Here is a 70,261-nt window from a genome sequence, read left to right on the forward strand (position 1 = left end):
ACTCGCAAAAGTTGCTACCAGAGCAGAGGCGGCCAGATTGAAGAAGCAGTGCCTTGGTTAACCTTCTCCTTAATGCACGTAAGCCACGTCCAGCTCCTCGCTGCACTCTGGATATCCCTTCTCCGAGGCACTTACCGTGGTGCTGTGTGCATCTCGGCGCCTAGAAGCGACCGCCAAATCTTTCCAGGCGGGCTGCAAGGGAACCACGGAGCAGCACAAGCAGCAGTGCTTCAACTTGCTCCTTCCGACTGCTAAGGGCACTTGGGAAGGCAAGCGAGAGTCAACCACCTTCCTCTCCTAGTAGCCTGTAACGTGGTGCACACAAGCACGGGACTAGTGCCGCTTCGTTCACCGCCCTCGCCCAAGCGTGGAGCCGCTTTCACTTGCCGGCGGCCAGAAGCCGCTGCAAGGGCGCCACACAACCACAAGTGCGCCGGCAGCCAAGAGCTAGAGAACGCTGCTTCTGCCCAAGCCCGCCTAGGGCGTGCACCCTTGTTCTCAAGAGCTCCGTGCAACAGTCTGCTTCTCTTGCAGTTCGAATGGAAAACGAAAGCTTTTCGCCTACGCCCGCCACAGAGATCCGTTGCCAGGACGAGAATGCTTTGTGGCCGGAGCTCGCGCCCGCCGCGAGGAAGCTGCTATTAGGACCGCATTGCAGGGACACGTCTCGCTTCTTGACTTCGTGCTTAGCGCTCTCCGAATTCGCCGCTAGCTCCACGGTCCTTCTCAGCTGCAAGTAGCTGCGCTCGCAGTACATAGAGCTTCGCAAGGACCGAAGACCCGGAGGGAAGTATCGCACACGAAAATGTGCCGGGACAGAGACGTGTTCTACATTGTCCCTTCTCGTCATCCAGTTTGTGCCTCTGCTGCTTCTGCTGTTAGGAATCGCTCCTTGAAAGACGAGCGAGAGCGTCTTTCTGGGTGCATTGCACTGAGTCGAGTGCTCGCTCGGGACTTTGCACTCGGAGCCGAGGCAAGAGGGCGTGCTTGCCCGCAGAACTGAGAACACGCTGTTGGGCAGAGCTGAAACTGATCGCCGGAGTTCAGCTCTCTCCGGACGGCAGAAGGCGAAGAACGAAGCCGCTTGCGAGCGGCGCAGTGCAGCGAAGAGCTCTCCGAATTCGCCGCTAGCTCCACGGTCCTTCCCAGCTGCGAGTAGCAGCGCTCGCAGTACATAGAGCTTCGCAAGGACCGAAGACCCGGAGGGAAGTATCGCACACGAAAATGTGCCGGGACAGAGACGTGTTCTACATTGTCCCTTCTCGTCATCCAGTTTGTGCCTCTGCTGCTTCTGCTGTTAGGAATCGCTCCTTGAAAGACGAGCGAGAGCGTCTTTCTGGGTGCATTGCACTGAGTCGAGTGCTCGCTCGGGACTTTGCACTCGGAGCCGAGGCAAGAGGGCGTGCTTGCCCGCAGAACTGAGAACACGCTGTTGGGCAGAGCTGAAACTGACCGCCGGAGTTCAGCTCTCTCCGGACGGCAGAAGGCGAAGAACGAAGCCGCTTGCGAGCGGCGCAGTGCAGCGAAGAGCTCTCCGAATTCGCCGCTAGCTCCACGGTCCTTCTCAGCTGCGAGTAGCAGCGCTCGCAGTACATAGAGCTTCGCAAGGACCGAAGACCCGGAGGGAAGTATCGCACACGAAAATGTGCCGGGACACAGACGTGTTCTACATTGTCCCTTCTCGTCATCCAGTTTGTGCCTCTGCTGCTTCTGCTGTTAGGAATCGCTCCTTGAAAGACGAGCGAGAGCGTCTTTCTGGGTGCATTGCACTGAGTCGAGTGCTCGCTCGGGACTTTGCACTCGGAGCCGAGGCAAGAGGGCGTGCTTGCCCGCAGAACTGAGAACACGCTGTTGGGCAGAGCTGAAACTGACCGCCGGAGTTCAGCTCTCTCCGGACGGCAGAAGGCGAAGAACGAAGCCGCTTGCGAGCGGCGCAGTGCAGCGAAGAGCTCTCCGAATTCGCCGCTAGCTCCACGGTCCTTCTCAGCTGCGAGTAGCAGCGCTCGCAGTACATAGAGCTTCGCAAGGACCGAAGACCCGGAGGGAAGTATCGCACACGAAAATGTGCCGGGACAGAGACGTGTTCTACATTGTCCCTTCTCGTCATCCAGTTTGTGCCTCTGCTGCTTCTGCTGTTAGGAATCGCTCCTTGAAAGACGAGCGAGAGCGTCTTTCTGGGTGCATTGCACTGAGTCGAGTGCTCGCTCGGGACTTTGCACTCGGAGCCGAGGCAAGAGGGCGTGCTTGCCCGCGGAACTGAGAACACGCTGTTGGGCAGAGCTGAAACTGATCGCCGGAGTTCAGCTCTCTCCGGACGGCAGAAGGCGAAGAACGAAGCCGCTTGCGAGCGGCGCAGTGCAGCGAAGAGCTCTCCGAATTCGCCGCTAGCTTCACGGTCCTTCCCAGCTGCAAGGAGCAGCGCTCGCAGTACATAGAGCTTCGCAAGGACCGAAGACCCGGAGGGAAGTATCGCACACGAAAATGTGCCGGGACAGAGACGTGTTCTACATTGTCCCTTCTCGTCATCCAGTTTGTGCCTCTGCTGCTTCTGCTGTTAGGAATCGCTCCTTGAAAGACGAGCGAGAGCGTCTTTCTGGGTGCATTGCACTGAGTGAGTGCTCGCTCGGGACTTTGCACTCGGAGCCGAGGCAAGAGGGCGTGCTTGCCCGCAGAACTGAGAACACGCTGTTGGGCAGAGCTGAAACTGATCGCCGGAGTTCAGCTCTCTCCGGACGGCAGAAGGCGAAGAACGAAGCCGCTTGCGAGCGGCGCAGTGCAGCGAAGAGCACACGAGCAGCCAAAGAGCTCCTTCACAATCGCTTTCACTTCTCCGTGCTCTTGCTGCTTGGAAAAGCAGCACACAGCCGTTGCACGCCAGGGCAAAAGCTGGGACAGTGCCCGTCCTCACTCCTTCGCTGTTCTGTACTCCATGCAGCTAGAGCGAAGCGAGAAGGACGCGAGGAAGAAAAAAGCGTTCTTAAAGTAGCCCCTTGTCCGCAGCCCTGAAAGGGCGCATAACACACGGCGTCTCGCTGCCCTCCGTTCTACATACTCGCGGCTCCCTTTGCCGAGTTGCAAAAGTTGCTACCAGAGCAGAGGCGGCCAGATTGAAGAAGCAGTGCCTTGGTTAACCTTCTCCTTAATGCACGTAAGCCACGTCCAGCTCCTCGCTGCACTCTGGATTTCCCTTCTCCGAGGCACTTACCGTGGTGCTGTGTGCAACTCGGCGCCTAGAAGCGACCGCCAAAGCTTTCCAGGCGGGCTGCAAGGGAACCACGGAGCAGCACAAGCAGCAGTGCTTCAACTTGCTCCTTCCGACTGCTAAGGGCACTTGGAAAGGCAAGCGAGAGTCAACAACCTCCCTCTCCTAGTAGCCTGTAACGTGGTGCACACAAGCACGGGACTAGTGCCGCTTCGTTCACCGCCCTCGCCCAAGCGTGGAGCCGCTTTCACTTGCCGGCGGCCAGAAGCCGCTGCAAGGGCGCCACACAACCACAAGTGCGCCGGCAGCCAAGAGCTCGAGAACGCTGCTTCTGCCCAAGGCCGCCTAGGGCGTGCACCCTTGTTCTCAGAGCTCCGTGCAACAGTCTGCCTCTCTCGCAGTTCGAATGGAAAACGAAAGCTTTTCGCCTACGCCCTTCACAGAGATCCGTTGCCAGGACGAGAATGCTTTGTGGCTGGTGCTCACGCCCGCCGCGAGGAAGCTGCTATTAACACCGCATTGCAGGGACACGTCTCGCTTCTTGACTTCGTGCTTAGCGCTCTCCGAATTCGCCTCTAGCTCCACGGTCCTTCTCAGCTGCAAGTAGCAGCGCTCGCAGTACATAGAGCTTCGCAAGGACCGAAGACCCGGAGGGAAGTATCGCACACGAAAATGTGTCAGGACAGCACAAGCAGCAGTGCTTCAACTTGCTCCTTCCGACTGCTAAGGGCACTTGGAAAGGCAAGCGAGAGTCAACAACCTCCCTCTCCTAGTAGCCTGTAACGTGGTGCGCACAAGCACGGGACTAGTGCCGCTTCGTTCACCGCCCTCGCCCACGCCTGGCGCTGCTTTCACTTGCCGGCGGCCAGAAGCCGCTGCAAGGGCGCCACACAACCACAAGTGCGCCGGCAGCCAAGAGCTAGAGAACGCTGCTTCTGCCCAAGCCCGCCTAGGGCGTGCACCCTTGTTCTCAGAGCTCCGTGCAACAGTCTGCTTCTCTCGCAGTTCGAATGGAAAACGAAAGCTTTTCGCCTACGCCCGTCACAGAGATCCGTTGCCAGGGCGAGAATGTTTTTTGGCCGGAGATCAACTCTGCCGGGAGGAAGCTGCTCTTAGCACCGCATTGCAGGGACACGTCTCGCTTCTTGACTTCGTGCTTAGCGCTCTCCGAATTCGCCGCTAGCTCCACGGTCCTTCTCAGCTGCAAGTAGCTGCGCTCGCAGTACATAGAGCTTCGCGAGGACCGAAGACCCGAAGGGACATATCGCACACGACAATGTGCCAGGACAGAGACGTGTTCTACATTGTCCCTTCTCGTCATCCAGTTTGTGCCTCTGCTGCTTCTGCTGTTAGGAATCGCTCCTTGAAAGACGAGCGAGAGCGTCTTTCTGGGTGCATTGCACTGAGTCGAGTGCTCGCTCGGGACTTTGCACTCGGAGCCGAGGCAAGAGGGCGTGCTTGCCCGCAGAACTGTGAACACGCTGTTGGGCAGAGCTGAAACTGATCGCTGGATTTCAGCTCTCTCCGGACGGCAGAAGGCGAAGAACGAAGCCGCGAGCGGCGCAGTGCAGCGAAGAGCACACGAGCAGCCAAAGAGCTCCTTCACAATCGCTTTCACTTCTCCGTGCTCTTGCTGCTTGGAAAAGCAGCACACAGCCGTTGCACGCCAGGGCAAAAGCTGGGACAGTGCCCGTCCTCACTCCTTCGCTGTGCTGTACTCCATGCAGCTAGAGCGAAGCGAGAAGGACGCGAGGAAGAAAAAGGCATTCTTAAAGTAGCCCCCTGGCAGCAGCCCTGAAAGGGCGCATAACACACGGCGTCTCCCTGCCCTCCGTTCTACATACTCGCGGCTCCCTCTGCCGACTCGCAAAAGATGCTACCAGAGCAGAGGCGGCCAGATTGAAGAGGCAGTGACTAGGTTCACCTTCTCCTTACTGCACGTAAGGCACGTCCAGCTTCTCGCTGCACTCTGGATTTCCCTTCTCCGCGGCACTTACAGTGGTGCTGTGTGTGTGCAACTCGGCGCCTAGAAGCGACCCCCAATGCTTTCCCAGCGGGCTGCTAGGGAACCAAGGAGCAGCACAAGCAGCAGTGCTTCAGCTTGCTCCTTCCGACTGCTAAGGGCACTCGGGTATGCAAGCGAGAGTCAACCACCTTCCTCTCCTAGTAGCCTCTAACGTGGTGCACACAAGCATGGCACTTGAGCCGCTTCCTTCACCACCCTCGCCCTCGCCCACGCCTGGCTCCGCTTTCACTTGCCGGCGGCCAGAAGCCGCTGCAGGGGCGCCACATAGCCAGCAGTGTGCCGGCAGCCAAGAGCTCGAGAACGCTGCTTCTGCCCAAGCCCGCCTAGGGCGTGCACCTTTGTTCTCAGAGCTCCGTGCAACAGTCTGCCTCGCTCGCACTTCGAATGGAAAACGAAAGCTTTTCGCCTACGCCCGTCACAGAGATCCGTTGCCAAGACGAGAATGTCTTGTGGCCGGAGCTCGCCCCCTCCGCGAGGAAGCTGCTATTAGCACCGCATTGCAGGGACACGTCTCGCTTCTTGACTTCGTGCTTAGCGCTCTCCGAATTCGCCGCTAGCTCCACGGTCCTTCTCAGCTGCAAGTAGCTGCGCTCGCAGTACATAGAGCTTCGCAAGGACCGAAGACCCGAAGGGACATATCGCACACGACAATGTGCCAGGACAGAGACGTGTTCTACATTGTCCCTCCTCGTCATCCAGTTTGTGCCTCTGCTGCTTCTGCTGTTAGGAATCGCTCCTTGAAAGACGAGCGAGAGCGTCTTTCTGGGTGCATTGCACTGAGTGAGGGCTCGCTAGGGACTTTATACTGGGAGCCAAGGCAACAGGGCCTGCTTGTCCGCAGAACTGACATCACGGTGTTGGGCAGAGCTGAAACTGACCGCTAGAGTTCAGCTCCTTCCGACTGCTAAAGGGCACTTGGGAGGGCAAGCGAGAGTCAACCACCTTCCTCTCCTAGTAGCCTCTAACGTGCTGCACACGAGCACGGCCCTTGTGCCGCACTGTTCACCGCCCTCGCCCACGCCTGCTTCCGCATTCACTTGCCGGCGGCCAGAAGGCGCTGCAGGGGCGCCACATAGCCAGCAGTGTGCCGGCAGCCAAGAGCTCGAGAACGCTGCTTCTGCCCAAGCCCGCCTAGGGCGTGCACCTTTGTTCTCAGAGCTCCGTGCAACAGTCTGCCCCTCTCGCACTTCGAATGGAAAACGAACGATTTTCGCCTACGCCCTTCACAGAGATCCGTTGCCAGGACGAGAATGTCTTGTGGCCGGAGCTCAACTCTGCCGGGAGGAAGCAGCTCTTAGCACCGCATTGCAGGGACACGTCTCGCTTCTTGACTTCGTGCTTAGCGCTCTCCGAATTCGCCGCTAGCTCCACGGTCCTTCTCAGCTGCAAGTAGCTGCGCTCGCAGTACATAGAGCTTCGCAAGGACCGAAGACCCGAAGGGACATATCGCACACGACAATGTGCAGGGTCAGAGAGGTGTTCTACATGGTCCCTTCTCGTCATCCAGTTTGTGCCTCTGCTGCTTCTGCTGTTAGGAATCGCTCCTTGAAAGACGAGCGAGAGCGTCTTTCTGGCTGCATTGCACTGAGTGAGTGCTCGCTAGGGACTTTGTACTGGGAGCCAAGGCAACAGGGCCTGCTTGCCAGCAGAACTGACATCACGCTGTTGGGCAGTGCTGAAACTGACCGCTAGAGTTAAGCTCCTTCCGACTGCTAAAGGGCACTTGGGAGGGCAAGCGAGAGTCAACCACCTTCCTCTCCTAGTAGCCTGTAACGTGGTGCACACGAGCATGGCACTTTTGCCGCACTGTTCACCGCCCTCGCCCACGCCTGGCGTTGCTTTTTCTTGCCGGCGGCTAGAAGCCGCTCTATGGGCGCCCCACAGCCCGTAGTGTGCCGGCAGCCAAGACTTCGTGAACGCTGCTTCTGCCCAAGCCCGCCTAGGGCGTGCACCTTTGTTCTCAGAGCTCCGTGCAACAGTCTGCCTCTCTCACAGTTCGAATGGAAAACGAAAGCTTTTCGCCTACGCCCGTCACAGAGATCCGTTGTCAGACAAGACTGTTTTGTGGCCGGAGCTCAACCCCGCCGCGAGGAAGCTGCTATTAGGACCGCATTGCAGGGACACGTCTCGCTTCTTGACTACGTGCTCAGCGCTCTCCGAATTCGCCGCTAGCTCCACGGTCCTTCTCAGCTGCAAGTAGCTGCGCTCGCAGTACATTGAGCTTCGCAAGGACCGAAGACCCGGAGGGACATATCGCAAACGATAATGTGCCAGGACAGAGACGTGTTCTACATGGTCCCTTCTCGTCATCCAGTTTGTGCTTCTGCTGCTTCTGCTGTTAGGAATCGCTCCTTGAAAGACGAGCGAGAACGTCTTTCTGGGCGCATTGTACTGAGTGAGAGCTCACTAAGGACTTTGCACTCGGAGCCAAGGCAACAGGGCGTGCTTGTCCGCAGAACTGAGAGCACGCTGTTGGGCAGAGCTGAAACTGCCCGCTGCAGTTCAGCTCTCTCCGGACGGCAGAAGGCGAAGAACGAAGCCGCTTGCGAGCGGCGCAGTGCAGCGAAGAGCACACGAGCAGCCAAAGAGCTCCTTCACAATCGCTTTCACTTCTCCGTGCTCTTGCTGCTTGGAAAAGCAGCACACAGCCGTTGCACGCCAGGGCAAAAGCTGGGGCAGTGCCCTTCCTCACTCCTTCGCTGTTCTGTACTCCATGCAGCTAGAGCGAAGCGAGAAGGACGCGAGGAAGAAGAAGGCGTTCTTAAAGTAGCCCCCTGGCAGCAGCCCTGAAAGGGCGCATAACACACGGCGTCTCGCTGCCCTCCGTTCTACATACTGGCGGCTCCCTCTGCCGACTTGCAAAAGTTGCTACCAGAGCAGAGGCGGCCAGATTGAAGAGGCAGTGCCTAGGTTCACCTTCTCCTTACTGCACGTAAGCCACGTCCAGCTCCTCGCTGCACTCTGGATTTCCCTTCTCCGCGGCACTTACAGTGGTGCTGTGTGTGTGCAACTCGGCGCCTAGCAGTGACCGCCAATGCTTTCCTAGCGGGCTGCATGGCAACCAAGGAGCAGCACAAGCAGCAGTGCTTCAGCTTGCTCCTTCCGACTGCTAAGGGCACTTGGGAAGGCAAGCGAGAGTCAACCACCTTTCTCTACTAGTAACGTGCTGCACACAAGCACGGCACTTGTGCCGGTTCGTTCCCCGCCCTGCCCTCGCCCACGCCTGGCTCCGCTTTCTCTTGCCGGCGGCCACAAGCCGCTGCAGAGGCGCCCCACATCCAGGCAGTGTGCCGGCAGCCAAGAGCTCGAGAACGCTGCTTCAGCCCAAGCCCGCCTAGGGCGTGCACCTTTGTTCTCAGAGCTCCGTGCAACAGTCTGCCTCTCTCACAGTTCGAATGGAAAACGAAAGCTTTTCGCCTACGCCCTTCACAGAGATCCGTTGCCAGGACGAGAATGTCTTGCGGCCGGAGCTCGCCCCCGCCGCGAGGAAGCTGCTCTTAGCACCGCATTGCAGGGCCTCGCTCCTTCACTTTACTATGATTTTGAAATTAAAGGGCTCTCAGGCGGAGATATGGGGTTAGGAATAACAGTTCTTTACTGATATGTATATATATATGTTACAAGGGAAAGAAAACACAACAACAATAACTGTGAGATCCACTACACCAGAGCAGAAAACCCAGCAAAGAGTTCTCTCGGGTGTGGACAATTTCCTCTGAGGTCCAGTTACAGTTCTGGTGCTGCCCTGCCAGCCTCTGGTGAGCAGGGAGGAGATGTGGTGATCTCACGTGTCTGGAGGGGTGCTGTGGTGAATTGCGTCTGCGTCCCACATGGGAAGAGCGGAAGGGAGACTCTGGTCACGGATCCCAATGCTCCAAAAGGATGTTCAGGGGGGAGAGAGAGCATCCGAGCAGGGAGGTTGCGGGATCCCACAGCCAGGAAGGCAGCTCCCCCTCGTCTGGAAGGCAGAGCAGAGTTTCTAGTGACTGTCCTTCTCCGAGCCAGACCAGCAAGAGAGCCAGAGCCCGAGATGGAAGGCCCCTACCCTACCTCTCCTTCCCGATGCTCCCCCTCTCGCCACCGCCTGCAAGAGGAGCTGTCACCTTAGCTATCTGATCTTGGGTGTAGCCTGAAACACTTAGCATAACAATGGGGAAAATTCCACAGAAAAAAAAAGGGAAAAATTCAACCCTCAACATCCTCCCTGAAATTCCCATGGAATAATCACATCTAAGGTGTTTTGAATTTTGAATATTCCAGTTCCCCTTCCAAATTCCCACCAAACTGCCACGGAATCATGACATTTTGCGTGTTGAGAATGTAGAATCTTCCAGTTCCCCTTCCAAATTCCCACCACACTGCCACGGAATCATGACATTTTGGGTGTTGAGAATGTAGAATCTTCCAGTTCCCCTTCCAAATTCCCACCACAACCATGGAATAAGAGCATTCCAGGCATTGGGTGTTTCGAACTTTCCAGCTCTCCTCCCAAATTTCCATAGAATAGCTGCATTCCTGGTGTCGGGATTTTCCAATCCTCCATATGCCCTGTTAAATTCCCACTAAACCCTTGGAATAATGGCATTCAGGGTGCTGGGAATTTTGAATCCTCCAGTTCCCTTCCCAAATTCCACTGGAATAATGGCATTCCAGACAACAGGAATTTCAAATCGTCCCTATGCCCTCCCAAATTCCCATGGAATAACAACCATCCAGGCATGGGGAATTTGGAATCGTCTTGTTCCCCTCCCAAAATCCCATGGAATTCCAGCATTCTGGGCATTAGGAATTTAGAATTTGCCACTTCCCTCCCCAAATTCCCAGGGAATTAGGAATTTGGAATCCTCCAACTGCGCACCCAAATCCCTAAGGAATAACAGAATTCCAGGTGTCAGGAATTGAGAATCCTCCATTTCCCCTCTCAATTTCCCGAGGAATAATGGCATTCCAGGTGTCAAGAATTTAGGATACTCTCATTCCCCACACTAATTCCCATGTGATTACAGCATTCCCGGTTTGGGGAATTTTGAACCCTGCAGTTCCCCTCACAAATTCCCATGCAAAAACGGCATTCCAGGTGTTGAGAATTTAGAGTCCTCCTGCTTCCCTCCCAAATTCCCACCAAAACCTTGGAAGGATAGCATTCTAGTCTTTGGGAATTTAGAATTCTCCAGTTCTCCCTTCAAGTTCCCATGGAATAACCAAATTTCAGGTGTTGGGGATTTCGAATACTCCAGTTCCACTCCCAATTTCCCTCCAAACTGCCATTATGCCATGGAATAATGACAATTCGGGTGTTCAGAATTTAATATCCTCCAGTTCCCCTTCAAAGTTCCCACCACAACCATGAAATTACAGCATTTTGGGCCCTTGAAATTTAGAATCCTCCAATTCCTCTCCCAAATTCCCATGGAAATAACCTCATTTTGGGTGTTGGGAATTTCAAATACTCCAGTTCCCCACCCAAAATCCCATGGAATAATGGCATTCCGAGTGTCGGGAATTTGGAATCCCCCATAAGCTGTCCTAAATTCCCATTAAATTCCCAAGGAATAACAACACTCCGGGTATCAGGAATTTCTAATTCCCCATACACCCTTTCAAATTACTTCCGAATTCCCATGGAATAACATCATTCCAGGTATTAGTAATTTAGAAACCTCCAGCTCCCCTCTCAATTTCCGATGAAATGCTGGCATTCCAGGCATCAGGAATCTCAAATCATCCATATGCTCTCCCAAATTTTCATGGGATTACAGCATTCAGGGTATTGGGAATTTCAAACCCTCCAATTTCCCCCTCAAATTCCCATGGAATAACGGCATTATGGGCAGTGAGAATTTAGAACCCTCCAGTTCCATTCCCATATTCCCACCAAGACTATGGAATTACAGCAGTCCGGGCATTGGGAATTTAGAATTCTCCAGTTCCCCTCAGAGACTCCTATGGAATCATGGCCTTCTGGGCACTGGGAATTTGGACTCCTCCAATTCCCCTCCCATATTCCCATGGAATTACGGCATTCCAAGCTTTGGCAATTTGGAATCCTCCAGCTCTCCTCCCCACTTCCCACCAAAACAAATAATGTACCAAAATTGACTCCCCAAAAATACTGCAAAGAAGAAATATTGAGATTCTTGTCGATTTTTTTTTATTTCAATTTTTTCTCTTTTTACCTACCCATGGTGTCCTATGATTCTGATTTAGAGCAAAAAGAGCACTAGACAAAGAAAGCTTTTGTCCTGGGGTACAATGCAAAAATGTGTATTCTATCACCATCTGTTAAAATGTGGGAGGGGTGGTGATCCTTATCTCTGTGGGAGATATCCTCTGCTGATGTGCCATCTGATAAGATCGGGGGATGATCATCGTTATCTTTCCACAACCCATCCTTCCTCCAGAAGATATATTCCATTAATGGGCCATTAAGTCCTATTGTGTGACTGATAAGATTACATCATCCCATTGGGAGATGCCCCAGCCAGGGGCAGGAGCCAAGCCTTTCCTACCTAGATAAAAAACTGGGGTTTGGGACCCGAGGGCAGACCTTTCTACTGGATCCCAGAGGAAAGTCGGACCATTTCACATCATCGCTGAATCTTCAAAGGAAAACTGCACCTTCTACAGGAGCACTGCTTCAACTGAACCACATCTGTCATCCAGGAGGACTGCAGCCACCATTTATACAGACTGCTACCAACACCCTGACTGACAGGGTGTCAGGTTGTATTTCTGACTGTGTCGGTGGTTGTTTCTTTTATATTAGTGCATGTATTTTATTTTTTCTCTTTTCTCCTATACAATTGTATTACTGACTTGGAGTCTCGCACTGGTTTTACTTTCAAACCAACACAGCTTTATAACAAAAAGCCAGGCACTTAGACATGGGAAAGTTTTGATTTTTAATATTTTGAGAGGTTTTTTACCGCTTTTTTCCTTTTCTTTTCAATGCAATTGCATCAAAAGTAATGAGAATGAAAAAAGGCCACAGTCCATCATCATTTTCACCATTTTACAGAAGTTTCCAAAAATATTCCAGAAGGAGGATGGGCAAAAGCAGCACTCTACAAACAGGAGGCAAATTCCAGTCCCATCAGAAAGGAAAAGTGGGATTATCTTGGGGAAAAAAAGACAAACATATTTTTTTTAAACCCCCCAAAATTCCCAAATAAAACCAAAAATGTGGGCCCTCCCAAGCCCTGGTGCCCAGTTGTATTGAAATTTCTTCTATTCCACCTCCAAGTTATTAATTTCCAATGGATCTGTTTGCAATTTTATTTTATTTTCCCCTTATTTTTTCTTCTTAAAAATTCTATTTTTTTCAGTTCCTTTGTGCTTGTTTCCACTGCAATCTCCATATTCCCTGTGGTATCCAGGATTTTTCAGGATCCACATTGTGTCCTGCCTCTCTTGCCCATACCCAGCCCCATGAAATCACAACAAAATATCCCAAAAAAACCCCTCGGAAGACGGAATCAGCACAAGGTACATCAGCACCGTCATTGGAGTGTTCCTAGACAAATGGGCCTAATATCCGGGATGAGCATTCACTGTCTAGATGATCCATGAATTCCGGCAATGTGGAGGTGGAGAAAGCTGCTAAAATTGGGATTTTGCCATTCCAGGAGCATTTTTTAGTTAGGTTTTATTCCCATGGTGTATAAAATCCTTCCCAGTTTTAGCCAGTCCCTTTGGAATGCTGCACATGGCTCACCTGGGCTGGAAAAAACTTGGAAAATCCTTGATCACATACCTGAGGGACAGGTTTGTTAATCCTGGCTCATCCCAGGAACATCCGTTTCTCAATCCAGGATGGATGGATTACAGAACTCCTCAGGCCTGGAGCAGCTATGGCACCCCCCAAAAAACCTGAATTCCTGGATCATTTTCCATCAGGAAATCGGGTTAATTAAAATCCAGGTTGATTTGCCAGGGTTGCAGTCCTCAGCAGTCCAGTGATTCTGGTGATCCAAATCCCAGGAATGATGCAAGAGGGTTGGTATCTCCTGGAAAAGAGGGTTTTATGGTTTATTCCTTGGAACCTCAAGTGCTGCGATGCTGGCACATCCTGGCTTTCTCATCCCCCTCAGATAAATCTGCTCCAAATCCAGCTTTTTTCCTACCATGATTCAACTCCTCCAGATAAATCCACCACCACATTTGAGGAATTTCCTGCCAACTCCAAACACAGGAAGTTCACTCATTGCCAATTTGCAGTTCTGGGCTCATCGAGGCAGGAATGGGGAACATTTTGGGGGTCAAATCTCAGTTCATCTAACTCCCTACTAAGTCATCATGTGCCCCAGCAGAGGAGCCTTGTGCTCCTTGTCCTCAGCCAGCCCAGCCTGGGCACCTTGGGGATGTCCCCACCCTCCTACTGGGGGGCTGTCCCGGCCTCGAGGGCTTCAGCTGCAGGGCTGGGAGAGGCTTTGGGGAAGCGCCAGAGCAGCCGGGTGTCAGGAACAAGGCGGCTGCCTGGGGGCAGCTTATGGCCTCTGACACCCAATTCCTCAGGGCTCCCCACCACAGCCCCTCAGGTGCCTCCTGTCACCTTGTAGCCTCCTGGCACCCACTCCCTCACATGCACCCCTCGTACCTTCCCCTTGTCCCATCAGGGCCTCCACAGCCCCTCATCCCTTCACAGACCGTTGTGACACAGTGCAGCATGGTTACCGTGGAACGGAACGGAACAGGGTATCCAAGGACCCCTTGTAACACGTGGTGACATAGGAGCTGGCGGTGACACGGCCACGCCAGACTGCTCGGAGCACGCGACGGGACAGGACGCGCCAGAGCAGTGCTGTGAGGAGCCCCTGCACAGTGCACTCGTTTGTGCCTGACCCGGAGCTTTTCCAAAGCTTTATTCCTGCCAGTCACCTCGAGGGCAGACCACAGGGCCTGGTGATCTGTGGCCTTCCTGAGTCTGCTATTCTGCAGGTGCCCTTGAGGGCAGAGTGTGGGACTTGGTGCCCCACAGCTTCTTCGAAGCATCGCCATCCCTGCCGCAGCTGCCCTCGAGACCAGATTGAGGGATTTGCTGACCACAATCCCTGACGAGGAGTCTCTCATCATTGTGGTATGAATGTTTTAGACCAGAGTGCAGGACCTGCTGTCCTGTACTCGTCCCAGGAGATCAGTCTTGCAGGTGCCTTCCAGGCATGACTGCAGGACTTGCTGACTCGGAGCTTTGCTGAGGCATCTCTCCTGTCAGTAGCCATCAATCCAGTCTCTGACATGGAGCAGAGACCCCCAAGAGTGCCCAAGCTGTCCAGGGTGAAGAAGGAGGAGGAGGAAGAAAGCCCTGGAGCTGCCTCAGCAAAGGACACTGAAGAGGTGGTGCCGTTCCAGCCAGCACAGGAGGGTGAGTGGCAGAGCTGGGCCACAGGGCTGATGGCTGCTGCCACCTTGGCCCCATTCCACCCCACCCACTGTGGACATAGCCAGGGACAGGACGGAAGAGGGGCTGAGCAGACACCCCGCAGCGGCCGTGCTGCTCCATCCGCTGGGGCATCCCAGGGCTGTCCCTGCCTGGGCAGCGCAGGGCTGGGCTGTGTTCTCCGGCCTCTCCCGCAGCCCCTCAGCTCTGGCTGCGCTCACTCTTTGCCAGGGACAGCCATGGACCCGACACAAGAGCAGGAACCCACTGGTGGCCGCTTCCGCAGAACAGCGCAGGTACCTGCAGCCATCCCCAACTGGGCTGGGCCTGCTGTCACTGCTCAGCCTAACTCCATGGAACATCCCTGTCTTCCTGCCCTTCTCCTATAGCTGGTTTGCGAATTCCTCAAGAGAATTCGGGAGGAGGAGACCGTGGGCACTGGGGTCAGAGCATACCCACACATCTTCAAATCCAAGGCCAGTGCTGCCCTGCTGGATATGCTTGTAGAAGAGGGTTTGCCAAGTCCAAAGCAAGTAAGCAGCCTGTGACCAGGGTTTGATCCTCCCAGGAATTCCTTGGCCTCTCAAGCCACTAGGGCCTCCTGGTCCCTGTAAGCCTTTGAGGCCATTCCAGTGTGGTGGGAAGGGAAGCGCTTTTCTGGGAAAGCTGGGGACATTACTCCCTCTGGCAGCTTTCCAAGTCTCCTCGTGCCTCCTTCAGGTGCCTGCCATGGTTAGGTACATCCACCAGTGGCTCATGGCAAATCAGTTTGCTGAGCACAGGCTGGACAGAACCCTGATGGATCTCACCGAGGCACAGCCCAATGATGTGGTGATGACTCTCCTGCGTGTGGCCCCATCGTGTGACAGGTATGGGGCCCACCTGCCCAGAGGGCTCAGGGTTCACCAGCCCAGACCCTGTACAGACCGTTCCAGGTGTCTGAACAACAGAGAGTTCCAGGCTCTCTGGCTGCTCCCTTTCCCAGCCCTGGCATGTCAGCCCCTGAGCCTGCTGTCATGCTCCCTCCCTGGCCCTCAGGGGCCTGTCCCCACAGGGCTGGGCTGCCTGGGTGTTGCCAGCGAGGGGCAGTGGGCAGAGGCAGAGCTGGCAGCCAGCTCAGCTCCCCGCTGCTGCCCAGGCAACAGTTCTGTGTCTGAGACTGCCCTGAGACAGAGCTCTGGCCCCACAGAGCTGCCATGACCATGTGGAAGACAATCTTGTGCTCGAGCAGGATTGCGAAGCTGGCACAGCTGAGACTCCTGGACGTGATGCGGAGCTGGCCAGAGCACAGCACATGCACATCTGATGGGGACAGAACGGGTGTCTTTGCCCTGGCTGTGAGTTTTCTGGAAGTGGCCTTTGCTCACCCCAAGGCCGCCTCTCCAGCAGCTCTCCACCCGGGTCCTTTCCCCTCTGCATCTCCCTGTCTCAGGTGCTGGGCTGAATCCTGGCCTAGGGGCAGCTTCAGGGCCACCAGGCCCGGTGCTCCCCCTGCGTCTCCCCTGGTCTCTCCTTGCCATGCTCGGGCCCTGCCGCACCGACACCTCGGCACTGAGCGCTGTCTCGGGGTGCTTTGTCCTTTGCAGGCAACTCTGGTGATGTGGGAGATCCTCCATCTACCCTGTGTCCCACATACAGTGCCGATGTATTTTCCCCGCCTATTTGTCCACCTGCTCTTCCAAGTGTTCTTCAGCACTCTGGATACACCAGAGGAGGTCAATAGCTTCTGGAAGGGATGCCAGGAAGAACACGGCCTTGCCAGCAACCCCAAAAGGTTCACCAGGCCAGTCCTTCTGTCCCTGCCATGTCCCCAGGGAAGGAGCCAGTGCTCCCAGCATGGCCTCAGCTTTGCTCTGCACACAGGTTTGCAGTGCGGACACTGAAGTTCCTGCTCTGCCAAACGCAGTATAAGGATGTGGCGACAGCAATGGAGCACAACAATGGCTGGAACATGCTGCTGTGTGCTGACCTCCACTACTGTGGCATGGGTCTGCTGGCCAGGTGAGATCCCCCTCTCCCCTCTGCCCACGGCATATGTGCTCTGTACCCAGGGTACCCCACACAATCCCGTGGTCTTGGGTCAGAGGGCCTTGTTACCGAGGGATGGCCAAGCAGACAGAAAAGGCTGGGAGAGGAGGGTGCCCAAAAGGAACTGCCTCTCAAATGGCCCAGGCCCCCTTACAGGATGGTGGGCAAAAACCAAGACTCCGGGAGTCAATCCTGGGAGAGGTTTGTCCCCCTGGCTCACAGTCCTTTACTCCTGCCAGGGAGATGTCCCGTGTCTCCCGACCCTTGTGTTCCCAGATCTTTCACTACTTGCTCCGCCTTCTCAGCACACAAAAGGCATCCTGGGATCTGCCTGCCCTGGCATTCCTTGTGGAGGTGAGCCTGATGGCCAGCGCTGCCTCGCTGAGCTCCCTCCCAGTTCTTTGTCCTCTCATCGCCACAGCTGCCCAAGCCCCGTGCTGCTGTCTGGGCCCAGCACTGTGCAGTTCTGGGCTCCTGCTGGCCGGGTCCCCTGCCACTGCCCTGTGCCTTTCAGATCCTGAAATACCAGGACCTGAGTGAACAAAGCGGGAAATGTGTCCTACAAATCTTGTCACGGCACCTGAGGAGCAAGTGCAGGGAGAGGCGATGCCTGGCGCTCAGGGCCCTTCTGCAGCTCATTGACGATCCCTCCATGGTGAGAACGGGGCAGTTGCTGAAGCTGTGCTGGGAAAAGCAGCCCCTTGGGCTTCGGGTGCTGAGGCAGCTGCTCCCAGCTCTCCTGCCTCCCTGTTCAGCTGCCCCTGTGCTTCAGGACAGGCCTTTGGCCTCTGCGGCCTGAGGCAGCAGGGTGGTGTTTCCCAGACTTTTGTTCCGCACAGGCCAAAAAAATGTGCAGCCTGACTGAAAGTCTTCTGGAGCTGCTGCGGGACACAAACGGCGAGATAGTTAGGATGACAGTCATGGCACTCAGCTTTATAGTCTTGGAAAACACCATGCTGATACCCAGCCATATTGCCATGCAGCTGACTGAGGTGCTCCTGCCACTCTTTGACCATGTAAGGTTCTGTGCCCCCAGCCACAGCCACTGGGTGTGACTCGGACACTTGGCGGTGCCCTGTGGATTTGCAGGCCAGCGTCCAGATGAGCCCTGAGCACACGATGCTGAAGTCTTTTTTCCTTCCTTTCATACAGGAGAATAGCCAGGTGCAGCAGGTGTCCATATTAATCTTTCAAACACTGCTGACTCTTCTACTCAAGAAAGAAAAAAAGGCCCTGAAGACACATGTGCAGCAGAGCCTGCTCCCTCTCTTCTTCCACTGCCATGATAAGAATCCACATGTGGCAGAGGTGAGGACTCGTGGGCTGCTGGTGTCCCCCTGGGAGGGGCTGGGCTGCCTCTCCTGCCCTGGCACCTCCCGGGCTGCAGCCTCCTGCAGGCCTTGGCACAGGGATGTGGCTCCTGTGCCCTGAGCTGCGGTGCCATCTACACATCTCTGCTGCTCTCCAGGCCTCTCGGGAAACCCTGCTCTGCGCAGCCAAGTTCCTGAAGAGGAGGAATCTCGAGATGCTGCTGAAGCAGGAGCAGCTGTTGCAGTTCGCCGAGTGCCTGGTAAGGAGGGCCTGGAAGTGCCAGGCTCAGCCTGGAGAAGCCCCCTGAGCGCGGTGCTCACTGAGTGCGCTTGGCAGCTGTGACCCTGCCCAGTGCTGCACGCGGGGGCCGCACGGGCTCTTCTCCAGGCTCCTGTGGGCCCGAGCCGGGTGCCGACGGAGCCCCGGCCCAGCGGGGCGGGGCAGCACCGCGGCTCCCCGGGCAGCACCCGGCCCTCTGCCCCCTGCCGAGCCCGGCACCAGCGGCTGCTGGCCGCGCCTCAGGGCTGTGCGGGCAGCGGAGGCCGGGGCCTGGCAAAGGGACACAGCCCGGCCCGGCCCGACCCTTCCCTCCCGCCGCTGTCTCTAGCTGGCAGAGGACAGGAGCCGAGCGGCCGAGCACCTGCGGCAGGCCCTGCCGTACCTGCGGAGCCCACAGGAGCCCCTGCGAGAGGCGGCCATCAGGTTCATGGGTGAGCCCCGGCTCCCTCCCCGCCCCTCCCCGCCGCAGCTTGGCCCCAGCCCCGCCTGCTGCCCAGGCCGCGGCATCCGGGCCCGGCGCAGTGGAGCCCCGGCTGCCCTCGGGGCTGCTGCCGCCCTGTCACAGCCGTGCCCTTGGGCGTCAGTATGCGGCAAGGGCCCGGGCTGAGCCCTGCCGGGCCAGGAGGGCGTGTGGCCACAGGGCTGGCAGCTGGCAGGCAGCTGTGCCGCTGGGCAGAGCCATGACACGCTCTGTCTTCCCAGCGCTCGCCGGGGCACTCATGAGGGGGAAGAAGGAAGAGCTCCAGGTGCTCAATGAAGGTGAGCGAGGACAGCGGGCTGGCAGCGGGGGCTGGCAGGAGGAGCTGCAATCCCTGTCCCGGCGGCGGAGGGCTCTTCCCTGTGCGGACGGTGGTCCACACGGCGTGGGCAGAGCACACAGACATTTCAGGGGCACGTGGGGGATTCGTGGCCAGCAGCTTTGGGCTGATCCCAGTGGTCCCTGCTCCCTGCTGGCCATGGCTGGAGCAGGCTGGGATGTCCCTGGCATGGGATTCTCGTTGTGTCCCCACAGGTCCAGGCTCTCACTGTGGCCCTGTTCTTCTCTCTTCCAGCCGTTGAAGAGATGGCAGATAACACCAGCCTTGCCATCGGAAGCCTGGCAATTCAAACCTGGTGCATGCTCCGGGCAGTGGAGCGGCCTCGCATCTCCGTGTTCCAGAGGCTGCGAGATCAGCTCCGCCGGGCATGGAATTCACGGCCTCGTCTGTCAGGCCTCGGCCATCTGTCCTGCTGGAGATCTGCATTGAGCTGATCTGGGAGGCTCTGTGTTCGGTGGCCACCCGAGCCAGTTGGATTTGCTTTTTCTCCAAGACTGTTCATTTCTTCTTTTTCTTTAGTTTTAGGATAGAAATATAGGATGTGTTAGAATAGACAGATTCCCAGGAGCTTTCTTTTGCTGCCAAGGGTCTGCAGGGCACTGGGGAAGAGGGGGAGAAGGGTGCTTGTGCTCAGCAAGCTGCCCAGGCATGTAATGTTGTAGGGAAAATGGCCAGATGCCCCTTGGCCTTTGGTGGTTCTGCTGACGCCTTTCTGCTGGTGACAGAGCGGGTGGGCAGGGGCTAGAGCTGCGGGAATTCCTGCGAGACCGATGCGTGGAGATGGCCACGACCCCTGTTCCAGCTGGGAACCACCATCAGTGTCCTCCTGCCCAGGTGTTGCTGGCTGGATTGCTGAGAGCTCCTGTGGTGTCTCATGATTGGGCTCCTCTGGAGCTGCAGTGAGGCTGCAGTGCTGCTGCCGGGCAGGTTGGTCGGGCTAGGGGAGACCCTGGGGGGACAGGCACTGGGCGGCCATGAAGGGATGAGTGGCTATGGAGGCCCCGATGGGACAGGGCATTGGGAAGGCACGAGGGGGATGTTTGAGTTGTGCTAGGAGGCTACAAGGGCAGAAGAGGCACCTGAGAGGCTGGGAGCAGTGGGAAGCCCTGAGGAACTGGGTATCAGAGGCCATAGGTAGCTCCCAGCCAGCCGCCTTGTTCTCACACCTGCCTGCTCTGGTGCTTCCCCAGAGAAGAAACAGGGGCTGTTTTGCAGCCGTTCCCAAGGGAGAATGGAAGGGTGCCCTCCCTCTGGTCTCGCTTGTCTTTCTGACTGGGTTGGAGGCAGGGGCTGCGATTCCTCACTTGTGGGGACCAGAACCACACCCAGGATCCCGGCACTGCCTGACAGTGCTCTGGACACTGGCAGGGTCATGTGTCCGAGTCTCGGGCACTGTGCTGATGCTTCATGTGTTCTTTGGCACACCCAAAGCTCCCTGTTAAGCCCTGATGGTCTCTGGTTCTGCCCTCTTTCTGACCCTGTGCAGTGATGAAGCATTGCTGTGGTTTCAGGAAGCTATTCTTGAAACCTTCCAGCATTCCAAGCTCCTTTCCTCTCTGTGCATGCTTGCCATGGAATCCCTCCCAGCTGCGTTCAGAGCATACTCAGGTTGGCTTTTCTAAAACCCAGGGCTTCAGGGTGCTGAGCAAGACCTTTAACTCCACAGTGTTGTGGAACTGGACCTTCAGCACAGAGACGTTTCCAGCGTGACCTGTCCTCGTTCCTGTGAGTGTCTGCAGAAAGCACGGCACGGAAGAGAACAGCAGGAGGGGCCTGCGTGTCCCAGGGCTCTGGATTTGCACCACTTGAGCTCCACAGCGATGCAGGCAAAGTGAAGAAGCCAAACTGTTTATTGATGGAAGGTGAAGCAAGGAGATGATCTGGAAGAGAAAAAAGGGGATGGGGAGGGTGTGAAGGCTGGATGGAGGGAGCAGGCAAAACGGACAAATACTGGAAAGAAAAAAAAGAGGATGGGCAGTGTCTGAAGGCATGTTCCTGCTACGCTAAGTGTTGCACGTTGAATTGGATGTTGTATGAAATCATTTGCCAAAGGAGCTCGGTTTTCTGTATTTTTCCAGTATGCTTTTGTGTCGTTTTGACCTCTTGAGAATATCTGGCTGGGGTTTCTACTCTGCACCAAACTCGAGTAAAGGAACCTTTGCTCACCCTCAGCATTTCAGTGTTCTGGGGTGTTACAGGCGCGCAGGCTCAGCACGGCCTCTTGTTTCCATGAGGCCCTGCTGTGTCACACTGGCCCTTGGTTCCATGAGCATCTGGAGTGTCACACAGCTTGATGACATTTGTCCTTGCTGCCTCTCCCATCCCAGTGCTCCAGGAACAGCCCCGAGCCACCTGTGAGGGACAGGCCCTGCTGGCCCAGGCCTGGGCTCAGGCCTTGGCCTTTCTGCTTCCTCCAACCAGCCCAGGCCTTGCTCAGCATTGCAGTTCCCTGCTCACAGCCTCAGGCTCCTGCAATCCTGGCCTCAAGGATCTGCTCTCACCACTCCCTGGGGAGCCTTTGGCAGTCCCTGCCCTCAGTGGGGCCAGTGATGCTCCAAGGGACTTGGAGTTTTGCTTCTGACTCCTTGAGCAGCTTCTTCAACCTTCTCTCAGTGCCTGGGGCTCCTGGACTCAGCCCCAAATCCACCGTTGGGGATCATTAAAATACAGAAAACCCTCAGGAGCTCTTTGTCTTCTTTCCAATGTCTTCCAGTCTCCAGGCCTTGTGCAGCTGCTTGGAGTCACTTTGGAGTTCTCTTAAGGAGGAAGATTTCAAGGTACAGCTCATGATTTTCAGTTTTATAAAAGGGAGTAAATTTCTTTTTCAGTTCCAAGAAGAAGCAACTTAGGCATGCCCCAGGTGATCTTGATGCTGAATGTCTCCTTAGGAGGTGTGGGCCCACAGAAGAATGAGCCCCTTGCAGGCTGACCCTGTTTGGACAAGCTGCTCCCCAAGCCCAGCCTCACCATGTCTGACATGGCCCAGCTGGGACTGACATGCCTGGCCCTGCACCAGAAGCCCTTCCCCCTGAACTCTGCAGCTGGCTGTCCCTGCCCACTGCACCATGTCCCACGTGCTCTCTTCAGGGCTCTGCCTGCATCCAGGCCCAGGACAAGTATTCCTGTTTGTGAGGAAAGAAGGGAAAAGCCTGAGCAGGTTTCCTAAACGACAAATCCCCACTGTAGAAGCACATGCTGAGTACAGGCTGCCTGGAATGATGACACCTTTCTACTAGGGACAGTGGGACCAGAAATGATGTCTGGATGCAGAATTCTCGGAGTCTTGCAGCTGAATTCTCTGTCCTTGTCCTTTCCCTGCATCTCTGTTGCAGATGGAAGCTGCTGGTGCCTTTCTCAGCTGTGACCTGTCTTTTGAATGCAGACAGATGTTCCCAGGTGTGTTAAGCAGGTGCTGCTCAATGTTTATGCAAAGCTTTGGTGTGCTCATGGAACCAAGGGGACCCTTGTGACACAGCGGGGGCTGATGGAACCAAGGAGACAATTGTGACAGTTCAGAGCCTCACAGAAACAAGGCTCCATTGTGACGCTGAAGGCAATTACGGAATCCACATCACTGTGACACAGCCGGGCCACATGGAACCAATGGTCCCTGATGACAATGCAGGTCCAAGGAGACCATGGTGACACTATGGGACTGCATGGATCCAAGGGGCCACTGTGACACTGAAGAACTTCATGGAAGCCAGGGTGCAGTGCGACACAGCGGTGTCTGATTGGAAGAAAAGGAACCACTGCTGACAGCCCAGAAACTCCTGGAACCAAGGGGCTGTGGTGACACAGCAGGGCCACATGGAACCAAGGAGACCTGTGACATTTAGGAACCTCATGGAACCAAGAGTCCACTATGACACTGCAGAAACAAGGAGACCATTGGGACGTTGTGGAAGCTCACAGAACCAAGCAGCCCTTGTGACACTCCAGGGCCTCGTTGAAGCAGGGAGACCACTGTGACAGTCCAGAACCTCATGGAGCTAAGGCTCTCTTGTGACACAGCAGGCTCCCATGCAACCAATTGTCCATTGTGACAATGCAGATCCCAGGAGACCATGGTTACACTACGGAAGCTCATGGAACCAAGGGTCCATTGTGACAAAGCAAGGCCTTGTGGAACCAAGGAGAGCATTGTGACGTAATGGAACCTCGTGGAACCAAGGGTCCGTTGTTAGAGTCCAGAACCAGGGACACCATTGTGACAGTCCAGAACCTCATGGGACCAAGATTCCCTTGTTACACAGTGGCACTTGATGGAACCAAGGAGCCACTGTAGCACAGCAAAGCTGCATGAAACCTATGGTCCATAGTGCTACTGCGGATCCAGGGAAACCATGGCGATACCACGGAACCTCACGGAACCAAGGGTCCAGTGTGACCCAGCAGAACCTCTTGGAATCAAGGCACCCATGTTACACTATGGAACCTCATGGAGCCAAGGGTCCGGTGTGCCATTGCGGGGCCTCACTGGAGCAAAGGACATGGTTGATGGGACAGAAGCTCATGGAAACCATGGGCTATTGGGACATTGCAGAGCCTCATGGAACCAAGGAGACCACTGTGACACTGAGGAAGCTTATGGAAGCAAGCAGCCACTGTAGAACCAAGGAGAGCACTGTTGACAGTACAAAACCTCCTGGAACTGAGAGGCCATTGTTCTACAGCGAGGCCTCGGGGAACCAAGGGGCCATGGTGACACTGTGGGGGCCTCCTGAAGCAAATAGTCGTTGTGACACGGCGGGGCTGCTTGTAACCAATTGTCCATCGTGATACTGCAGATCCAAGAGACCGTGCTGACACTATGGCAGTTCATGGAACCGAGAGGCTGTTGTGACACACCAAGGCCTCGTGGCACCAAGGAGAGCATTGTGGCAGTGCAGAACCAAGGAGGCCATTTTGACAGTACAGACCCAAATGGAACCAAGGGTCCACTGTTATCCAGCAGGGCTTCGTGGAACCAAGGGGCCCTCGTGAAAGTGTGCAAGGGGCATAATGGAGTCAGGGACACCACTGATACTGAAATCTGCTGGATAGCAACTTTTGAACACAGTTTTGAGGATCTGAGAGCAGGTATTCTTTATTACACCATGGTGGTCACTTGGGCAATCCTTCATCTACTCGAGTGCACTGGCCACCAGGCAATCGGAGCTTTTATCACTCACACTGATGATGTATTCATTAGTTAACCCCACCTGGAATTTATTTGCCATAATTGCATCCCTTCTCACAAGTCCTTCTATGGTTTCCAAAGAACCAAAGTGTGTCTTCAACATGCACTGTCCTTTTTAGGTGACTGCTCTTTGATCCCCACTTTTGAGGAAGGGCAATATTATTGTTGTGTATAACTTCTGCTTTTGTCAGCCTTGCAGAGCTGAGCTGACATTCTCCTTGCGTTTTGTGCACGCTCCGTTTGCCTCGGCTACATCCTTTGTGCGTTTCTCCAAGGCTGTGCTCTTCTGTTCTCTGCCCTTGGTAAGTGTAAATGTTGTTCTGTTCTCCTGTCCTTGTCACAATGCTCCCCCCACGAGGCGTGTCTGCAAGCCCCTCCAACCCATGGACTTGGGGTGGGCAAGTGTTCCTGAGGGAACAGGGATGGGACAGCTGGGCTGGACTGGCCCAAGGGATGTTCCATTCCATGTCACACCACGATCAGCAATCAACTGGGAGAAGCAGGGGGATGGGGGATGGGGGGGGGCATGTCACCATCTGCCAACACAGGCCAGGGATTGTTCAATCTCAGAGGTGCAAACAGGCAAATAGCGGGGGACAAATCAGTTTATTCAACAACAGCAATGCATTTTTATTGAATGCCAAACAATTCAGTTGCAATAGAGGGGAGAGATATAAGAAACAGAGTATAGAGAGAGAAAAGGAGGGGAAGGGGGAAGTAGCTACCAACAGACGAGGCCAACGTCATGGTGGGCCAGCCAATGGAAGGGTGGCCATCCGTGGGGAGTACTCAGGGTCTTCTCCAGAGGATCGCTCTTTTATAGTCCTTTTCCAAAGCGAGTGGCTTGTGGCCAAGAGGCGGGGAGATTTCTGGAGCATTGTGTGGTGCTCCAAGAGACAGGTGCGGTCGTGCAGTACATGCAGGCTTCAGCTGGTACCATGACAGCAGAGTCCAGTGATCACAGCACACCTGCAAAGAGTCCCTTGGCAAGCACCCACCTCAAGCAGGCCAGAAAACCATTGTCCAGAGTCAACCTGGGCGGGGGTCCTTGAGGTCTTCTTGAGAGGGTCATGAGGCAAAAATGAGAGAAACTTCACAATGACCCTTAGAGTGGTACATGAGAGGCAGCCCTCAGGAAACGGTGGCCACCCAGAGCTGTTACTCCTAGCAGATTTTGGCTGGGAGCAAGCCTTGTATGTAGTGCTTTTTCAGGGGGAATATGAGTTTCAGCCGTGGGAACGTGCAAAAGGGGCTGGTACTTTTCCATAGGAAGGAAAGCACAGAGCCTCAGTGCTCCAGGAGCTGATGAGAGGCAGTCCTCAACATTCCAGGATCAGCTAGCCTTGCCAGGTGGCCCCCAGGAGGCCAAGTCAGCCAGATCTGTTCCATGTCCCCTTGGTTCCATGGGGCCCCACGGTGTCACAATGTTCTCTTTGCTTCTGCAGGGTCACAATGGCCCCTTGCTTCCATGAGGCCCTGCAGGGTCACACTGGCCCTTTGGTTCTCAGGAGCCCCACAATGTCACAATGGTTTCCATGATTCCATGGGGCCTTGCAATGCTACAATGGTCTCCATGGGTCCACGGTGCCCTGCAGGATCACAAGGGCCCTTGGGCTGAACGAGGCCCTGGAATGCAACAGTGGCCTCTTGGTTCCACAAAGCCCTGCTGCTTCACACTGGGCCCTTGGGACCATGCAGCCCAGCAGGGCCACAGTGATGTCCTTGGGGCCACAGAGTCCCCACAGTGTCACAATGGTCTCCATAGGAAGGAAACAACCGAGCCCCAGTGTTGCAGGGGCAGATGAGGGGCAGTCACCAGACGCCAACCACAGTCAGATTAGACATTGCTGGCAAATTTTCTCTGGGAGTAATCCTCGGATAGATGTCATTTTAGAGGCAGAATAGCAATTCCAGACATGGACATCTAGACGAGAAGGACGGTTGTTTTCCATAGGAAGGAAAGCATGGAAGAGTGTCGTTACAGGGGCAGATGAAAGGTGTCTCTCAGAAGCCAAGGCCAGGCAGACCTCTCTCGTCTGGTAGCTTTTGTCTGAAAGCAACCCTTGGATATAGGCAATTTCAGAGCTAGAATCCTAATCTTGGCCATTTCTGCATTGAGAAGAGAGACTTTTTTCCATAGGAAGGAAAGCACAGAGCCCGAGTGTTTGAAAGGCAGAACAGTAGACAGGGGGCTCCTGGGAGGCCCTGCCAGCCAGATGTGTTTGTCCTGGCAGCTTTTGTCACAGAGAAGTTCTTGGATCTCCAGTATTTTGGAGGCTGGGTCTCGATTTGGGCCACGGACACCTTGAGAATAAGGAGGGTTCTTTTCCATTGGAAGGAAAGCACTGAGCCCCAGTGTTCCAAAAGCAGGAGAGAGGCAGACCCCCTCTGCTGAGTAGCTGGTTGGCTTACATAGACCAGCCAAATACCAGGAAATCCAGATGGCAGCAAGAATCTTGTAGACTACTCCCGCTGTTCATTTAAATTCTGGAGAAGTCACGTGAGGTATCACATTCTCTTGAAAGAAGTGTCTATCATCTCGGACATTTTAGAATGGGCTCTTAATATTGTCATCAGTTTTTGGCTAGACTTTTTAGTATGCAAATTCAAATTCAAATGATCTGAATTGATAGAACTTCAAGAATTTTTTTTCCCAGAATCGAAGTATGATGGAGTTCCATAGGGAGAATCTTAATCTTAGTTATTCTATTCCATCTCACATCATGGCTGGGGGCAGGGAGAAGGGAGTATCTTTGGGGGACAATGGGTTCCGGTGTAGTCAGTAAGCTGGGCAGAGGAGCCATCAGGTATTGTCTGTTGTTGGGGGGGGATTCATGTGAACTCTTCCTTTCTTGTACCCTGCCACTAGTATTGTTGCTAAAATTGTTTGTTTTCTCATCCAAGTGACAAAATCAGCACACTTAATGAGGGATGAAGAGGGAGCAGCGACCTCAGAACAGGAGGAAGAAGAAGCAGAGCCTGCTGTCCTCCAGAAGAAAAAAACACTACCAGCCAGCTTTGCATCATCTGTGAACTTCCTGGGCATGTACTCTATCCCCTTGTCCAGATCACTGAGCAAGATATTAAACAGGACTGGGCCCAAGACTGAGCCTTGGGGACCAGCTGGATGAACTCTATTTCCCACCACTCTGTGGGCCTGGCCATCACCCAGTTTGTCACCCAGCAAACAGCCCACCCATGCAAACCATAAGCAGACAGTTTCTTCAGGAGAATGATGTGAGACTCATTGCAAAAAGGATCAGGGAGATGCCTAGGAAGAGTCTCAGGTGAATCCAGGAGACTATAGTGGAGGACTATTCAGTTTTCCAATCAATTTGCTTAAAAAACTCTACAAAACCGTATTAAAAAACCAATCAAACACACAAAAAAAGCAGACCAAACAAACACACAAAACCCCCGACCAATAATCCCCAAAGAGACAAAAGAAGCCCCCAAAAAAGCCCCCAAAAAAGCCCCCAAAAAAACCCACCCAAAACTGAAAAAAAACCCCAAACCCAACACAAAAAATCAGGGTGAAGGTTTTTAGTAACTTTAAAAATAACAAAACAAAACAAAAAAACCCCAGAAAGTCACATTTCTAAAGTAGTGCTGTCCCAGCCTCTTCTCTCAGCAGGGAGGACATCCTGAAGTGGAGCCAGTTGGAAGAAAGCGGGACGGGGCAGCACCTGGGCCATTGTCACAGGACGGCCCCGTGGCTGCCCCATTGCCAAAACCTGGACACATAAATCAAACACAGGTATGCACATGTGCTTAGACACAGCAAAAATATATTTGTCTGAAAAGAATACTGGTCCATTTCTATCACTGGAAAGAGCATAATGCCTCGTCTCAGCTTTCTTTTCAGTCATTACAAATGTTTCGAAAATAAAGGAGTGCAGAAAATGGAAATATCCAAGATCAACATGAGGACCAGTAACAAAGATTCCATTTTTGAAACTGCATTGGGAATCCTCTGCAGAAATTGACTCAGAGCTCTAAGATTTACAAAAAAGACCAAGAGGAATGGAGTCAATACAACACAGTGTCTGGAGACTTCAGCTGGTTGCCTTGATTTCTCAAATATGATGGAGGAAGCACCTTAGCAACTACAGCTGCCAGTTCTCTCAGGGCCCTGACATGCCTCTGGGTGGGTCCCATGGTCTTGCATGCTCAGGTTCCTCAAGTGGTCTGAAAGCTGACCTGCTACTATGGGTTAGAATCAAGTCCACCAGTCCAATAACCTGAGAGATGTGGAAATAGTGACTGGCAGTAAAAATTGAGACCAACACTTGTTGAGTACCTCAGCCTTCTCCTTGTCTGTTGTCACTAGTCCTGTCTGGCTTATGGGGGTGGGGGGGGAATAGGGGAGGTGTGATAGGTTTCTTTTCATCTTCCTTTTCCCACTGAAATACCCGTAGGTGCCTTTATTATTCTTAGTTTTGGCATGCTTTTCCAAATTCAGCTTCAACTGAGCCTTAGCTATACTGATCCCATCCTCACACACTCATGTGTTACCACTGTATTTTTCCCGTGATTTGTCTCGCTGTGTATCGTCTGCATATTACCTACTTGCATCACATCTATTAATTTTCAATAACCTTCTGGCTTTAACTTGTTTTCAAAAAAAACCTTTTTGAACCTTTTCACCTCAGAAATTCACCTGGGAAACCCAAAATCCCCAAAATTCACCCCGAAGTCCCCCCTGGGATGCCCAGCACTCACCTGGCAACTCCCAAAATCCCCAGAATTCAGCCCAAAATTCACCTGGGACCACCAAAATTCACAGAGGACCCGCAAATTCCAGGGCTTCACCCCAAAATCCCACCTGCAACCCCCAAAATCCCTCAAATCACCCCCAAGACCCAGTCCCCACAACACCTCCCAAATTCACCCCAAAATGTCTCCAATCCCCCTCAAAACCCACCCAGATACCCCCAAATCCACCAAATTCACTCCAACTCCCAGCTGGGACTCCCAAAAATCACCAAAATTCCCCCGGAAAATCCACCTGCATCCCCCCAAATTCATCCCAAAATTCTCCCACCACTCCCAAATGCTCACCTGGATACCCCAAAATCGACAGAATTCACCCCAAAATCCGCTTGGCATCCCCAAAACTCACCTGAGAACCCTAAAATTCACACGTATACCCTAAAATTCACCAAATTCACCCCAAAATTCCCCTGAGATCCCTAGAATTCCACAAATTCCCCCTAAAATTCAACTGGGACTCCCCACATTCCACAAATTCACCCCAAACCTTGCTACCCGGGATCCCCCAAAATTCCACAAATTCTCCCCCAAAATCAACCTGGGACCCCTCAAAACTCACCTCAATCTCCCTAAATCCCACCCCCCTAGCCCCCCCCAATTCACCTGGGAACCCCCAAATCCCCAGAATTCAACCCAAATTCACCTGGGACCCCAAAAACCTCCAAATTCGCTCCAAAATGATTGGCAACTTTACACACTCCATTTTCCCACAAAAGGATCTAGAGCCCTGTGCGCTTCATATACAAACTAAACGGAAAAAAACATTCTATTCATTCTCAGCAAAAAGACTTCCTATTCCTCCTTCTTTTGGACAAAACTGCCTTCACTCTCAAACTTATTCTCTTGCTCACTTACCTGCATAATGCTTAGTCCCTGTTCTGCATGCTCATTTTCTTCACTTTTACAAGGAATCCTTTCCTCATCTTCTTCTTCCTCTGCTTCTTCCATTTCCTGTGCTAAGACCACCTGTTTCTCTGTTAGATTTCTTTCTCCAGCTGATTTTTTGACAACTGTCCCTATCTTCTGGCACCGCTCGCTCGAGAGAGGTGATTGTCCCGCTCTGCTCTGGGCTGGGACTGCGCTCTCTTCAAGCCCTGAGGGCAATTTTGGATGCCACAGCGTCAGAAAGACCTCAGGCTATTGGAGAAATGTCCAAAGGAGGGACACAGGGATAGCGAAGAGGCTGGAGGGAAAGCCATACAAAGAGTGGCTCAGGGCATTTGGTTCAGCTGCAGAGAGGACACTGAGCTCACACCTCACTTGGGACCTCTCAGCTCCTCCCAAGGGCAGCACAGGGACAGCTTTGCTCTCTGCTCTCTGCGACCAGGGACAGGAGCCAAGGGAATGCCAGGAGCTGTGTCAGGGGACGATTAGGCTGGCTATCAGGGAAAGGTTTTTTTCCTCAGAGGCTGGTCGGGCACTGAATAGGTTCTCCAGGCAATGGGCACAGCCCCAAGGCTGCCAGAGATCCAGAAGCGTTTGGCCAATGCTCTCAGGGATGCAGAGGGTGGGACTGTTGGAGTGTCTGTGCAGGGCCAGGAGTTGGACTTCCCTAGGGGTCCCTTCCGACTCAGGAAACTCTTCCCATTTTCCCCTCTTTCCTCTCCTTGCACAATGCTCTCAGCTTACTGTTCCACCGCATGCTCCACTTCTGAAACCTCCGCTACTTCTTTCCAGTTCAAGCACAGTTCTACTGGTTACAATCCAAAGATAGACAGATTGAAAAACAACCAAAAAGAAACACCTGTTTGGAATGTCGTGGTCTTATCTGCATCTCCAACTATGAAGTCGATTGTGCCTTGCAAGTTCTAAAAGCAAAACAACAACAAAAAACACCCACCACACCGCTTTAACATAGGGATTTGCCTTCTTCTAAGAAATCCATATCCCTTCTCAAAATGGATCTATTTCAGGAAGAGATCATCTTGAATAGATCACTTACTATCTAAAGAACCTGGAACACTCAAATCCGTAATGATAAGCCTGTTACCTTGTCGTTTTCTGTTCCAAAGGCAAATGAATTTGCTCAAGTGCCATTTGTAACAAGGACAGAGCTCAAAGTGTGGCTCTGAGAAATATTTTGGTTTCCCTCTCCTATCTCTATCAAAAGACTTTCTTCAATGGATGAAACGATACTTGATATAGTTTGAATTTTAAAGGTCATGAAAATTTTCTCAAAAGTGAAAAATTAATATAGCAGTCAGGTTTGAAACCAACGGGAATTTTTTTTTTTACCTGTTTGAAGATTTCCTTCACACTAAAATGCTGGCTGATGGATACCTAGAAGAAATCAATCCTCACAAAATGATTCCGGGTAAGCCATTACGCCATCCATTACAATTTGCTTCAGTGTCCTGTTCCTGTCCAATTGAAGGTCCCTGTTTAAGAGACTCAAGTACGGAGAGAAATAAAATTAAATATGACTACAGTGTCTTTAAATCTTGCTGTATTGTGTTATTTTATTGTTATTAGATGGTTTGTTCCATTGTTTGTACCCCCCCCCCCCGTTATAATTCAGTTGCCCTAATTCCCGCCTTCCCTTGATCAATCAACCCAAGTCCCAACCCACCTTCCAGTACCTTCCCTGTCCCTCACTCTAGTCCCTGCCCCGGAGATTGTCAATCCCTCCTAGCCCCTCCTATCCTTCTAGTATCTTCTGTATCAGTCATCCCCTTCTTAGCATATGATTTGATGTTACATGTATTTCCCCGCCTATGTTTCCCCCTATTCGTTGTATGTATAATCAGCCCCGCCTTATGTTACACCCCCAGACTGTAGCAATTGGTTGCTGTATTGTACCCTCCCTTGGGGGAGGGCCCCTATTTAAGTTGCTGCACAGCTGTGTTCCCTGCCTTCTGTGGTTCCCTTCCCCCCGATCCTGGTTGTCCTCCCTCCCTCAATAAATCCTGCTTCCCCAGAACCTCAGAAGGACTCTGTCTCGATCCTTTGCTTCTCCCCGGACGCGTGTACGGCTGTTAGAGTTCAGAGCCCTTCCCACATTCCGGGTCCCCCTGAATCCTGGAAGTGGGCCACTCTCGGCGCTGGTCTCGCCTTCAGGAGCTAGCTGGGCGAGTTGGGTGGAGAAGGCGGGCCGCGTCAAAATCTAAATCGAACTTCCTGATCAATCTCATAAAACCTTTAGGCTAAATGTTGCCATTGATCTGTTTCTACTGAACACAATCACGTCCTGGCTTGTTAGAGATTAGTTCATTACAAAGAAAGAAACGCACAGAAGTTAAAATATTTCCAAAGAAGCATTTGACATCCTTCCTTTTGGATGGGGAACCATTCCAACACTGCTTACATAAGAGGTCAAATTACTGTCTTCCATGTTAGTTCTGCACTGTGCTCAGCGGAGCCTTTCTGGTTTATTTGCCTTTGACTTGGACATAAAGCTGAGTCTTGATTCAAGAAAAATCAATATTCACACTTGTTTTCATTTACACGGACATTGGCTTGGTCTCCTAAACAAAGAGAACGATGGGGAATTTTTGTACGAGTTCAGATAGGTAACATTCTCTTTCCGCAACCTGGCATTCTATTTTCACTTGGTCTGTTACCTCCGGCTTTGTTTTAACGGCTCAAATTATTAGGAAGAGTATCAAACCTCCAGCTCTAACCACAGTCCCACTGCGAGGTGTGTGAAGGTATGTGCATCTGCCCCTCAGGTCCATGCTGCTCTTCTAATGTGCCTCTGATCGAGCAGGTAGGAAAGACCTCCTGGGTGTGTGAACAGTGCTGCTTCCTCTATGGCTTCAGAGCTGCTGCTAAGATCTTCAGGAAGGAGAGCGGTATTGTACCCATTTTTAGATGGTTTTTAAAGTTGCCAGTGCTTGGCTGTCTTAAATGTCTGAGTTCCTAGAACTTTGAATGAGATCAAATCTGTGAGTGAAGAGATGATGGTGCAGACCAACTTCTGATTCCGGTGATCCAAGAATCTGCACTACTACTTTTACCTTCTGAATAAGGCATGGATGTGATGGTATGCACAGTAATACTGATGTGCTATGGTTTTTGAATGATAGCAGTCTTCCTTTGTCCCATTCCTAAACCGTGGGCATTATTTGCCTTAACCTTGTTCAGTAGGGACATTATTCTATATTCTTACATGAAGTGAAAAGCACTCTTTTTCCATACCTTCACACAACAGCATTAAAACAAGGCCTAAGTAGTATAACCAATGTTCAAAGATGCTCTACCTTTTAAGTTTACAAAACAAAATTCATACCTTGTTCTAATTTGATCTCAAGAAGAAAGGGTGTTCTCCAAATACTCCTTCAGCTCTTCCTCACAGCTCACCGTTTGCCTTTTTTCTAAGATTGAATCCAGATCACTTTCATCATCTAAGGCCACATTAAAAAGCTAGTAAAAATGGTTTCGTAGATACTAAAATCTCCTCAACTATTTAGGATTCAAAGAAGTTAATTATGCACATATATTCTAAACCCAGAAGAGAAAGCTACCTCAGCAAAACTCATTGCCTATGAAAATCTTCCTAGATAATGAACACCTCTGACACTGCCACTCCAAGCTGGTTGTTGAAACAATGAGAACCTCACATCCAATCAGACTCTAGACCTGCACAAGATCTCGTCATAGCAACTTGCAGCCACTTTCTACAGAAAGCAGCAGTGATCTCTATCGCTGTTGCCATACCAACAATAAGACAGGACTGTCCATTCAGCGTGAATCAAGCAGTTAGCAAAAATGCACCTGACAGAATGAAACTGAAGAGTAGAAATTCCCATCTAAAAGTCAAAGATTACGTTTTTAATTTTATAGCAGGTATTTTGAATTTCAGAGGGCTCTTTGCATTAAGAAGTCCTGTCTTTATAGCACACCCTTGTTTTTATGTTTCTACCTGGATTATGGCCATTTAGCCGTCTCCTTAAAATCGCTCCAAAGAAAAACATTCAAGTGAACAAGTTCTTTCTAAACTGCTGGAAGGTGAAATGAATGAGTAAGAGGATATGTAACATGATAAAAGGCTGCCTGGAATTTTACGACTGGTATCCAACATGGCGTCTTCTATCTGGAGAGTAAAAAAAAATCAGTCTCCAAGTAAACTGGTAAGAATGCAGATTCTCAAAACTTCTATTTATTCTGGCACCATAAAGCACCAAATCACATTCTATAATTTATCCCTTTAGAAACAACTGCCCGACTTTTTTTATGTATAGAAAAGATTGGAGATTTGGGAGATCATTTCCAGCTATTCCTGAAGTCTGATCTTAAGCAGACTGGGCCATACGTCATTCATCGCTATCATATGTATTTCAGATAGAAATGATCATAAAAATACAATCTATTTCTATTACAAATAATAAACACAAGAATTATGAACACTTCCACGTGAAACTCTTCCACACCAAACTGTTTCTCTGGAGTGTTTTGTCACACTATGGACCTCTTTCTAAGGTGACATCAATAGCCTACCACCACCCAGAAGACATTGCAGGTGGGAGCACAGGAAGAACAGACTAATCCCAAGGAGTGATGAAGATATATGTCATCAAATAAAAGAAACGTACATCCACGTGCTCCACTTCTTCTTCAAACCTACATTTTCGTTTCTCAGTCATCTGAAGCATGTTGGAGTGCACAACTTCAGCATCTTCTGCTGTGCAAATGTTCATATCCAACAGGGTCATCTGAAGGAAAAGAAGAACAAATTATTGACATGCACAGAAGAAATACTGTGTGGCTTTCAGAGAGCCTGGCTAAACGTAGTGTTTCTTTTCTTGTGATGGACAGAGAAAGATTCAGCCTCCTACATGCCATATTAGATTAGTAAACAATACCATCTGGTTGGACACAAAGGGAGAAATTGAGGAAGAGGTGGAATTTCTTTCCCAAGATAAGACACATGTCATCATCTAAGGCCACATAAATAAGCTAGTAAAAATGGTTTAGTGTTAAGGCTTTTTCTCGGCCCAAAATAGGGTCTTCACCCTTCCTCCGGTCTAGCTCAGGTGTTAGGGTGATATTCCCCTGGGCCCTAGCCACAGAGACGTAGTTAAGATATCAAAAGAGGCTCTTTCCCCTGGTAAAGTTACAGGTTTATTTCTCGTGGGTAGTGAGTGAAAAGGGAAGGGAAAAGAGTGGGGGAAGAGAGAGAAAAGAGGGGGAAGGACAGGGTAAAAGCGTGGGGGGGGGAAAGAGAACGGGGGAAGAGAAAAAGCGCGGGGGAAGAGAGTGGGGGGAAAAGGGGAGGCACGGGGGAAGAGAGAAAAGACGGGGTAAAAAAGAGTGCGGGATAAGAGAGTGGGGGGAAAAAAGAAAGAGCACGGGGGAAGAGGAGCGAGGTCAGCGGGTCCTGACCTTTTCTAGGGTCTGGAAAGGGGGGGCGGGGAGAAATTGGATCCCAGCCAGCTCTGTGTGGCCAGGAGGGGAGAGGGACCAAGATACAGGGCACAGCAGGGGTCACGGGATGTACCATTTACAATGTATCTAGGAAACGCAACAGTTTAGCATATATTAAATCCAAGGATTTTATTACCAGTATTCCCAGTAAAATTTACGCTATATCCAGGGCTGTATTCCCTGGATTTCATTCCCACTTTTCCCAGTATTCCCAGTATAACTCAGATTTATATGGGGCTGTATTCGAAGGATTTCAATCCCATTGTTCCCAGGGCAACTCACGCTGTATCCAGGGATGTATGCCCAGGATTACACTCCAAGTAGTCCCAGTACAACTCATGCTCTATCCCGGGATGTGTTCTTGGGATTTCATACCCAGTACTCCCAGTATATCTCACGCTGAATCCAGGGCTGTATTCCCAGGATTGCATTCCCAGTATTCCCAGCATTCCCAGGAAAACTCATCCTGTATCCAGGGCTGTATTCCCAGGGTTTCATTCTCAGTATTCCCAATATTTCCCGAATAACTCACGCTCTTTTCAGGGCTGCATTCCCAGAATTTCATTCCCAGTATTCCCAGTATGTCTCACGCTGTAATCAGGGGTGTATTCCCAGGATTTCCTTCTCACTATTCCCGCTATACCTCATGTTGAATCCCGGGCTGTATTTCATTCCGAGTATTCCCAGTGTAACTCACACGGTATCCAGAGCTCTATTCCCAAGATTTCGTTCCCAGTATTCCCAATATAAATCACGGTGTATCCAAGTCTGTATTCCCAGGGTTTCATTCTCAGTATTCCACTATATTCTCAGCATTGCCAGTATAAATCACACTGTATCCCAGGCGAATTCCCAGGATTTTACTTCCAGTATTCCCAATATTCCCAGTAAAACTCACGCTGTATCCAAGAAAGTATTCCCAGGATTTTATTTCCAGTATTCACAGAATTCTCAGTATAACTCACAGTGTATCCAGGGCTGTATTCCCAGGATTTCATTCCCAGTATTCCCAGTATAACTGACGCAGTATCCAAGGCTGTATTCCCTGGATTTTATTTCCAGTATTTCCACTATTCCCAGTATTCCCAGTATTCCCAGTATTACTCACGTTCTATCCCTGGCTGCATTTACAGGATTTCATTCCCAGTAATCCCAGTATTCCCAGCATAACTCACAGTGTATCCAGGGCTGTATTCCCAGGATTTCATTCCCAGTATTCCCTGTGTTATGAATCATGTTCTATTTTTTCCGATTTATCAAGCAACAAGATTAAATTTAATAGTAAATTTTTAATGAATGAATGAATTTTTAATGAAATGAATACAATCAAAGTATTGGAGATGACAAAGTATTGGAGATGACAATCAAAGTGCATATATGTAAGAATATACAAAAATTTGCAGTAATTAATTTAGTATAATCGAGGTTCATATAAAGCATAAGCAAAACCGACCAGGGAGGGCCCCCCCCAACCGGGAATACGGGGAGGGACTCGCCCCTCCTCACGTACCAAAGCATCCAGGCTAACAATCCCCCTTATATACTATATGCTACACAAGTGTCTGGAAAACTCCTCCTAGTTTCTATTCCTAAAGTCTACGTCACTGTCTACGGAGCATGCTCTACTGATGGGTTAGGGGGTCTCTCATCCTTTTGAGGGTTTTATTTCTGATGAAGGCTCGTCGTCTTCATCAATGACCGAGCTGTGACCTGCAGGTAGTGCATGCTCACTATGTGACTGAACAGATGTTTTCCATTACAAGACTTTAATTGAGTCCCATGCTTGGAATCATCCCATTTTGGCTCATTACAAGGTCAAAACTTTCTATTTCTAGATGCTGTTTGTCAGACCTACGTCTTTCTACTATTCTTGTTTGACTTTCTTCCAGCCTCCTTCTTCGACTCCCAACATCTGGAAGATGTCCTTTGCCCTGTCTCACCCATCTCCCCCCTCACTCTGTACCAATTGTCTTCTATTGATCTAAATACAATTTTTAAAATATATTTACAATTTAATTAGCATGAATCACATTTATCACACCTGTATAACAGTCTGTATCCAGGGCTGTATTCCGAGGATTGCATTCCCAGTATTCCCAGTACTCCCAGCATAACTCACTCTCTAGCTCGGGCTGTATTCCCAGGATTTCGTTCTCAGTATTCCCAGTATTCCCAGTATAAATCACGCTCTATCCAGGGCTGTATTACCAGGATTTCATTCCCAGTATTCCCAGTATAACTCAAGCTGTATCCTGGGATGTATTCCCAAAATTTCATTTCATTTCATTTCATTTCATTTCATTCCAGTATTCCCAGTATTCCGAAGAAAAATCAAGCTCTATCTAGGGCTGAATTCCCAAGATTTCATTCCCAGTATTCCCAGTAGACTCAGCACAACACACGCTGTATTCCCAGGATTTTATTTCCAGTATTCCCAGTATTCCCAGTATTCCAAATATTCCCAGTTTAACTCACGCTCTATCCCGGGCTGTATTCCCAGGATTTCATTCCCAGTATTCCTACAATACCTGACGCTGAACCCCGGGCTCTATTCCGAGGACTTCATTCCCAGTATTCCCAGTATAAGTCAAGCTCTATCCAGAGCTGTGTTCCGAGGATTTCATTCCCTGTATTCCCAGCATAACTCACGCTGTATGCAGGGCTGTATTCCCAGATTTTTTTTCCAGTATTCTCAGTATTCCCAGTATTCCCAGTGTAACGCAGGCTCTATCCCTGGTTGCATTCCCATGATTTCATTCCCAGTATTCCCAGTATAACGCATGCTGCATCTCGGACTCTATTGCCATGATTTCATTCCCTGTATTCCCAGTATAACTCACGCTCTATCCAGGGCAGTGTTCCTAGGATTGCATCCACAGTATTCCCAGTATAACTCACGCTCTGTCTAGGGCTGTATTCCCAGGATTGCATTCCGAGTTTTCCCAGTATAACTCATGCTCTATCCAGGGATCTATTCCCCAGAGTTCATTCCCAGTATTCTCGGTATAACTCTCGCTCTCTCCTGGGCTGTATTGCCAGGATTTCATTCCTAGTATTCCCAGTATTCCCATTATTCCCAGTATTCCCAGTATAACTCACACTCTCTCCTGGGCTGCATTCCCCGAATTCCGTTCCCAGTATTCCCACACAAACTCACCCTCAATCCAGGGCTGTATTTTCGGGTTTTTGTTCCCAGTATTCCTAGTATAACTCACCCTGTATCCAGGGCTGGGGCTGTAGTCCCAGGATTTCATTCCCAGTATTCCCAGTATTGCTAATACATCTCACGCTCTATCCAGGGCTGTATTCCCAGGTTTTCATTCCCAGAATTTCTAGTCAAACTCATGCTGCATCCATTGCTGTATTCCCGGGATTTCACTCCCCGTATTCCCAGTATAACTCACACTCTATCCAGGAATGTATGTGCAGGATTTAATTTCCACTATTCCCAGTATTCCCAGAATAACTCACGCTCTCTCCCGGACTGTATTCTCAGGATTTCCTTCCCAGTATTCCCAGTATTCCCAGTATTCCCAGTATAACTCAAGCTATATCCAGAGCCGTATTCCCAGGATTTCATTCCCAGTATTCCCTGTATAAGTCACACTCTATCCAGGTCTATATTCCCGGGATTCCATTCCCAGTATTCCCAGTATAACTCACTCTATCCCTAGCTGCATTCCTGGGATGTCATTCCCAGTATTCCCAGTATTCCTAGAATTCCCAGGAAAACTCACCCTGTATCCAGGGCTGTATTCCCAGGATTTCATTCCCAGTGTTCCCAGTATTCCCAGTATAACTCACAATCTATCCAGGGCTGCATTCCAAGGATTTCATTCCCAGTATTCCCAGCATATCTCACTCATTATTCAGGGCTGTATTCCCGGGATTTCATTCCCAGTATTCCTGGTATTTACTGTATAACTCACACTCTATCCCAGGCTGTATTCCCAGGATTTCATTCCCAGTATTCCCAATATAACTCACGATGTCTCCAGGGCTGTATCGCCATAATTGCATTCCCAGTTTTCCCAGTATAACTCACGCCCTGTCCCAGGCTATATTCCCAGGATTTCATTCCCTGTTTTCCCAGCATTCTCAGTAAAACTCACGCTGTATCCAGGGCTGTAATCCCAGGATTTCATTCCCATTATTCCTGTTGAGTTTGGGGTCCCAGGTGGATTTTGAGGGAATTTGTGAGATTTTAGAGGACCCAAGTTGATTTTGAGGAATGCAAGATGAAATTTTGGGGAGAATTTGTGGAATTTTGGGGGTCGCAAGTAGATTTTGGGGAGAATTTAGGGGATTTGGGGGTACATAGGTGAGCATTTGAGAGTCCCAGGTGAATTTTGGGATGAATTTTGGAGGAATCCAGGTGGATTTTCGGGTGAATATTGGTGATTGTGGGAGTCCCAGATGGGTGTTGGAGTGAATTTGGTAGATTTTGGGGTATCTGGGTGAGTTGTGAGGGGGATTGGAAACATTTTTAGGTAAATTTGGGAGGTTTTGGGGGGACTGGCTTTTGGGGGAGATTTGAGGGATTTTGAGGCTTCCAGGTGGGACTTTGGGGTGACCTCTGGGAATTTGGGTGTCCCGGGTCAATTTTGAGGTGAATTTGCGGAATTTGGAGGGTCCCAGGTGGAATGCATGGGTTTTGGGGGGGATTTGAGGCAGTTTGGGGTGAAATTGCAGGGCTTTGAGAGGGATTTGCAAGATTTTAAGGGTTCCTGGATGGATTTTAGGGGCATGGGAGTGATGTTGGGGGGCATCACAAATGGGTTTTTGGGTGAAAACCCCTTGAGGGATTTTGTTGAAGATTGAGGGATTTGGGGGGATCCCAGGTTGGGGGGGGGGGCGTCCCTGAGGGGTTTTATTGAAAATTTCAGGAGTTTTGGAGGTTCCCGGGTGGGTTTTGGGGTTAATTTGGGGGATTTGGGTGGATACCAGGAAGATTTTGGGGGAATTTGAGGAATTTTGGAGGATCCTTGAGGGGTGTTGGAGGTGAAATTTGGAGAACAGCTTAATAATTCAATATAAAAGCTCTTGAAACCTCCCCCCTCCAACCTCCATGGCCATGTTTCTCATTTTAAAAGCAAAACCAGCCTTGGATTGCCCGCCACGGTGCCAAGTAGCACCTTAATTGAGCGCCGCGAGCCCCCTGATGCTCATTAGGTTCATTAAATTAATTAAATGAAGGAATGAGTGGCTCAAGCCTCGACCGCTGCTACCGCTGGACTGAGGGTTGAGGAAGCCTCGCCACCCCTTTTATCATCTCGGTAGCCCCTCCCCCTTTGCCTCCTTTCAGCCAATCATGACGCTGCCCGTCTAATAGCCCACCCTTTTTTCCCCGCCCTGTTCTTTCCCGGTCAGCCAATCAGCGCACGGGTGTGACCTCGGCAACAGGCACTGGCCAATCAGAGAGCAGCATGGAAAGGGCAGGAAAAGCTCAGCCAATGAGACTGCCGGGTGCCTCACGGTGCGCCGCCAATCAGAGCACGGCAGCTGCGAGGGAAGAAGGGCACAAAATGGCGGCCAAGAGAGAGGGGTTTGGGGGGTCCCAGGTGGGTTTTGAGGGGGATTTGAGGGATTCTGGGTGGTCCGGGATGGGTTTGGGGGTGAATCTGGTGGGCTTAGGTTTGATTTTGAGGGATTCCAGGGGAGGTCCCTGAGGGATTATGTTGAGGATTGGAGCCATTTTGGGGGGATATGAAGGATTTGGGGGGTCCCAGGTGGGGTTATGGGAGTCTCTGAGGGGTTTTCTTGAAAATTTAAGGAGCTTTGGGGGTTCCCGGGTGGGTTTGGGGGTGAATTTGGGGGATTTTGGGGCACCTGGGTGGATTTTGAGGTCAATTTTGGGAGTCCCAGGTGGGGTTTGGGGAATCTGGGTGGGTTAAGAGGGAGATTTGAGGGATTTGGGGGTTCTCAGATGGGTTTTGGGTTGAATTCTGGGAATTTGGGGTTCCCAGGAGATGATTTGGGAGGCCCAGGTGGATTTTGAGGGAGTTTGTGAGATTTTGGAGGTCCCAGGTGGATTTTGAGTAGTGCAAGGTGAAAATCTGGGGGGAATTTGTGGAATTTTGGGGGGTGCCAGGTGAGGATTTTGGGGATCCCAGTTGAATTTTGGAGTGAATTTGGGCGGTTTTGGGGTCCCAGGCGAATTTTGGGGGTCCCAGATGAATTTTGGGCTGAATTCTGGGGATTTTGGGGATGCCAAGTGAATTTTGGGGGGGGTGGGGGGGGAATTTTGGGAGATGCAGGTTACTTTTGAGGGGTCCCAGGTTGATTTTGGGGAGAATTTGGGAGATTTGGGGTTCCCGGGTGAATTTTGGGTCTAATTTGTAGAATTTTGGGAGTCCCAGACAGGTCTTGGGGTGAGTTTGGTGGATTTTGGGATATCTGGGTGGGTTTTGAGGGGGATTGGAGGCATTTGGGGGTGAATTTGGGAGGTTTTAGGGGGGGATGGGGTTTGGGGGGAGATTTGACGGATTTTAGGGCTTCCAGGTGAGACTTTGGTGTGACCTCTGGAGATTTGGGGGTCCCAGGTGAATTTTGATGGTCCCAGGTGAATTTGTGGAACTTTCGAGTGTTCCAGGTGAGGATTTGGGAGATGCAGGTGGAATTTTGGGGTGAATTTCTGGAATTCTGGGGGTTACCAGGTGAATTTTGGTGGTCCCGGGTGACTTTTGGGGTAATTTTGTGGAACTTTGGGTGTTCCAGGTGATGATTTGGGGAATCCAAGGTGGAATTTTGCGGTGAATTTTAGGAATTTTGGAGGCTACAAGGTGAATTTTGGGGGTCCCAGGTGGGACTTGGGGATGAATTTAGGGGAGTTGGGGTTTCCCAGGGGATTTTTGAGGTAAATTTTGGGGTGAATTTGTGGAATTTGGAGGGTCCCAGGTGGAATTGTGGGGTGAATTTGAGGGACTTGAGGTAATCTAAGCTGGATTTTAGCATGAGTTGTGAGGGATCCAGGTGGAATTTTGGGAGTCTCAGGTGAGGGTTTGGGGGATGCAAGGCGGGATTTTGGGGTGGTTTTGAGGGAAATTTTGGGGGTCCTAGGTGAATTCTGTTTGTCCCAACTGAATTATGGAATGAAGAGGTGGGATTTTGGGAGTCCCGGGTGGATTTGGGGGTGAATATGGGGGATTTTGGGGCATGTGTGTGGGGTTTGGGGGTCCCAGGTGGGATTTGGGAAGTCTGGTGAATTTGGGGGATTTTGGGGAGTCACAGGTGGGCTTTGGGGATTTCTGGATGGGTTTTAGGGGAGATTGGAGGGATTTTGGGGGGGTGTCCGGTGAATTTTGGGGTGAATTTGTGGAAGTTTGGATGTTCTATGTGAGGATTTGGGAGGTTTCAAGTTGGAATTTTGGGGTGAATTTCTGGAGTTTTTGGGGTGCAAGGTGGGACTTCGGAGGGCATTTTGGGTTTCCCAATTGGATTTTGAGCTGAATTTTGGGGGTCACATGTGTATTTTGGGGTTCCCCAGTGAATTTTACATTGAATTTGTGGAATTTTGAGGCTCTCGGGTGGAATCTCGGGTTCCAGGTTGGATTTTGAGAGATGCAGGTAGAATTTTGCGGTGAATTTGGGGGATTTGAGGGCATCCATGCTGGTTTTTAGGTTGAATTTTGGGGATCCAATGTGAATTTTGTGGGTCCCAACTGAATTTTTGAATGAAGTTGTGGGATATTGGGGGTCCCGAGTTGATTTGGGAGGATTTTGTGGCCCATGAATAGATTTGGCGGGGGGGTTGAGGGAGTTTGGGGATCCCAGGGGGGATTTAGGCAGTCTGGTGAATTTGGGGGATTTTGGGGAGTCCCAGGTGGGCTATAGGAGTTTCTAGATGGGTTTTAGGGGAGATTAGAGGGATTTTGGGGGGGGATCCAAGTGGATTTTGGAGGAAATTGAGGAATTTTGGAGGGTCCTTGAGGGGTTTTGGAGGCCTGTTGGAGGTGAAATATGAAGAACCGCTTAATAATTCAGTTTAAAATCGCTTGAAACCTCCCCCTCTCCCCTCCATGCCCGGGTTTCCCTTTTTAAAAGCCAAAATAGCTTCAGATCGCCTGACGCGATGCCAAATAGAGCTTTAATTTTAATTAGATCGCCACTGGCCCCCTGCCACTAATTAAGTTAATTAAATAATTAAATGAAGGAATGAATGGGTCAAACTGAGCAAGATCCACCCAGCCTCGACCACTGCTACCGCTGGACTGAGGGCTGAGGAAGCCTCGGCGCTGCTTTTGTCATCTGGTAGCCCCTCCCCCTTTGCCTCCTTTCAGCCAATCACGATGCTGCCCGCCTGAGAATAGCCCGCCCTTTTCCCCGCCCTCTTCTTTCTTGGTCAGCCAATTAGTGCATGTGTCTGGCCCCAACAACAGGCGCTGGCCAATCAGAGAACGGTATAGAAAGGGCGGGAAATGCTCAGCCAATGAGAGAGCCGGGTGCCTGACGGTGCGCAGCTAATCAGAGCGCAGCGGCCAAGAGTGGAGAAGTCTGTAATATGGCGGCCCAGAGCAACCAGGGCATAGGAAAAGTCACTTTCAGTTATTCTGGTAAAGCCACACACAGAAAAGTTTGAATTCTTTTTAGTATTCAGTATCAAATTTTCTATAAAAACACTATCACAAGCAGTTCTAAAGCATGCAGATCCATTGCCTATATATACTGGTACTGTTTCAGGAATCTCATTTAGATGAATTTCAAAGTTACAAACATTCTGTTCTGTGTCCAAGCAGATATCTTGAGCTCTAATTGCATCACTTTCGCAGATAAACCCTTGTTGTTCGCGGACAATGCAAGTTAGAGAACAGCTCCGTCACGATTCAATCCTAATGCAATGATGGGGAATATTGAATGCACTGAAGCATTACGAATTGTCAGTACAAAGGCTGTGCCTGTGTTTGTGCTGGGGTCATAGGTAAAATTTACTAAGTTCCACCAGGACTGGAATTATCTTTCAAAATTGGATGCACTGTCCAAGATTTTTTTCCAAATTTCAGTAGGAAAAGTTCCTCACTCGCCTTTTCTTATAATTGAAGCAGCAACCAACTGCATCCACAATTGGGCCTGGATACAGCTGAGAGACAGAGAAATGTTATTTTGTGTAGCACCAAGTGCATGGATTATCAATTTGTGGTCATTTACATTCACCTTTTCCCAATTTGGCAATATGTTTGATAACAACCACTGTTGGGTTCCCAAAGCTGTTAAGGACGATTGCAGTGGCTGCTGTAATTTAGTTACATCTCCAGCTGTGGTAGCCAATTTATTCATTAATACTTCTGAATCAATGCTATTCAAAATTCCCAATCCTGTTCCCACAACATTGGTTATGTCTCTTGTCATTCATTTCTTAGAAGGATTCTGTTTTTGCAACAAGGTTGCCCACTCTTCAAAAGAAGTTTGCAAAAAAGGTGAACAAGCTGGCTGAACTTCTGAGACATTATTTTGCATCAACAATTTGATTTGTTTAAGAGACCATGCCGAAATAAACATTATTTGTTGTTGGCCAGTTTACCTGACCAACATTACATACGGTGTAATTTCAAAAATTCTCGGGCTCAGCATAAAGAGTGGATGGGTAGTAGCTGTTACAACATCAACATCAAGTTCTCCCCAGTATTTTGTATTGTTTTTACCACACATGATTTTATAGGAAAATTGTACAGCTGTTAAGTTTAGCCAACAATCTTGATTTTGGATTCTACAATATGAGGTACAGCCATAAGGTCCTGTGCCATAACTGTATGCAGGTTCCATGAGGGATCCAGCCCCTAATTTACAAGTTATTGTGACATCATCACCTTGTGTCACCATGAAAGGAGGAAACACCTTGGTTTTGCCATCCAGCACTAGGGTAGTGCTTACACCATGGTATGTAATAACAGCAGTCAGTGTGGGTTTTGCTACAGCATTTATTTTGAAACTATAGCTTGGACCTTTCAAGCTGGACTCATCTGCTGTGTCATTCTGCCAGGAGCACGTTACATAGGTTGGTCTGGTTAAAGTAAAGTTATGCCAACAGTCAGTAAGTTCATCTGCACAAAGCTTTGTAACTTCTACGTTGTTGGCTTCAGGGTCCAAGGCATAGTTACCAGCCTTTCTCTGGCGACAGCACAGTATTAGGGGGACTTGTTTCTTAATGTCCATACTGTTGTGGGGCAGAGACTTGCAGTGATGTTAGGGTGCAAGCTACTAGTTATATCTGATTTTAAGAATTTCCCAGCGATTAAAATTGTAGTAGCTTTCCCGTAAAGGGCTTTTTCCACTTTTCTACATCCTACCTTAATTTCTTCACCAATTGTTCCCTTTAGTACCCTAGCCCAGTCCTTTTTGTCCCAACCCCAGTCATTGGAATGGTACACCTCAGAATCGTGCAGTACTACGGTCGCAAGGCTTGGGTGATGATCTCTGGGGCAGGGTCCTAGAGCACTGGTATACCTGATGGAAGCTTCAGACCATGGCCACTGGGCCGAGTTTTGGCCATGGTGTGGTGGTAGGATACAGAGAAGTATCAAAAAGGTTCTCATGGTTTTTCTGGTTCTCATGTCCCTTGGTGTTCTTCTGTGAAAAGCAAACACAACAGAGTCTGCCACCAAGAGGCAGGAGGTCAAAATGATGGAACAATCCAGCGTGTACTTATCCAGTGCTCCTTCCCCAGAGCAGTGGTGGCTACCCATGCATATTTATTCAGAGGAGTTTTTAGCACTAGTGGTACTTCTCCTACAGTAGGGAGGCTCACTAAAACAGGGTGCCCAGGGTAATGGGCTGGATTCTTAGGATCATCTGGTCCCCGTAGTGCAGGAATGATGCTTGGAGCTTTTGGACAAAAAGCAGTTATTTTGGGACAGCTGTTTACCTCCCATCTATAATTTATACCCTTTACAGCTTGCCATAATCGGAGATCCCAACTTCCCTCTTGTGGTTTAAGGAGTCGCTTTAGGAGACCATTGGTCCTTTCTACAATTCCATTAGCTTGGGGGTAGTAAGGGGTATGAACAGTCCACTTTATTCCTTCCTCCTTTGCCCAATCCTGTACCGCTTTAGCAGTAAAGTGAGACCAAACCATCCTTGCAAGGCTTTAATAGTATTATCTCCTGTATCTCTATTAAAAGCTTCAGATTGAACTAACCCCAATATAATCTCCATTCCCACTAGCACAAAGTGTTTACCACCAGACTTCTTTAAAGGGACCGATATAATCTACCTGCCACGCCTCCCACAAGCCTTTACCTTTCCTTAAGTGCAGAGGGTCATCTTCCAAAGGATGCCTTTCTAGTCGTCTGTGGCATTGCTCACAAGCTGATGTTTTACACATTTCTCTGGTGACAGGCCAGCCAAGAGCAAAAGCTTCTTTGTACAAATCTTTTGCACCTGTGTGTTGTCTTTTTATATGCAGCCATTCTAGCAGCTGCTCCCAGTCCTCTGTAATTTGTTCCTTTTTCAGGGGACTTAGTCTTGCTAACTAATCAGCTGCATTGTTCCACTCACCAGCTAAATTTCCATCTGTCTGATGAGAGGCCACCCACCCCACGGCAGAATTCCCTTGACTTGCTATATTTAGAATTTCTTGCCATTTTTCCTTTTGCCATACTGGGATTCTGTTAACTTCCCAATCATTTTGCTGCCAGAAAGGAAGCCACTCCGTACATCCTTTAAACACAGCGTAAGAGTCAGTGTAAATACAAACAAGAGAGGTATTCTGGTATTCAATGTATTTTGTACCTCACACTGGAAAACACTCCAAACAGGAATCAGTTCACCAACCTGAGCACTGCCTTCTCTCTCACTAATAATTCGTCCACCAGATGAAGTAAGAAGAGCTACTGTCCTGTATTTCCACACCTTTCCCCCTCGTTTAGCAGAGGCATCAGCAAACCAAGAATTTGCTGATTGTTCAGGGGAGAAAGGAGCGGCCACTTTAATTACTGAGGCAGGTTTGTCATGGCTGCTACCCAAATTCTCAGTTTCTTGTATTGGCAGATTTTTTGCAGCTCCTTCTGTTACTGAGACGATGTTACAGTAATGTTCTATCTGGGCATACCACTTCCTAACTGAGGATCTTTGGGCCACTCTGTCAGGGGGAGGGGTCCCACTGGTAACTGCTTTAATAATTTTAAAAGGACCTCTCAATACAACTGATTGTTGACGTGTAATTTTCTCCACTTCTATGAGAGCTATGCTAACAACAAAAAGCCCCTTTTCCCAGGTAGTGTATCTTTTTTCAGCCTCTTTAAAACCACAGGAATAGAAACCAACAGGCCTTGTAGGGCCTTCTGGGCCCCGTTGCCATATGTGCACTGACAACCCTGAGGCGGCAAATCCCCATTCTACCTGGAAAGGATCCGTGGGATGAATAGGGCCTAGAGCTTGATGTGCCGTTGCTTCAGAAATCAGCAATTGTAGTGCTTCCTCCTGAGAAGGAGTCCAATCCCATTTTACACCTTTCCTCAGCAAGTCATCAAGAGGCCTGGCAATAATTGAAAAATCAGGGATGTGTTTTCTCCAAAACACTAATAATCCGGGAGCTTGTTGAAGCTCTTTCCTGGATCCAGGCATTTTAATTTGATCCAAGGAGGTTAGTGTGTCAGGTGGAATACATGTCATACCTCCTTTCCACCAAATCCCCAAAAACTTCATCTCCTGAGAAGATTTTTGAATTTTTTCTGGGGGAATTTGTAAGTCAAGGCTTTCCAGATGAGAGATTATTTTCTGTTGGGTATCCCCCACTACTTCTATTTCATCTTCCCCCACCAGAATATCATCAATGTATTGATAGACAGCTACATTGTCAGGTTTGGGTATCTTTTCTAATTCCTGTGCTAAAGCAGGGTGGACCAAAGTGGGGGAATGTTTATAGCCTTGGGGAAGCCTAGTGAAAGTGTTTTGCTGTCCTTCCCATGTGAAGGCAAAACGGTTCATGTCCTCTGGCTGTATCAGTATCATAAAGAACATGTCTTTGACATCTATAGTTGCCATGATTGTATGAGCCTTCTCCTGAACTGAAGTTATCAGTTCAACTAAATTTGGGACAGCTGCTGTGAGAGGATCTGTGTTTGCATTTAGCCTGCGAAAATCTACTGTCAGCTTCCATTTTCCATTAGGTTTACAGACTGGCCACGCTGGAGAGTTAATAGGAGAATGAATGTCAATTATCACTCCCTGATCTCTCAAGTCCTGAATAACCGGCTTGATTCCTTCTTTGGCACCAGTGGGAAGAAGGTATTGTTTCACATTAGTAATTTTGCTTTAGGTTAGAAAAGGTGCAGCTTGGAGCCGTCTAATATTAAGACATGGCATGCCAAAAGACCAAAGGCGGCCCTCTTTGTCTTCCCATTGCCTCCCAGCAAGGACATCCATTCCTAATAAATCATTTGGAATATCTCCAATTACGATTTTAATAAGTAACACATTCTTCTCTCCAGGTAGTGAGATTTTTACAAGAGCTATATTCATAGCTTGTGGTTCCCAAGGCATTGAGAACAAAGCATTGTTTCCTTATTGGAACAATCTGCATTTCTGGGCAGCTTTTTCTTGTTAATGCAGAAATTTGGGCTCCAGTGTCCACCACAAAGGTGACAGGTGCCCTTCTAGGACCAACTATTGCTGTTATCAGTAGATCCCCAGTATTAGGATTTCTGGTGAGCGCTCTTATAAATAACCAAGTTCCCCTCTCTCTCTGCTCACCCACGAAGCTGTTTTGGCTCCAATACCAAAAATTGAGAAGGAGATGGCAATGGCTCTCAGAACCTGTGGAGGAGATTACTTCGGCTCACTGCCCAGAATCTGTGGAGGGGATCGTTTTGGCTCACTGGCCACAAGCAGCAGAGGAGGGGGTACAACAGGCTGAACAGTAGGGGAGTTTGATGTAATGAACTTAAGGCAGTGCCAATTTAAAACAATCTTTATCAACTTGTCAAGTGGTAAGCCATCCATCGCATCTTTAGGAATTCGTTTCTTTAACCCTAACGACCACCAATACTGGTGGTTAGAAACGGTTTACCTTTTTCTCGTTTATTGCTAGGAGAAACAATGTGTCTAACACCTTTCGTTTTCTCTAATTTTTCCTCTGGGACCTTTAAAGGTCTGTATTTTCTGCTATAATTCAGTAGCTCTTCTGCAACTTCGCTCCATGTCCAAATTCTATGGCTACTGGAAGGAGACCCTGGGACCAGTTGAGGAGGGGTTACATAGGGAGGGAAAGTGTCAGTGAAACCAGATCGCTCATGTGAGATCCCAAGAACTCTAATCTTTCTACAGGTGTCATGGATGCCATAGTTTTTTGAAGAAGAATTGTGGCAGATTTGAGTGTTTCTGGGAGACCACGAATTAAAGGGGTCATAATTTCAGGCATTACAGGTAATTGCATAGATGATTCATAGGGAGTATTTAATTTTCTCTCATGTATCATTTGCAAGCATGCAGCTTTGCGAATGTTTTACAAGAGTTGGCTGGGGGTACTAACTAAAGTTACAGGGTCTCCCCTTTCCAAAGGGTTAAGTCCCCTGGCCCAATAAGTTGCGTGCTGGGTTAGGGACCATGGATAACGTCTGTCTCCCATTGCTAAGAAAACCCTATTGTCCTGGGGTACAATGCAAAAATGTGTATTCTATCACCATCTCTTGAAATGTGGGAGGGGTGGTGATCCTTATCTCTGTGGTAGATATCCTCTGCTGATGTGACATCTGATAAGATCGGGGGATGATCATCGTTATCTTTTCACAACCCATCCTTCCTCCAGAAGATATATTCTGTTAATGGGCCGTTAAGTCCTATTGTGTGACTGATAAGATTACATCATCCCATTGGGAGATGCCCCAGCCAGGGGCAGGAGCCAAGCCTTTCCTACCTAGATAAAAAACTGGGGTTTGGGACCCGAGGGCAGACCTTTCTACTGGATCCCAGAGGAAAGTCGGACCATTTCCACATCATCGCTGGATCTTCAGAGGAATACTGCACCTTCTACAGGAGCACTGCTTCAACAGAACCACATCTGTCATCCAGGAGGACTGCAGCCACCATTTATACGGACTGCTACCAACACCCTGACTGACAGGGTGTCAGGTTGTATTTCTGACTGTGTCGGTGGTTTTCTTTTGGATTATTGCATGTATTTTATTTTATTTTTCTCTCTTTTTTTTCCTATTAAATTGTATTACTGACTTGGAGTCTCTCACTGGTTTTGCTTTCAAACAAGTACACCTATGTCCCCAATATCCACCCGCTCCTTTTTCTGATAATTTAATCTGATCTCCCCCAGTAAAAGACACTCAAAATGTGGATTCTATCTTGGACTCATGAGGGAGTCATCTGTACTCTTTTTTCAGCTTAGCCAATTCAGTAGCAGTATATGGAGTTTCTTTAGTAGTTATGTGTGGGTTATAATCCTCATCATTGCTATAATTGTATTCTGTTTTAATCACAGGTCTCAATTTAGGGCAGGAATGTTCCCCATAATCTTTCATCAAATTTTGCTCTTTTTGGGGATATATTTGATTAATATGAAATATTTCTTTCTTCTCTGTTTCTGTTGGTGTGTCAACATGCTTTGAATTTTTGGCACGTTCTTCCCTTAGAGCAGTTAGTAGCAAATGGTTCTCATTCCTTTCCTCGTCTAATTGTTTTTGCAAAATTTGAATTAGGTTTTGTAGAGAATCTATAATTGTGTTTTCCTCACTTCCTCACTTAGAACGAGTTTCTATAGCAACTGTAAGACAAGCTCCCAAAACTGAGCAAAGTATGTCTTTATTTTTGCCCAGTTTGAACTTTGATTCATGTTGCAAAGAATATATTCTATCAATCACATTTTCTAAATTAAACCAATTATTGTTCACCCATTCCTCCCCACCTTGGGACGGTCTGGCATTATATTTAGTTAGTAAAGTATAAAATGCAGCTTTATCTGTTGCACTGGAATTTTCAGTCATTTTATGAAGGGATAAGTAAAAACCACAACAGGGAGGTCTCTTGCTTAAGTTACCGCACACAACGAAACAGCTTTCGCTGTGTGCCCCCCTTTGCTTCCCTGTGCGGGTGAAGAGACCAAACTGCTTGGGAGGCACTCCTTAGTTACAAAACACCAGGTTGTATCTTCACTGCACCAAGTAGTCAAATTTTACACAAAAACAACAACAAAATCCTGCCTTTTGCCCCAGTAGATCTTCTATGAAATTCTGACAGCAGAGCCCTCAAGCAAGTCTGGGGATGCTTTACACCAAGGTGTCTGCAGTCTGCGGAAATCTGAAATTGCCCCCCTTGCTTTCTAGACAGGCTCACCCTTTCAAGGTGGCCAGCTAGGTGTGGCTGAGGCAATATGTTTTCCCCTACTACAGGCTACACACAACCTTGCATCCCTTCTGTCTGTCAGAAATCCTGTCCATGACTCCAATTTAATGTCACGATCTGCTACTAATACAGAGCGGGGGTTGTGATGGTCCGTTTGATCTCAGAGGTGCAAAAGACACAGCAGGGGACAAATCAGTTTACTCACTGATACAATGCAATGCATTTTTATTGAATGCCAACAACTCAGTTGCAATATAGGGGAGAGATACAGGCAACAAAGTATAGAGAGAAAAAGAGGGGGATGGGAAAATAGCTACCAACAGATGAGATGGACGTCCTCATGGGCCAGCCAATAGACGAGTCTTCATCGGTGGGGGATCCCAAAAGCTTTCTCCAGAGGGTTGTTCTTTTATAGTCCTTTTCCAAAGCGAGTGGCTTCTGGCCAAGAAGTGGGAAGATTTATGGACCATTGTGAGATGCTCCAAGAGGCAGGTGCGGAAGTGGAGGACATGCAGTTTTCAGTTAATACCATGACAGCACAGTCCAGTGATCACAACACACCTGCAAACAGTCACTTGGCAAGCACCCACCTCGACCAGGCCAGAAAACCACTGTCCAAAGCCGACCTGGGTGGGGGTCCTCGGGGTCTTCTTGCCACAGTCATGAGGCAAAAATGAGGGAAACTTCGGACTGTGTCTTACAGGACCCCAGGGAAGGATGAGAGATTCAGCGGAGGGACACACAGAAAGGGTTGAAGGGAACCACAGGGAACAATTTGGGAACCCAGACAGGTATGGTGGGACCTGTGGACAGGCGGGATCTGAGGGATCTCAGAGAGGGAGAGGTGCACCCAGGGAAGGCTGAAGGGACCTGGGAGGCATGTGGGGGCTCCCCATGCCCATCCCCGCACTCACTACTCACTGTGACACCGAGTTGGGCCCTGCTCTTCCCCACGACCCCCATCTCGGAGTGCACCTCGCAGCTGTAATTCCCCGAGTGGGAGACCCCCACTGCGGGCACCAGGAGCTGCGGGGACCCCTGCGGGCCCCTCACCAACTGCCCGTCAAGGTAGAAGCTGTACAGGACGGGGGCTCGGGGCCGTAGGTGACTGGGGGTGCTGAGGCAGATGAGATTGAGGGGGGACCCCTCGGTGGGCTCGGGAGGATCCTCCAGCACCGAGGACCGGCACCGAGAAGAGCTTTGGGAAGGAGATGGGGGTGGGGATTGTGACACACAGTCCACTGAGAAGTGGCTTTGGTGGTGTCAGGATATCGGAGTTCCAGCCATGAGAGTGCTCACCGTGCACTGTCACTGTCACCGGTGCTGACTGTGACATTACTGAGGCCATCAAGCCCCCGCAGCCGTAGCAGCCGCTGTTGTGCAGCTGTAGGGGGTACAGGGACAATTCAATGCTCCTGAGGGACTCTTCCAGATCCCTCTCGTCCTTGTAAAATCTCACCATGATGTCAGGGTTGTCCTGTCGGCCCCGGCAGCACAGTGTCACCGTGTCCCCCTCCAGCAGCGCCCATGCTGGCACCTGCAGCACCAGCGGGTCTGTGAGACAGCAGGGTCCCGTCATACTGAGAAGCCCGAGACAGGTCCAAAGTGGGTGCCCACGGCACCGGGGACATCTGGCTGGAGTGTCCACTGCACAGGAGGGTCCCAGGGACACCAGGAGCAGCCTCGAGGCAGAGCTGTCGCCACGGGGGTCCTACCACACTAGGGTGCACTGGGATGCACTGGGATGCACTGGGATGTCACTATGTGCAGGGGACAGGCTCTGGCCACATGAGGGGTGTGAGGTCACCCAGGGAGTGGAGCCCACCCAGACTTCACAGGGTGCCACCCGGAGCATTTCAGATCCCCCCTCACCATTTGACACCATCACCGGGGGGGCCGAGCCCACTGCCGGGTCTCTGACACTGGTAGGTGCCACTCTCGGTGACAATGAGGTGGCCAGGTGCCTCCAGTCCCCAGCGCTGCAAGTCCTTGTACCAGGTGGTGGCACTGGCTGTCTCCGAGCCCTGGCAGGTCAGTGTCACCGGTCTTACAGCACTGCTGGAGTCCAGGGGATCTCCATGAAGAGCTGAGTGGTCTAGGCACCTGCAGGTGACAGGGGACGCCAGGCTTCCAGGGCCACCACCGGCCTGGGGACAGCAGGGAAGGGACATGGCATCCCCGAGGATTCACCAGTGAGGCCGAAGGTCTGGGCTGGAAGGGAGAAGGGACAGGACTGGGTGGGGGTGGCCCTGCAGAGACAGCAGCACCTGGAGGACCTGGTGTGGTGTCTGTCCCCAGACTGCCCCACAGGAATACTGGTGTAGAACGGAGGTTTTGAGCACAGGGACACCTCGGTCACCCTGGGCTGGGGCAGGGCATGGGGACACTGTGGACACCCCATGTGTGCACAGGTCACCTCCCCCAGCCCTACAGCACCTGTCCCCACGGCCACATCCCCATGGCCCTGTGCCCGTGATCCCATTCCCATGGCACCTGTCCCCATGGCCTATCTGCATGGGATGTGGCCTTTGTCCCTGTCCCTGCATCCCTGTCTCCCTCTCCCTGTCCCCACAGCTGCCCCAGCTCCAAGGTTCCTTTTGCCACATCCTTGTCCCCACATCTCTATTCCCCTGTTCCCATCTCCACATCCCAGTTCCCCTGTTCTTGTCCCCATGGCCACCCCACGACTCTGGTCACATTGGGTCCCATGCCCATGCACTGGCTCTGCTGGCCTTGCTGGACCATGCAGCCCCCCTGTGCCCCCTCCCCACCGCTCTCTGCCTCACCGGGGCCCATCCCCGGGGCGTCAGGCCCGTGCCCGGGGCACTCACCCCACAGGAGCAGCGCCACCTTCCCGGCCATCCCGCTGTCCCCGGCCATGGGCACTGGCTGTCACTCGCTGCTGTGGCCACCTGTCCCCTGGCTGGCGGCTCTTCCCATGAAGGGACAGGAAGCGAGGTCACGTCTCGTCCTCATGTATAGGTGGCCCTTGGTGGGGACAGGGTGTTCCCAGGATGGGGGCAGGGTGGGGACTTTGTGGGACATGGCAGTGATGGTGGGACATGGTGGGGACAGGATGTTGCCAGAATTTGGAGGCTGAGGCAGTGCAGCAGGCCAAGGATGTGTGTCCATGGTACTGGGGTGCCAGAGATGGACTCCCATGGGAATGGGGGTCCCAAGGGTTGGGTGAATTCAGACTCGGGGATGAAGGTCTAAGAACCAAGAATGTGGCCTCCAGGGATTTGTGATCATGGGATGGATCCCAGGGATGGGAGTGCTATGGGAATGAGGGTCCTGGGGGAATCATGGTCCCCAAAGGGAAGGAGGGTCCGGGGGGCTGGAACTACTGGGATGGGGGTCCTTGGCAATGGAGATCCTGGGGAATGGCAGTCCTGGGATGGGGGTCTCAGGGAAGGGGGGACATAAAAAATGGGAGTCCCATGGTTGGGTTCCGAGAAGAATGGTGGTGCCAGGGATGGGCAGTGGTTGGGCAGGCCTGTGGGTCACAGCTCCTTCCCTGGGTATCTCAGATTTTAGGGTGACCCAGGGCCCAACTGTGACCCCCTGGAGTGCTCATTTCCCGTGCAGGCATCACATGGGGGCCCTGGGTAGCTCTGCTTCTGTGCCCTCCCTGGTGCTTGACTTTTTTTCTCTATTTCTCTGTTTTCCTTATTTTCCTCACTTTTGTGCCATGTCCTGTTACCCCCAGTTCCTGACTCAGAAATCCTGGGGAGCACCTGGGCAAGGAATGGGTTGGTGGGACCCCAGGGAGGGAGAAAAGGGAGTGGGGGGTCTGCAGGGAGGGTTGGGAAGGCTGTGGGGGATGGGGGTGGCCGGCTGTGCCTCCCCAACACTTTAACCTTCTCTCTCCTGCAACAGAAGGAAGAGAGAAAGTCACACAGGGGTGGGTTCTGTCCTGGGAGGGGGCACATCCAGGAGTCCTGTCCTGAGGGGATCCTGTTCTGGGGGTGACACGTTCTGGGTGGATTTTGTCCCAGTGGTGACACATCCCAGTAGGGGAGATCCTGTCCTGGGGGATGGTGGTTCTGGGCAGGGTCCCTGGACACATTCCCTGAGGAAGTCCCTGTCCAGGGTAGGGGACATCCTGCAGACCCCTGTCCTAGGCAAGGGGGGGGCCTGCCAACCTCCTCTGTCCTCAGTGGGGCACTGTGACCTCTGTGACCTCTGGGGTGCCCCAATTTGGGGTGTGACCCGCCCACTCTACACCCCCTCATTGGCTGCCCCCGCCCATCTGGGAGCCCTCCATCCCCATTTGGGAACCCTCACAGGTGCAGCCTCTCGGCCCCATTGCAGAGCCCACCAGGATCATTCTGTGGGGGAAAAACCCCAGCGGGGCTGACTGGGGAGGGGGATGGACATGGGCTGGTGTCAGTCAGGGAGGGCACAGACACCCCAAAAACACCCAAAGCCACCCCCACACCCAAAAGCCCTGCAGGGCCTTGGTGCTGGCAACCAGGAGATGGATGAGACCCTGCACATGAAACACTTTTGAAGCTCTTGGGGGGCTTCCCCCTTCCTCTTCTGCTCCCCACAATCCCCCCACGGGGTTTCTGTCCTGAGGTCTTGGGACACTTCGGGTTTATTGGGTTTTGGGAGAAATTCTGTTCCAGACTTCTCCATTCTCACTCATCCCTTGCAGGATCTGAGCAGGCAAGAGCAGCTTGGGAATGGAGCCCCAGGCAGGAAGGAGCTCCCAAACTGCTCCTCCTTGAAGCCAGTGGCCATCCAAGTGTGGGGCCCAGCCATGGCCCAGCCCTGCTCTGGCCAGCCCCAGCTGGCAGCCAGGACCTGAGGCTCCCCCCACCCCATTGGCTTTGATTATCACAGCTTTTGAGCTGCTGCAAAGTTGAGAATTCTGTGGAGGGGGAAAAGACCTGGCTGTGGTTTGCTCAGCCCTGCAAGAAGCACAAAACCCAGGGTGAGCCCAAGCAGTGGCTCTGCGAGGGCCTTTGATGGTTTTCAGAGCAGGGCTGGCTGGAAACCCCCCCTGCAGGGGCAGCTGTGAGGGAACCAGTGCGGAAATGCAGCAATTGATCATTTGGTCCCTGTGCCCAAGACACTGAGAGAGCCCTAGAACTGCTGCAAAGACAACAACAATCTGCTCAACAACCTGACCAGGACCTTTATCCTACCTGCCTTGCCCTGGGTGGGCAGTGGCCGGATGCCCCTGCACCCACCGATCTCCCTCTGCCCTCTGCACCTGAACGGGGAGAGAAAATCCAACGAGGGGTTCTTAGGTTGGCACAAGGACCAGGAGAGATCACTCATCAAATCCTGCCACGGGACAAACATGCTTGGAATCAAAGATATTAATTGAATTTATTGCTGACAGAATCAGAGCAGGATAAGGAGAAGTCAAATAAACCCTTCTAAACACCTTCTGCCCAGGCGCCCCCTCCTCTCTCCAGCGGTGCAAGGAGATAGGAATGGGGCCAGGGCAGTTGAGCACAGGTTATTTCTGCCACTGCTCAGCCAAGATGGGGTCCCTGCCTTCCACGGGAGACCCTTCTCCAGGGATTTCTCCAGCACGAGTCCTCCCTGTGAGTTGCATTTCTGTCCCAAGTGCTCCAGGCGGGCTTCCCAAGGGATCACAGCCTCTTCGGGCACCCCTTGCTGTACCGGGGGCTCCTGCAGGGCTGCAGGGGGGTGTCTGCTCCCCAGGGACCCCGATGGGCTGCCAGGGAATCTCCGGAGCCCCTCGTGCCCCTCCTTCCTCCCTGCAGGGCTGCTCCTCTCGCAGCCTCGGGATCCTCTTGGCTGCCGCAATTCTATCTCTGCCATCCCTTAGATTTGCCCTTCCCAGCTCTGGGACCTTCCTCACAAATCCCCCTGTCCTCCATTCCCCATCTGCTCCAGGACATCTCGTGAATCCCAGGAGTCGTTGAGGGAGCTGCCTGGCAATAGTCGCTCCAGACATGTCGCAACAATAGCTTCGGGCATGCTGTCACAATGAGTTCAGACACATCCCAGGCGTCGATTCCATCACATTGTGACAGTCGGCTCAGGGACATTGTCACACCTCCCACACTCCATGACAGAGCCAGCACTGGCAGCGGCATGGCAGCTGCGACTGCGGGCACAGGGTCCCGGTCCCTCCGTGCCGGGGGCTCCTCCCAGAGGTCCCACCTCTCCCGCCGCCGGCAGCTTCACCCACCGGGATTTCCGTCCATCCTTTCCAAGGTCTCCCCCCAGGGTTCTCAGCCGGGATACCGGTCTCCCCCTGACCCCCAACCCCTCCAGGGGTCCAGAGCTCCTCCCTGGATCAGTAGGTGTCCAGGGAGCCCTGAGTGTGGGGTTTTGGTTCCCTCACATCATCCTTTCCCACAGGGCACGGACGCCAGCAGTCCCATTGTGATCCTTCAGGATGTGCCTAAAGACCCTAAGGGATCACCACCCTCTGTCAGATACAAACCAAAGACCACCAGAATCATCACCAAAGACCTGATCCGGGACCTCATGTAAGACTGTGCCTGAGTCCTGAGGGGTTTTGGAGGAACGGGTGTCAGTGCAGCACCCCAAAATCTCTGGGATTGGCAGTGTGCCGTGGCCACCCCCGGGGATCCTGCCCCTGCATCCCAGCTTGGTGCCACTTTCACCACACTTTCTCTTCCTGGTTCACCCCTAAACCTGAGAGCCAGATTCCCATGGCTTCCCCAGCGCTTCCTGCATTGCTCTGGGCTGGCTTGGTAGCTGAGTGGGCAGCACAGGCAGCTAAGGGAACACTGGGAGCTGTTGGGGTCTCCGTGCCACTGAGCTCTCTCCCTGTGCTCCCCAGCATTCCCCAGGAGAAGCCTCAACCGTGTCTCATCATTGGAGAAAAAGAATATGAGAGGATCAAGGAATCAGCTCAAGCTCCAATGGACAGGGAGAGTTGGGACAGACTGAAGACCCTGAAAGCCAGACAGGACGCTGCTTTTGTGGGCATCTCCCCCCCTGCTTCCCCCTTTTCCTGCTCCGTAGCCGGGTTTGAGGGATCGTGATTTCAATAAGGGGGTCCCTCAGGACCTCTTTTTGTTCCTCATGTTTTGGGGTACAGGAGAGGCCGCAGGGCTCAAGCCCCCACTGAGAGCTGGGCAGCATCCCTGGAATTGAGCCCAGCACTCCCAGCCTTCCAAGGGCACGAGGTGTCAGCCCAGAGATGTTGGAAGGGGTGCCTATGGCTGTGCCGGGTCTCCAGGAGCCCATAATGTCCACACTCTGCCGGGAATGCAGCACCTGAAGTGTGACCCCTGTGAGCCCTCTGGAAGGTGCCCAGCACTTCCTGGCAGCACTTTCTGCCCCCACAGGAAGCCCTGAAAAAGACCCAGATGGAGGAGCAGAGAAAGGCAGAACTGGAGGACAAGAGGGACCGTTGGAGAGACGTGAAGGAGGAGCTGCAGCAGGAGGAGCAGAAGCTGCTGCAGCGGGCGATGAGGATGAAGCTGGAGCAGGAGGAAGAGATGCGGGAACTGAACGCGGTAGGTCCAGCGCTCCCTGCTGTCACCTGGCACTGCCTGAGCCTCCCCTGCTCCTCGTGCTCCCAGCTCTTCCTCTCCTTCCCTTGTCCTCCCTGCTCCTGTGTCCCAGTGTGTCTCCGAGCCACAGACACCTCTTGCTCCCACAGCTGTTCCTCAATGCCAAATGCAGCACGATCTGGGACAAGCAAGTCCTGGAGAAGAAGATGATCCAGAAGGAACTGGTGGAGGAGGAGAAGCGACTGGACAAGATGTTGGAAATGGAGCGGGAGAAGGGCATGGAGGTGCAGGAGGAGCTGGAGCGCTGCAGGAAGCAGGAGCTGATCAGGTGGGCAGAAGGCTCCCTCTTGCCCATGGAGGCGTCCGGCCCATTCCAACCACACCAGCCCTGTTCATGCAGCGTTCCCATGATGGGGAGCAGGATGGGGCCGGAGGGAACCCTTCTGCTCTCATATTCCCAGAGCCAGGCAGGACATTGTGAAGCAGATGGAGCAGAACGCAGAGGAGCGAGTGCTGAAGGCCGAGGAGCTGTACCAGGAGGGCAAGAAGCAGCTGGAGCACCTGGAGCAGATGAAGAGGGAGGATCGGAAGGTGGGAGCAGGGAACAGGAAGGTGCAGGGAGATTTCCACCTGGCTGGAAAGGAATTGGCAGTGCTGGATCAGCCACACTCAGGGAGTGGACACAGCAGCCAGCAGGATCAGAGCTCTGGTCCCATGGACTTGGTGGCATCCCCGGGAGGTGGCCCAAAGCCTCCCTGTCCTGAGTGAGGAGGAGGAGAAGGGAGCACTCGGCCTGGCGGCCTCCAACCCTGCATGGCATTTCCAGGCCTGGAAGCAGAAACAGCAGCGACTAAAGCAAATCCATGCCGAGATGAAACATTTCAACGTGGAGACCCAGAGGCTGAAGGATAAACAGAGGGAGCAGGAGAGGCTGGAGGACGAGCAGGTGCTGGAGCATCAGCGGCAGAAGGCTGTAAGAGCAGTGGGCTCCTAGTGGGCTGGGCAGGGGCTGCAAGAGCTGCCCTGGGGCTCTGTCCCATTCTGGGGCTCTGTCCCACCCTGGGGCTCTGTCACCCTTAGGAGCGCGAGGCTGCCTTGGAGGTGGAGCAGGAACAACTGCGCCTGGAGAAGGAGAAGGAGCTGGCCCGGCTCAGAGCCATGCAAGAGCAGGCCCAGGACTGGCAGTCTGAGCGGGTGAGTGGCCCAGGCACCGGTGACGTGCTCCTCTGTCACCGTCCCTGTCCCCAGCCCAGCAAAGGGGCAGAGCCCTGGGGTCTGCAGGATCAGCCCCTGGAGCCAGAGGATGTCCTGGAGTGGTGCCAGCAGAGCCAAAGCCACAGCCAAGGGTTTCCATAGCTGCCCAGAGGGAAGCCCAGCACTGTCCCCTCTTCGGGCAGGATGCTCTGAGGGCCAAGAGGAACCAAGAGGTTGCAGACCGTGAATGGCGGCGGCAGGAGATGGAGAAGACACAGAGGAAGGCTGAGATAGAGCAGCAGCTGAGGAAGGACCATCTGGAGCAGGTGGCCCAGAAGGAGCAGTATCTGGCCATGCAGGTGGAGCAAGACTGCCAGGAATTCCAGAGGGTGCTCAGGTGAGGCACACGAGACTGAGGGATGGCTGAGGCGGTGGCCAGGGGCCTCCCAGTTCCAGCTGGTGGCTCTGGGGGCTCCAGTGCCAGCCCAGGTGCTGTGCCAGGCGTGGGGGGCTGTGGCAAGGGTCCCTGAGCCAGCCCAGCTCTCCCACAGGGCCCATCAGGAGCAGCTGGAGCAGGAGAAGCTGCAGCAGGAGCACAGGGAGCTGCGGCAGCGCGCCTATGCCGAAGATCTGCAGAGGCAGATCCAGGACCTGCGGCAGCAGCAGCAGCGCGAGCGGGCAGCCGTCATTGAGGAGAGCCGGCAGCAGGAGCAGGAAGTCCGGCAGCGCAGCCAGCACCTTGCCCAGCTCAGGCAGCAGAAGCTGCAGGAGTTCAGGTCAGGCTGCCAGTGCTGCTTCCCTGGGCTCCCTGGGCTCCCTGAGTCTTCCCTGGTGTTGCAGCCTGCGCCACCTCCCAGCTCCCTCTGCATCCTCAGCAAACGGGACTGCTGCAGGGCCACGGTGCCAGATCCATCAGGAGTCTGATAGATTCTTTCCTCTACAGAGCCACTGGAATGCCTGAAACATACTGTGCCCAGGTGGAGTGCAAAGCTCAGAGCCGAGCCAGCGCAGCCCCCTCCTAGGCCCTGCCCCACAAGGAACCAGCTGCAATTCTCCAGAGATTTGGGGTTCCATTTGCATTGACTAAATTTTCCAATAAACACTGTTTTTGAGCACATGGTGTTTTCCGTCCTTCCCTGGCCTCGAAGCTGTTGGGGAGGAGCTGTCCACAGTGCTGGAGGAGCCTTGAGGTTCCTTGGCCTCACCAGTGCTGAGGGGAAGAATGACCTCCCTGCTCCTGCTGGCCACACCATTCCTGATCCAGGCCAGGACGCCATTGGCCTTCTTGGCCTCCAGGACACACTTCTGGCTCATGCTCAGTCAGCTGTTGACCAGTACCCCCTGGTCCCTTTCCACCTGGGCACTCTCCAGCTACACCGTCCCCAGTCTATAACTTTGCAGGGGGTTATTGTGGACTCGGCACTTGGACTTATTAAACTTCATCTTACTGGACTCTGCCCATCCATCCAACCATTCCAGGTCTCTCTGCAGAGCCCTCCTACCTTCCAACAGATGGACACACACTCCCAGCTCAGTGTCATCTGCAAATTTACTAATGAAAGACTCAATACCATCATCCATGTCATCAATAAAAACACTGAAAAGAACTGGCCCCAGCACAGACCCCTGAGGGACACCATGGGTGACTGTCACCAGCTGGTCATAAGAAATAACCCTTAGCATGTTGGAAGTTTCTGTAATGGTGTTGTTTGTTCTTTTCTGTTCTATTGAATTTCTAGTGAAGAGCTGTTATTCCTTTTCCTACAGTTTTTCTTGGAAGCCCCATAATTTTCAAAGTTGCAATTATTTGGAGGGAGGGGTCTTTCCATTCCTGCCTTCCTTGGCACACGTTTGTCTTTGAAACCAAGAAATTCACTGGTTTAGCCCAATGTGGGGCTAGAGAGGAAAGGGTGCAAAGAGAATAACAGTTCTTGAGTAATCCATTTGTGGATTGGATACAACCTCATTAAGCATCTGTATTAGTTTTGCATTGCCTTGTTATAAGTACATATTATATTATTGGCTTTTCGCAAATATTAAAATGAATGCTATATGTATAATGTTGGAAAACTGAATTAATATAGTTTCTTTTAGTCCTGCTATTAACAAAACTTAGAAATAGTAGTATGATAAATATATATTTTTCTTAGACCATAACATGGTGATGTAAAAAGCTTTTGTTCATGTAACTAACTCAGAGAATGGTAAAAAAATAATCAGGAAATTCTTCACATTTTTTGATTACCTTATTGTCAGGAAAATTAATCCACAAACACCAGAGGTTTATGTCCAAAAAGGAGACAGAGGAGTCCTTTTTGCTTTGTTCGAATAAAGGGAGAGGCCATGGGACATTCCCCTGGGATCTCTCAAATTTTTGGAGGATGCAGCCTCCTTTTTATCCTATTTTCCCGGCCACATTTCCCTCTCTCTTTCCCCATTGGCTGAGGTACTTGAGAGGCACAGACTTCCCGGAACCCCTGATACCTGAAATTCCCCTCTAATGTATAACCCTCCCTTTCAATTTTTCATTCTTATGGAATTCATAGTTTTCCTCCCGTTGCTTCTTTCATCTTTCAATATCCAATTTCATTTATCAGCAGCCCTACAGTTTGTTTGTAAAGGCAAATATCTCTTTCCATTCATCAATCAGTGGAATCCATCCCATTGTTTCTTTTATCTCTCAGTGCTAGCCTTATCTACAAGCTGATCCACAGCTCATTTGTAAAGACAAATTCAACATTCCTCTCACCAGCGTTTTAAAGGCTCAAAAATGAGGGAAAATTTCCTCCCAATGCCCACAAAACCCTCCCCCCTCGGCCTGGGAATGCTGTTCCCCAATTGGTTCATCCATCAGATGATATCAGATGCAGAATTCCCCCCACTCCCAGAGCTTCTCCCACACTGGAAAAACAAAGAACTTGGGTCAGCTGGGAGAAAGCCAAATCCCAGTCAGGATTTCTGCGAGATTCACAGGCCATGGGCAGGTCCTGACAGCTCCTCAACCCCTTGGACTTCCAAAGCTGGCAGCAAAACTTTCCTGCAGCTTGGAAATCCCTGGAATTAACCAGTAATTGGACTTAACCAAGTGTGACGGTGGGAGGATCTGGAGGGATCCCTGAAAACCAACACCCACGCTGGGATTTGAGGGATTTCAGCCCAAAACAGCCACTAAGTTTCAGCAATTTTGGGGGGGAAAAGATATATGAGTTTCCACACAGCAGGAATATTAGGAATATTCACATGGGTAAGTGTTTTCTGGGTCAAAGCTACAATTTTGGGTGTCAAAAAGCAGCACCTGGAGAACATGAGAGCCAGGAATGGGGAGGGAGTGTGTCTCCAGGTTGGAATCCAAGAGTTTTATCCCTAAAAATGCCCCTTTATACTCCCCATCAGGGACCCCATGTTGAAATCCAAGAGCTCCCATTTTAGAGGCTCCTGTAAGATCCCCCCAAAATCCCCAGTGAGAGGTGGGAGGCTCAGTCCCCCCTTCTTTGTGTTATAAATGAGAAACAAAAGTCTCGATATTCAGCAAAATTTAGGTTGCTTTATTTGATATAGGCAGAGCAAGCAGCGCTGGGGAATGTGAGGGGTCACTCCCCACTCCATGCTCCCCAGCGCTGCTTGCTCCATCTATATCAAATAAAGCAATCTAAATTTTGCTGAATATCGAGACTTTTGTCTCTCATTTATAACAATTTGGTGTTGAAACCCGGGACGTCCTTGGAGCCTTGGGAGGCACTGCAATTTTCGGGAGGCGCCCCACTGCTGTGGCCCCGGTTCGTCAGTGATTCTCGGGACCCATCGACGTCCCGCACCACATAGACTGAGCAAGGAAAATCTCCCCGGAAGACCGAGGCAAAATCACCTGGAATTCTTGTGCACGAAGACCCAGACAGGAGCCATCTGTTTGTCTGAATGAGACGTGGCCTCTGCTGCGGAGCGAGAGCGGAGTCCTTCTATCCGCGTTTGCAGCATCCCGCGAGGGACCTGGCCGGTGACCGGACGAAGCGAGTGAGCACAAAGGGAGAGACTGCTTTTCTTGTCCTAGCCCAGGTAGAGGCTAGGTCCTTCCCATCCTAGTCCAGGCAAAGGCAGGACCCAGGGAGGGGGGAAGGGGGAGGAAAAGAAAAGCAGATGATAACACACCAGTCACGGAGAGAGAAGGGAAAAGCTGCTTTTCCCATCCCAGCCCAGGTAGAGGCAGGTTCCTCTCCTACCCTGACCCAGGCAGAGGCAGGATCCAGGCAGAACACAACAGGGAGTACAAACACCTCAAGACAGTCCCTTGAGGTAAAAATGGGACAAAGAAAGAGTAAGATTCTGAGTCCCAGGGACCCACGAAGAGGTTCAAGTTCATTTGCTACACAAAGAGACCGGGAAAATAAATATAAGATAAGCAGGTTGCCAGAAATACCACCAGGCAGCCCTTTGGGAGTAATATTAAGATATTTGGATGCAGGGGAGTTATACAAAGAAAAAAGTACAGAAAAAATGATTCAATATTGCATGGTGGAATGGACCAAGGAAATGATCCATAGAGATAACTTGTACTGGCCCATGTTCAGATCATTTGAGGGGTGGATTTTTCGAGCTTTAAACACATATGTTACTTGAAAAGAACCATTTAACAAAGAGGAGTGTAACTATGCTGCTCTATGGGCAAAACCAAGAAGTCCAAACCATCCTTGATATATACTTTAAAGGAAAAAGAGGACGAAAATAAAAAAGAGGTTACCTGGGAACCCCTTGATAATCTCCCATCTCAGTATAATACAGAAAACAGAGGAGACCCCTCTAATGCCTCCCTTCCCTCTCCGCCTGGTACTCCCGTAGCTCAAAGGACTCGCTCCAGTCAAAGAAACACCAGGAGAGATAGTATCACCAGAGAGGAGGGAGATAAGGACACAAAGGCTCGTTGTTATCCCCTCAAGATAGTTCCATTAGCAGGACAACAGGCTGTGAATGTTTCCTTAAAGAGAAGTTAAAAAAAAGGTAAGAAACTTTTACAAGGAGATGGGAAAATTGTTAGAAGATCCTATAGGAGTATCAGAGAGACTAGATCAATTCCTCGGGCTAAGTATGTATACTTGGATGGAATTAAAATCTATATTAAGTATCCTATTCACCACGGAAGAATGGGAAATGATCAGACAGGCTGGAATGAGGGTATGGGACCGGGAGCATCAAATCAGACCCACGGGAGACCAGAAATGGCCATTAAATAATCCTAACTGGGATAATCAAAATTATGTCCATCGCCAGAATATGAAGGACTTAAGATGGATACTCGTTAAAGGTATCCGAGAATCAGTTCCTAAAGGACAAAATATTAATAAAGCCTTTAGTGAACAACAAAGAAAAGATGAGTCTCCCACTGATTGGCTAGAAAGGCTGAGGAAAGATCTCCAAATGTACTCCGGGATAGACCCTGACACACAAGTGGGTCAGGCACTCCTCAAAACCCAATTTGTTGTTCTATCATGGGGAGATATTAGAAAGAAATGAGAAAAGTTAGATGATTGGCAAGATCGGAGCTTACAAGAACTGCTAAGAGAAGTCCAGAAAGTGTATGTGAGAAGGGACAAAGAATAGCAGGAAGCAAAAGCTAAAATCTTTATAGCTGCAGTTCGTGAAACACAGAGAAGAACCCAGCAGAAAGGGGGAGGGAAGCTATGAAAACCCCCACCGTAACAAGAAAATCATGAAGGAAATAATTTGCCCAGGTGAACTTGATTTTACTGTAACAAAAAAGGTCATACAAAGAAAAATTGTAGAGAGGATACGGGATGAGAAAATGTTCCAGGAAGATGAATAGGGGTGTCAGGGGCTGTATGTACTGGGGACCATACCATCTAAAGACCCCTTGATAAAATTTAGAATCGGTCCCCAGGGAGAGGAGATGGAATTTTTAGTAGATACAGGAACTGAAAAATCCACGATTAAACACCTACCAAAAGGGTATAAACCTAGTAGAGAAACAGCAATCGTGGTTGGAGCAAAAGGTGAACCATTTCGGGTCTCTATTATTAAAAATGTGCAAATTGAGACCAGAACAAAATTTAATTAAAAGGTCTGCTGTTACTGCCAGAGGCAGAAAATAATTTATTTGAGAGGGATTTAATAATAGCATTGGATTTGAAAATTGAAGTATCCCAAGGGCAGCTTAAAATTTTTGCTTTAATCCAAAAGGACGAGGAGCAAATATGTCCTGAGGTGTGGTACACCCCTGGAGAAATAGGGAAGTTAAAAATAAAACCTATCAAGGTGAAAATCACTGATCCCGATTTACCTATCCGAGTTCGTCAATATCCAATATCACTGGAAGGGAGACGGGGCCTTAAGCCTCTCATCGAAAACCTTTTGCAACAGGGGGCTTTGGAACCATGTATGTCCCCACATAATACTCCTATTCTGCCTGTCAAAAAGACAGACGGGAATTACAGATTGGTACAGAATTTGAGAGCTATAAATCAGCGAACTGTTACCAAATTTCCCATAGTAGCAAACCCTTACACACTCTTAAATCAGTTGTCCCCTGACTACACTTCGTATAGTGTAATAAATCTAAAAGATGCCTTCTGGGCATGCCCATTAGAGGAAAGTAGCAGAGATTGCTTTGCCTTTGAATGGGAAGATCCTGATAAGGGCAGGAAACAACAACTGTGTTGGACAGTATTGTCTCAGGGCTTTACAGAATCCCCCAATCTTTTTGGGCAGGCCCTAGAAGAATTGATGCAGTCTTTTGGGCCACCAGAGGGAGTGAAATTGCTACAATATATAGATGATCTACTAATAGCAGGAAAATATGAGAAATCTACTAGAAATGGGACTATAAAACTTTTAAACTTTTTGGGAAAACAGGGTTTGAAGGTATCCAAAGCTAAATTACAATTCACAGAACCAGAAGTAAAATATTTAGGACATTGGCTAAGTAAAGGGAAAAAGAAATTGGATCCTAACAGAGTCTCTGGAATACTAAGCCTGGGACTTCCAAAGGAAAAAAAAAAAAGTGGAAAATTTTGGGACTGCTGAGATACTGTCATCAATGGATAGAGGGATTTAGTGAAAAAGTGAAATTTCTATACGAGAAACTTACCACTAATCGCCTAAAATGGACAGAGGAGGCTGATAAAAGTTTTGAAAAGGTCAAACATGCTTTAATTCGAGCCCCTGTACTAAGTCTCTCAGATTTGGAGAGACCATTTCAGTTATTTGTAAATACCTCTGGTCAAACAGCATATGGGGTACTCACCCAGGAATGGACAGGCAGTTGAAAGCCAGTGGGATATTATTCTAAACTGCTCGACCCTGTCAGTCGGGGTTGGCCCACACGTCTACAAGAGGGAATAATCTGGCTGACAAAAAAGCAAAAAAGCAGCATTGGAGCAAAAACCAGTTTCTGTATTAAGTACTACAGTTAGAGATCTCAATTCCAACCATGAATTACAGAAACTATTTACTCCTCAGGAAAAAGAAGCGATAAAGAAATTAAGGGCAGAACAGCATGAGAAGAAATGGGTTTTACCAGATGGCAAGGAAATTGTACCTAAAACCCAGGCCAGACAAATTATTGAACAATTACATCAACGAACTCATTGGGGAACCAGAATGTTAGCAGACCAATTTTAAAATTTTTTTGGATGCATTGGCATTTTTAATATTGCAAAACAGAGTGTACAGGGTTGTTTAACTTGTCAGAAAATTAATAAAAAAGGTATGCAACAAGATCCGTCAGGAGGAGGGAAAACTGCATACAGACCCTTTGAAATAATATAAATAGATTTTACAAAATTACCAAAAATAGGAAAATGGAAATATTTACTATTAAAAGTAGACCAATTAACCCACTGGGTAGAGGCATACCCTGCAGCTAAAGTCACATCACAAGTGGTATCCAAAGTATTGTTGGAACACATAATCCCAAGGTATGGCCTGGTTCAAACAATAGACTCAGAGCAGGGGACGCACTTTACATCAAAGGTGCTTCAGTCACTGACCCCAGCACTAGGCATCAGCTGGGAGTATCACACACCTTGGCACCCTCAGAGTTCTGGGAGGGTTGAAAGGGTAAATCATGCATTAAAACAACAGCTGTCAAAATTAATGATTGAGACTAAAATGCCATGGACAAAGTGCCTCCCACTAGCCCTGTCTAATATACGAACAATGCCAAATTCAAAAACAGGGATTTCACCATATGAAATGCTGTATGGTATGCCTTACCCTAAAGGAGTACACCTTGATCCGACCTTAGTTCAGGACCCTTCTCTTCAGAATTACATAATAACAATCAGCAAAAACTTGCAAGAATTAAGGGACAAGGGAATTTTAACTCAAACCGTCCCTCTATGATTTGCCATAATAAGATTATGCCAGGAAAACGTGTTAATTAAAGTATGGAAAGAAGAAACTCTGGATCCAAAATGGGAAGGACTGTATTTAGTTCTCTTGACAACTGAAACAGCTGTGAAGACAGCTGAAAAGGGATGGACACATGTGAGTAGAGTCAAGGGTCCTGTAACCCCTCCTACTACAGGTTGGACAGTGACATCAGAGCTGGAGACCTCAAAGTGCAAATCCAGAGGACTTGATGTCGGTACTGGATCAATTCGTCTTGAAGGTCTCCCAATCAGGACTGAAAGTCACCTGTCCCGAACACGGGAGTGACTGTAGCCCATTCATCAAGAAAAGGTGTCCATATTGTACTGAGTTGTGGTGGTGTTATTCCTATGGTGGGTATCCCCCATGAGCATTATGCGGCCAAGGTAGAAGAAACGAGCATAAGGAAACTGTTAAGGTGCTTAATACCCTATAAGGACAAGGAAAAATCAAAATTGATGATTATAACTGGTGGGAGTTATTTAAGAATGGAAACAAGAGGAAAAAAGAAAGCCAAAGCAGAGGTATTGGCAAAAGAGTGTCAGAAAGGGTTGCGTATACCGTGCTGTTACTGCTGTACCTCGTACTGGAATGTTAAAGCTAAAAGTTGGGACAAAATTAAGAAATGCTACCAAAAGAGAAAGACAAAGTGGGAGACCCCAGGACATATTCCCTGCTGCTGAGAAGATTAAACAAACCTCGGCTACTGGCAGCAACCCCGTAGGCCTTGAGGGAGGTAGAGGGATGAAAATGGTCATGGGAGTCATCTTATTGCTAATGATGATAAAAGGAAATAGTGCTGATGCTTGTTCCAAGTGTTACCAGACAATTAAGTATGGCAGACACACAGTATCCACCCTTGCCTTCCATACACACATGAATTCGGCCTGCTATAATAAGCACAACTTATAAACCTGCACTATTATGGGAAGAAGTTACTGGGTAGCCACCAATTTGGGAAAAGGAGGGTGGGCTCCGTCAGCATACCAAAATTGTCCAGTAGGAGAGACACACCTCTGCTTCACAAAAGAAGGTATGTGGGGATATTCAGATCAAGGAGGAGTGCAAGATCACTACAAGGAAGAATTGATAAAAAATATAACTAAGGTGTTCAAAGGAATAAAGACAAACCATGGGGGAAATTTTAACTTGTATGAGAAAATAAAACAACAACTCAGCGAACAGGACTTACCCACCTTGGGAGAGAATTTGTTTGTGGAATTAATGGGAGAAATTACTACTGAACTGAACTGAACTCACTGTTGAATGTGTGAAGGAATGCAAATGACTGAACAATGGCCATGGAGGAGGGAGGGATTGGGCCCAGAGCAGTTGTTACAGTGGAATCAAACAGAAATATCGAGGGGAGTCAATAGACCTGAAGGGTGGGTTCTAAGTCATGAGGTAATAGGAGAGGTATGTATAACACGTCAGGGAACTAACTTTACCCAATATGTGGGGCACACCCCCTGTAAGACTATCCTGATTACAAATGCAAGCAATCAGTCTTGGTGGCCCAAAGCTCCAGAAGGATATTGGGGAAAGTTAACTAAGGGTAATTGTATAAAGAA

General features: G+C 50.5%; 2 protein-coding genes, 1 long non-coding RNA gene and 1 pseudogene across 3 annotated transcripts; 2 read left to right on the plus strand and 2 right to left on the minus strand.

The window, feature by feature from the left end:
• Window positions 1-8,858: 8,858 nt before the first annotated feature.
• Window positions 8,859-21,335, minus strand: LOC148219370 (uncharacterized). Its single transcript, XR_015799806.1, has 3 exons — window positions 20,693-21,335; window positions 12,982-13,234; window positions 8,859-9,186 (listed from the first exon to the last, which is right to left on the minus strand). It is a non-coding gene; the product is annotated as an uncharacterized LOC148219370 (long non-coding RNA).
• On the plus strand, window positions 15,403-19,943 carry LOC148219371 (uncharacterized). The gene is made up of 12 exons (XM_088157681.1): window positions 15,403-15,523; window positions 16,243-16,378; window positions 16,468-16,605; window positions 16,872-16,986; window positions 17,147-17,287; window positions 17,472-17,648; window positions 17,785-17,940; window positions 18,101-18,202; window positions 18,551-18,653; window positions 18,925-18,981; window positions 19,275-19,428; window positions 19,766-19,943. Exons 1-12 carry the CDS (start codon window positions 15,403-15,405, stop codon window positions 19,941-19,943), a joined length of 1,578 nt encoding a protein of 525 aa, XP_088013807.1.
• Window positions 21,336-49,129: 27,794 nt separating the features above from the next.
• LOC148219372 (uncharacterized) lies at window positions 49,130-57,603 on the minus strand (annotated as a pseudogene).
• A 91-nt stretch (window positions 57,604-57,694) lies between these two features.
• On the plus strand, window positions 57,695-61,333 carry LOC106863957 (cilia- and flagella-associated protein 45-like). Its single transcript, XM_088157663.1, has 11 exons — window positions 57,695-57,928; window positions 57,991-58,121; window positions 58,439-58,580; window positions 58,950-59,120; window positions 59,267-59,445; window positions 59,579-59,708; window positions 59,944-60,090; window positions 60,198-60,311; window positions 60,515-60,708; window positions 60,911-61,087; window positions 61,255-61,333. The coding sequence occupies exons 1-11, from the start codon at window positions 57,695-57,697 to the stop codon at window positions 61,331-61,333; spliced, it is 1,698 nt and encodes a 565-aa protein (XP_088013789.1).
• Window positions 61,334-70,261: the final 8,928 nt, after the last annotated feature.

Source organism: Sturnus vulgaris, unplaced genomic scaffold, assembly GCF_052056855.1.
Source record: "Sturnus vulgaris isolate bStuVul1 unplaced genomic scaffold, bStuVul1.hap1 Scaffold_141, whole genome shotgun sequence".
Lineage (NCBI taxonomy): Eukaryota > Metazoa > Chordata > Aves > Passeriformes > Sturnidae > Sturnus > Sturnus vulgaris.

Bases quoted from the DNA above. Each gene is read 5' to 3' on its own strand.
- LOC148219371 (XM_088157681.1), top strand. From the start codon at position 15,403: ATGGATCTCACCGAGGCACAGCCCAATGATGTGGTGATGACTCTCCTG. The intron at 17,288-17,471 runs GTGAGAACGGGG...TGTTCCGCACAG, and splicing joins TCATTGACGATCCCTCCATG to GCCAAAAAAATGTGCAGCCT. The intron at 17,649-17,784 runs GTAAGGTTCTGT...CCTTTCATACAG, and splicing joins TCCTGCCACTCTTTGACCAT to GAGAATAGCCAGGTGCAGCA.
- LOC106863957 (XM_088157663.1), top strand. From the start codon at position 57,695: ATGACAGAGCCAGCACTGGCAGCGGCATGGCAGCTGCGACTGCGGGCA. The intron at 57,929-57,990 runs GTAGGTGTCCAG...CCTTTCCCACAG, and splicing joins CAGAGCTCCTCCCTGGATCA to GGCACGGACGCCAGCAGTCC. The intron at 58,122-58,438 runs GTAAGACTGTGC...TGTGCTCCCCAG, and splicing joins GACCTGATCCGGGACCTCAT to CATTCCCCAGGAGAAGCCTC.